General features: G+C 36.5%; 1 non-coding gene across 1 annotated transcript; it reads right to left on the bottom strand.

The window, feature by feature from the left end:
• Window positions 1-17,490: 17,490 nt before the first annotated feature.
• LOC111758299 (small nucleolar RNA SNORA2/SNORA34 family) lies at window positions 17,491-17,626 on the bottom strand. The gene has a single exon (XR_002792496.1). It is a non-coding gene; the product is annotated as a small nucleolar RNA SNORA2/SNORA34 family (small nucleolar RNA).
• Window positions 17,627-72,089: the final 54,463 nt, after the last annotated feature.

Here is a 72,089-nt window from a genome sequence, read left to right on the forward strand (position 1 = left end):
TATTATCTGTGATAGTATAAACAGCTATTTTAAGAAAAGAAGACATTAGAATAGCCAGAGCTGATTTAGTATCATCTTACTCTGAAGTCCTACTATGCTTTTTTTCTGTTGCCTTTGGTTCTATCCTGTTATATCTTATTGGATATTGTTATGTGTGATAGTATAAACAAATTTCCTATGGAAAATGAGGTAATATAGTAGCCATTGTTCGTTTTCTACTATTTGGTTCTGAAAGCCCTGTAATGCTTTCATTCTCTTGAATGATTTTTGTACTGTTTTGTTATGCTTGATACTATCGTATATGAAGCTATGCTCAACTATTTCAAAGAAAGAGACACCATGGTAGTAACTGTTAATTATGGGTTGTCTTCTGGTGAAATGCTGTGTTACTTGCATTGTTTTGATCTGATCTGCTTCATTATATCCTCTTTTGTTTTAATCTCCTTAAAATAAAAAAATTTTAAAAATTAAAAATAAAAAAACAAACAAATAAACAATAAAATAAACTAGTCAAATTTCTCATCTTCCCACCCCCATATTAATTTAGGAATATAAGAGACAAAAGAGATCAAGCTCTACTTTATCTAAAGGTATTAAATAATTTTCTTAGGGAGAAAGAAGTTAGTAAGATTAATTGATATGTTTTAAATGAGTATTACAATTATACACCTAAAACCCAGAATGACATATACACTTTTAATGCCAAGTTATAACTGGAAAACTTTTTCCATACTCTGAATGAGCCCATGGTAATTTCTTCAGCTAACACATTAGTATTTTTCTGACTTTCATACTTTTTTTTAAGTGCCTGATTACAGTTCTCTGTCCAAAATTTTATGGTTAGCACTTGAAGAAAACAGAGTTTCTGCCAAAATAGCTTCCTGCCCAGGTGCTGAAACAATTAACTCTTAAGCAATCAGCCAGTAAAACCATTAATGGTGATTTTTCTGAAGTGCTATATGCAAGGAGACAGCTTTGAAAAATAAAGATGAAAACTTGTTTTTATAACCAGGAGTGTTTAAAATCCTGAGAGACGACTTGAATGCCTTGCTGAAATATATGTGGCATTGCAAATTCCCAAATGATCTAATAGTTAAAGGTCTATGTGGTCCGCATTGATATGCTTTTTCTCTAAATGTAGAGAAAACTATTTATTATGAACTTTAATGTGTCTGTCTATGGACATCCCATTGGGTAAATTCACTTTTGCAAGAAAAGTTATTTAAATGTGAAGTTAGTTATCAAAATGTTAGTTATAAAATTTAACATTGTACTATTTCAGTACTTAAACAAATAATGGTTTCATGTTTATGAAAAACAAATATGATGGTGAAACATGATGCTAGGAAACGTATGATTCCAGAAGCAAAAACTCCACATCTTCAAATGTGAAGCAATGAGATTTGCCAGTCTCATGAAGCATCAGAAAATGATCTTTCTCTTCGTACAACTTCAAGTTGTAAAGACATCTTACAGGACAATGAAGTAGTTTGAAAAACCCAGTTATAAGTTAGGATCTGACTTCTGTTCTTTCTTCCTGGTAGTTTCTAATGATAAATTAAAGGACATTGGAGCCCCATGTAGCATAATAATCCTAGAATTGGAAAGTCTGTTCATTTTGTTGACTTTACTAGTAGCTAGCAACTACTTACCCTGAGCATTGTGACATCTATGGCAAAATATTACATCTACATAATCCTTCCCTGGAGATTGTACAGATACAGTTTTATCATGTACTACCCTTAGTTCTGATTACACAGAAAGTGCAAGAGGAATATAGTTTCAATAAACACTTAAAATCCAAAGGAGATTCTGATGAGTGACTACACAAAATTAAAAAATATCTGGACACATAAGTGCTCTCTCACTCTAATAGTGTCATTTCAGTAGGAATAAAAATAGTAGGTAAAACTCAGCAAGAAAAGCAATAACTGCAAATAGATTTCTGATGAAGTACTTAGAACAGGCAGCCAAACAGAGGAAGGAATCAAATAGAGAAAGCCAAATGAGATAGGTGAGAAAAGTATTTATTTACGTATGGGTGATCACTATTTTACTCTGATCACTAAATACTTATCAAGCACTTCCTCAGTCCTGGCTTTGTGCTAAACTCTAAGATCCTACTGAAAATGAAGTGGAGAGAATAATGCACAGGCAGGTAAGATGTCTTAAAATGTGGTGAGTCATATTACAAAGATGTTAAGACGATTAAGAATGCTTTGGAAGAAAGAGAAAAAACTAATCGATTAACAAGAATTAGCAGAGGTCATAAGACTAGCAAATAGTCAAATGCATGATTTTGTCAGGACAGAAGATTCACACTTCAGCTCATATTCATTATCATATTTCTCATAATATAGAAAGCTACCCTAGTCTTGGGTATGAGCTTCAGTTGCCATGGCTTCAGTTGGTACCACCAATGAGTTCTTTTATGCTGGCTGAAGCTTGTTGGATTAGCAATCAAGTAAATCGTCCTTTTCTTCAATTCTATACCACTTAAAAACTAAAATTCAAGGCAAAATTAAACTAGAAGATATTGAATAAACACACAAGAAAACTTTTAATAGGATCCGGGGTAGGAAAAATGTACGCAGTTTAACACAGATCGAGAGGCTAAATTATGAAAAGATAACCTATGATTTTTGTCCAGAAAATATTAAGTTCTTAATTAACATCTTTATATCTCTCATTTTCCACATAATGCAACAAGAAAAGATGAAGCATTGAAAGTACAAATTTAGAAACAATTTGTATTCTAATGTTTATTACTACTATAAATGGTTTTGATACATTTAACACAACTGTACCTAACATTTATGCCTGTGTGCCTAAGAGAAAAGCTTTCATGCAAATTCTGAAAGTCAATTGAATCATTTGCGTCTAAATTTAGCAGTTAAAATTTTAAAAGCAAATGTCCACAAGAGATTATAATTTGATTTAATAAACTACATTGCAGGCTTACTATGACCTATTCTGACAAGGATATTGGAAGGAGGTTGTAGCACAAATCCAGAACAGATCTGTAATAGCTCCGAACTAGAATCTGTCCTCTAAAGCCCGTCTTGGAGAAGGTAAATATGACCCAAGTCATCTAAACAAGCCTCAAAACCTGCCAGACCATGAGGTTCACTTTTGAAAGTGGGCACAGCTCCCAGGACATTAAATATGAAACTAACCTTTTGCTCACAGAGCAGCAATCTATTTCTTGACATTGAGAGGAGTAAACTTTCACTACCATCCCTAAAATTACTCTGAGCCAGCAAGGGCAGAGCAGTATCAGGAAAATCATTTAGTTCACTTTTCTTCAAAGTTTCTAAGTAAGTAGTAAAGACTGTCAAACACTCTGCGAGTAATTAGGAAAACACACAACTATAGAACTCCGTTTCTTCTGCCTCACCTGGAAACCTGTTTTCCTCCAGATGTTGTGTCCCAAGCTGTCATTGTCTGCCACTCATCTTCTTTCCACCTTTTGTCACCGTAAGATGCAGTTTTCTCTGTTCAAACTGAAGTGAGACAGGAACTAAATCAAGGGATGATAGAGAATAGTGGAAAGGAGGTTTGTTTAACTAGATGTTGCTCCATAGTAACCAGAATGTTTGGAATGTTTATACCACTCCAACACTGTAAATACAGAAAATAAGTATCTCTGGCATATACACCATAGATAGCTTATGTTTAGGGACATGCAGCTTGTAATTATTTTAGTGCAAACAAATAACTTACTTGGCCAGAATTACATATAAATTCTAATCTGAATTTATTGGACTGAGAAATATCATCCTTCCTGGTCACTTTGCCCATGAAGAAGAAAACAATCAACACATGAAGCAAACTACTGTGCAGGAGCAGAACTTCTGATATTGCAGTGTTGCTATCTCCATTAAAGCTATGAAAATATTGGCAAAATTATCAAAACCTACATTTTTAGAGCTCTGGAAATCATCAGATTTAAAACAATCAGGAGGGTCTATTAAAGAAAAATTGTTGAATCTTGGTAAGAAGAGTAGGAATTATGAAGTTTTAACTTTGGTTACTCCTAGGTCTGCCCCTCCCCACATCCAAAGCAATAGCCTTGAAACCCACCAGTATTATAGCCAGCTGAAGGGCACAGGGATTTTGGAGCTTTTCAAGCAGCTCCCTCCCCAGGCTATCATCACTATTTGACCTGACTCGGGAATAGCCCTCTTCGCTAAATGCTGTCTGCTTAATGTGTCTACTAGAACTCAGCTCTACAGGAAAAGCCCTGTCCCAGGAATTGATGAAATTAATTTGTTCAATTGCTTAATCTTGAGTGTAACTAAGACACAGTGCCAGTTCAGACAAATAAGGTTGGCAAAAACAACAACAACAACAACAACAAAAAAAAAAAAAACTGGAGAATAAGACTTCCACAGGGAGCAAGGGTGTTGAAAACTCTGACATCATCTTAAGGATCTAGAAGAAACCCACAAGCTCAAGGCTGTGCTTATGCCCAAGAAAGAACTGAGAGGGAGCCAGTCAGCAACTGTGGTAACGCTGAGGCCCTGCATAAGCAGCTATCCTGCCTCAGAGCTGCCCACAGCACATGCGCAGACACACACACACACACCCTCAAAAGTAAAAATATTTACTGTGTCAAGGCATGTAAAGAAGTCTTTTGACTAATCATTAGCTAACCAGTAAGCTTGACTGGACCAAGGTCAATCTCTGAGAAGCCAGGCTTAAAAATAAAGATAAGAATTTCTAAAAATAAATTATTAAAAAGCAAAGCAGATATCAGAAACAAAGCAGAGACTTTAGTGTACACATTTCAAAGAAAATAGCCCCTTTCTAATTTGCCCAGAAAGTCATTAAACAAAGAACAAAAGCTATCTCCGAGGGACCACAAATGTTGACTAACTAGAGAAGTCTTATTTAAAACTAGGATAAATATAGTTTAGCAATTAAAAGAAATCATGTTCAAGGAATTAGAGAAAAATATGATGACAATATCCCCACATATAAATAATACCAATAAAAATGTATAGATAATAAAAATTCAAACACCAAATAGATGTTCTAGAGTAAAATATAACTAAAATGAAAAAAAAATCACTAGAGGTACTCAACAGCAGAACAGAGCTAACAGGGCAAACAATCAGCACAATCAAATAAACATTAATAAAGATTACCCAGGCTTAAGAACAGAAAAAAATGAATAAATAAAAATGAAAAAGGGCCTCAGAATACGCAGCAACATACACATTATAGGAATTCCAAGAAGAGATGGGAGAGGAGTCAGGAACCAAAATGGTGTTTGAAGAAATATTAATTGAAAAATTTTCAATTTTGGTGAGTGCATTAATGCACACACCCAAATAGCTTAACAAAATTTTAATGAGATGAATTTGGAGACAGACACTTAAACACATTGTAATCAAACTCAGAAATCTTTTTCCAGATTTCCTTTGAGCTCTCCTTTCGGGCCAGAAATAGACAATTCCTATCCAGAGTACTACCATGACTAACTGGCCATATACACAGGGTTGGTTTACCCTGTCTCACTTACTGGTGAACGAGCCTCTCAATAGGAAAATCCCAAAGGAAGAAGCGTGGAAACCTGAGAAGAACTGGGATTCTGTTAAGATGGCCAAGACTGAATAGTTCTGAAGGCGGTGGCTAACAGAGTCTTCTGTAGGGACGCTTCTTGAACTTTATTTTGATGCTTCTGTTGCTTGGTTGTCTTTAACCTCTTTCTCTTTCTCTGCGACCCTCTCCCCACGCTTTGCTCTCTCTCTCTTCGACAGCAACTACCCACAACAAACATGTTTCACAGGTTTTGTTTATTTTTATGGAAAAAATTTAAAACAATTTCATAACAAAATGAAAAGAGAATAAAAATAGTTAATACATTACATGTTGCTATCTTTAGTTGCTCAGAGTGCAAGATATGAGCATAAAAATTTCTTCAATCAATATTAACACAAACTTTCCTTTTTAAGAAACTCAGACACTAACAGTATAACTGATGCACTTTTTCCTTTTTCTCTACTGTTTTTTGCCCTTTCACCCATCCTAGTTCCTTTTTCCTTTTGAGCAATTTCTTCTCATTTCTTAATCTCTATTGTACATTTTAGACCTCATTTACTGTTTCAGTTTCTTATATCAGGGAGAGAATATGATATTTATACATGTGAGTCTGATTTATTTCACTTAAGAGTGTGGTCTCAAGTTGTATCTACTTACCTATAAAAATTTCATCTTTATCCTTCTTTGTGGCTGAGTAGCATTCCATTTTATAAAAATATATCTTTTTTATCCATTCCTGAGTTGATGAGCATTTGGGTGTTTCCAAGATTTAGCTATTAAAAATTGTGCTGCCGTAAACAAGGCTGTACATATATCACTGTGATACTGTGCTTTTAATTCTTTCAGGAAGATACTCAGAAAGGGAATAGCTGGGTAAAATGGGACCTAGGATCCTAGTTTTAGGAATCTCCACACTGATTTCCACAGTGGTGGAACAGTCTATACTCCCATCAACAATGAGAGAGGAGTGATTTTTCTCTATAGCCTCATAAGTTTTCAAAATATTTTCAGTTGCAAATATCAGGTTGATGGTTCTCAGTGCAGAAAACCACTGCTGCTCTGAATTAATTCAGGTCAAAGCATTACAAAACTGTGGAATTCTAAGTTCAATTGGCTGCTTCCTAGTGCTTTCCACAGCCCCATCATCCTTGTCTGCAGTACAAAGACTCAGACTATCTAAGCCAGGCTACACCAACTGAGCACGCTGTGCACACAAAATTTCAGCTGCCATTTCTGAAGTTTCACTCAGGCAAACCATTCTCTCCACAAAATCTTCTACACCACAACTTCAGAAAATCATATATGGAAAAGTGGAAATCGAGGCAACTTTATTTAACAACTGCTCAAAATCAGTCTTCCTTTACTCAAATGCAACAGACCCTGGAGATACAATAGTGAGTACACATTCCTAGCTCCTAGACCTCTGTTGCCCTGCACACAAACAGGAGTGGACAGGAAGAAGCATCAAAGTAAAATGAGATTTAGACCTAAGTGGATGAAACTAGAGGACATGATGCTAAGTGAAATAAACCAGAAACAAAAGGATAAATACTGTGTGTCCGTGAATTGAATGAATGAGACGATACTCACTGGAGGCTGATGTGGGGGGGAGCATAACGATGGTGTTACACAGTAGGAATACAAAAATCTGCTGAACTGCGTGATGACCATAGATAATATTTTGCACATCTTGAAATCACTAAAAATTCTAAACATTCTCACAACAAACAAATGGTATATAGTTGAGGTGACATAAATTAATTAGTTTTCTATGGTTTTTTTTTTCTGTTTTTGTCTCACTGGCCTTGAACTCACTTTGTAGCTCAAGTTGGCTTCAAACTCCCAAGAACTCTCTTGCCTGAATCGCCCAAGGGCTGGGATTATAGGCATGTACCACCATGCCTGGCCTTCTATGTATAGCAATGTATTCATTAAATTGCACTTTATTAATGTACATTATTATTTGCTAATATATATTTATTGTTTGCTAATTAAAAATAATTGTTTTTACATCTAAGAAAATGAAAATAGAATGAGTAAGGGAACAGTGGTACAATAGAAATAGGAAAATGAAGAGAAAGATCTGGTTTAGAATGGAATAATGTAAGCTTGGTTTGTATCTGTTGAGTTTGAACTAACAGAGAAACACATTCAGATGGAACTATCACTCCAATAAGTCAGTGTATGTGTACCCAAATGGATATATTACTCTGGATATTACTATTACTAGTAGTAATATCTTATTATGAGCACCAGTACCAAAATTCCCCCAAAGACTTGTGAGAGTCATTCTCTCTGCCAAGCTTCATATGGATAATGCACTTGTTCACAGGTAACCCACAATATTTGTTACACAAATTTTTGCTAAGAGATGGTAGCATTCCATTATATTATATTAATTGAAATTAGGAGGAGAGAAAAATCACATCTAAACTTTTCTGTGTATTAGTATCTGCAATACAACAATTATAAGCAGGGATTCTGAACAACCTTGGAGATAAGGAATGTGGATCGAAAAAGAGAAGCAAAATGGTGGAAAGGGACTGCATTCAATTGCACAGAAGTCACTATAATATCACTTACATAAAATAGGAGTACTTAAAAAGTTGGAGACTAATTTAATCAGGTGGAGATGAGGATAACGTTGCAAATGGACAAATGCATAAAGCAAAAGACCCAGCTTTTAAACTTAGAAAGATGTGCCAATACTTCTGTTATTTTTGTTTGTTCCAGTTTACTTAGCAGAGATGATGTAAGAAGGGATCAGACCAGAAGTTTGCACTTTGGAGACAACATTGACTAGGGCGGACAAAAATCTAACTTTATGCCATGCAGAAATGAGGAAAGTTTCAGAGGCCTGTGAGATACCATTTTGTAACAGCATGTTCTTCATAAGAATCCTAAGAAGATGACAGACCAACAGCTAACATAATACTAAATGGTCAAAAACTGAAAGCTTTTACTCTACAATCAGGAACAAGACAAGAATGTCTATTATCACCTCTCTATTCAATATAAGTTCTAGAAACATTAGCCAGAACAGTTAGACAAGAGAAAGAAAAGAATAAATAAGGAAAGGAAGAATCCAAATTATCATTATTTGCAGATGACATGATACTCTAAATAGCAGACCCAAAAACTCCACCAAAAGACTTCTAGATTTAATAACCAAATTCAGCAATGTAGCTGTATACAAAGTCAACACTCAATAATCAATAGCATTACTTGATACAAGCAACGAACCCACAGAGAGAGAAATTAGGGAAACTGCACTCTACAACAGCATCCAAAAAATGAAATACCAAGGAATAAGTCTAACAAAGGAAGTAGAAGATCTATATGTTGAAAATTATAGGACTCCTAAAAAGGATATTAAAGAGGATATCAGAAAATGGAAAGATACCACTTGGAAGAACATAGTGAAAATGGCCCTACTCCCAAAATTGTTACACAGATTTAATGCAACCCCAGTCTAAATACCATTAGCATACCTTATTGAACTAGAGAAAACATTGCTGAAATTCATTTGAACCAAAAGAGACCCTGAATACAAAAGCAATCCAGGGCAGCAAGGGCAAGTCAGGCAACATCAAAATCCCTGACCTGAATTTATGCCACAAGCTACTGTGAGAAAATCAGCATGGTATTGGCCAGAAAAAGAAAAAAAACAGACCTGAGGATCAATGGAACAGAATAGAAGATGCAGACGCATCTCCAAACACACTCAATCACCTTATTTTTGGCGAAGGAGACAAACATGGTCACTAGAAAACACATAGCCTAGGATGAAAGACAAACAGAAACATCAGTTTAGCATCTGGGCAGTGAGGGGCTCCTACCTCTAGTAGACAGAGGAGCCTAAGCTTCTGGTTCATCCTAATTTTATTCACTTCACCATGAGTTCAAGAACTTAAGGTAATCGCAAGACTCATCTGCCTTCTATTATCCATTAGCACATGCTAGGTAAACAACATGATATGAGCTGTATTAACTTTCCCCTAGTACCTGCAAAATGCGATCACCCCTGCCTGCAGTTTTTATCCTTTGTGCTCACAGAGGAGGCCAATTAGGACTCATTATCCTCTGGTCTCTCGCAGAATTTAACTCTGTCCACATAAATATCAAGTACTTGTAAGCACCTTCCCTCAAACTCTCTTGACCTTCCCTCAAGGTTTTACTTTAGCAACCTGACATGTTTGGCTTCTTGGGCTTCCCTGAAGGCCCCAACCTATTCACCTGCACTGTGGTTTCCAGGGTACTGCTCAGTGGTTCTCTGAGCTCCCCACCCCCTTGCAAACTTCTGCTTCCCAGGTCCTTCTCCACTTGTGTCACATCTCCTTCCCATCATTCTCAGTGTCTCCACAACCCTGCCTCATTCTGATACAGAAGCTGAATATCCTTCTTTTTGTACCAAATCAGCAAAAACCTACTTTTCCAAAAGCAAAGGAAGGCCTTAGGCTAACTATAGCAGTTTGTGTTTTCATAAAAGGAAAAGAGAAAAGCACATTAATTATTTTCAAATTATTGTCACTCAAAAAAGATTTTATCTAAGCCCAGTAACAATTTTCAGCTGAATCAGACCTAATTTACTAAATAACTACATGACTTTTAAAAAGAGTACAATAGATGATAGAATAAGAAAAAGTAAATCTCGATGACCATTTCATAAATTATAGGTCACAGAGTTTGCCACCAGAAAATGCAGCTTTTAGAGAATATGTCACAGTGTTTTAATATTCAAAGCTCTAAGGAACATATATATCAGAATATAACTTAATAAAAGCTGAAAGTAAAAAAATCACTAGTGATTAAACAAAATGGAATATTGCTAAGCCAATAACCTCTTACAAGCAACATTGAAGACAGAGATGCTAGTAAATGATAGTCTTTTATTCAATGCTTCGAGTTGTCAGCGTTCAGGCGGTATGGCAGTATAAGCTCCCTGGAAAAGCTGTGACCCCAATGCTTGCTTGAAACTACTGGTGGGAACAGCCTTGATCTTCAAGATGACCATTTGAAAGAGATGCTCTTTCCACTTTTGTAGAACAGCAGGCAGAGAGCCCCAAATATGATAGAATCAGAATGATATCTCTGTAGTCAGTGTCATATTTGGAACCTAGTATCCTGCAGGGAAGCAGTTGGCTGGTGCCTGGAAAAGGAAGTTATCAGGGTCCTGGCCAAGATCCCCAATTGCCTGTGTGATGGAACAGCAAAGAGCAAAGAAGCAGAGACAAATTTAGCAATTTACAAAAGGCGGGGCTGGGAGGTCATTGCCTCAGGATGGACGAAGACAAAGGACCTCTTAGGTCTCCCACTTATACTTTTTTTCAGTGAGTGGTGCAGGGTGAGGGGAGGACACTTCTCCTGGAATGAAGAGGTAGAATGTGGAACAAGTTTAGCATCATAAAGCCACAAGTTAAGATCTCCACACCTGGACACTTTCTCTCCCTGTGTTGTCTTCAGCAGACCTTGCCCAGCCTGCAAGCACCATGGCCATTGCGTCACAGGCTGTTAAGGCCTCTAAGCCCTAGCCTTAATTTATAATCTGTACTCTCCAACAGGAGATCACCAAAACAATTAGAAAAACTAACAGGTTCTGAGTTCCTTTGCTCAGAGAATGCCTCTGGATGTAAGAAGGCTGCTTCTAGACCTGGGGATATAGTGTATTCTTGGTTCTCTTGTACGCAATGATCCTTTCTTAGAACTTCTATTCCCCTACTCCTCAATTTGGGATGGGACCTAGCCATGCAGTCAACAGTCCCTTTCCCACTCTTCAGTACCTCAGTTAAACCTGCATCCCTTCAGGATCTGGTGTCAAAGGAGAAACACTGTAATGCAATCAATCAAGTCAATACCAACGGTCTGACAGAAGTAGATCACTTTCTATCCTATCCAGGGCCTCCCTTGCTGCATATAGCATAGCACCTCTATGTTTTCCTGTAAATGTACAAAGGATCCAAATCCATGTTTCCAAAGAAGATATAAAATGGTCAACAAATATATGAAAAGGCAGTCAACATCACTAATTATCAGTGAAAGGCAAATAAAAACCACAATAAAATATTGCCTCACACCTATTAGGATAGTTGTTATAAAAGAGATAAGTGTAACAAGCATTGGTGAGGGTATAGAGGATCTTCAAAAAATTAAAAGCAGAACCATCATATGATCTAGCAATCCAGGTTCTAGGCATATATATCCGAAGGAAATGAAACTGATACATCAAAAATATATCATTTACTTCTTATTGCAACATTATTTAAGATAGCCAAGATATAGAAACAATCTAAATATCAGTCCAAGGATATAAACAAATAAAAAATATGTAATATATTCATGATGGAATACTACTCAACCTATAAAAAGGAGGAAATTGTGTTATTTGTGATAAACACAATTGAACCTAGAGGACAGGCGCTGGGGGTTTAGCTCAGTGGCATAAGCACCTGCCGTGCAAGCAGGCGGTCGTGAGTTCGATCCCCAGTGAAAAAGACAAAAAAAAAAAAAAGAAAAAGAACCTAGAGGACATTATGCTAAGTGAAATAAGCCAGACACAAAAGGACAAATACAACATGACAGCTTTTGTATGTGAATTTTAAAACAATCCAGCTCATAGAAGCTGAAACTAAACTGTTAGTGGTTGCTAGTGGCTGGCAAAGGCAAGGATTAGGGAGAAATTAGTGAAAGAGTACAAAGTTTTAGTTAAGTACCACAAATAAATTCTAGAAATCCAATGACTGGCACATGACTACAGTTAATTTTTTTTTCTTTTTTTGTTGGTGCATTTTAGATATGCATAATGATAATGTTCATCATAGGGAATTTGGAATTCGTACATGAGATATCTTGTGCTTTCATTAATGATTATGCATTTGAAATTTACTAAAAGGGAAAGCCTTAAGTGTTTTCACTACACTACACAAAAATAGTAGCTATGTGAGTGGTGTATATATGTTGACTACCTTGATTGTAATAATCAATTCACTATATATTTATGTATCAAAGTATATTGTCCCTAGCACCATAAAAAATCATGCTGTACATCATAACTACAGGCAATTTATATAAATTCTTAAAAGTATTAGAGTGTCCATTAGACTGTTTTGCCTAAGAAGCCACAAATGTTTTAGGATAATTACTGATAGCTCCCCCTTTTACTCTCACACTTTCCCAGTTCAGACAGTTTTTTACTCAGACATGCTACTAAAGAACTAATAATTCTGCTATTCCTTAAGATTTGTCTTTTCTTTAATTCTTTATATTAATCGCTTTCCTGTTACTCAGACAAAATACCCAACACCTAAATTTAAACAAGTTTATTCTGGCTCATTATTTCAAAGGGTTCAGTTCATGGCTGGCTCCAAGACAAAACTGTGTAATAGAAAGCCATCCAGAAGAAAGCCGCTAAAACCATGGCAGCTAGGATGGTGGGAGAGGAAAAGAAAGTACCCTTTCAAGTCATGCAACCAGTGACCCACCTCTTCTGGCAAAACTCCACCTTCTATGAGACCATTCAGTAATGAACACATCATGAATTAACCTACTAATGAATGTAGTGACCCCATGATCTAATCACCTTCTGAAAGTCCAATTTATGAATATTTGAGACATTTGTGGGATATTCTAAATCTAAACTGTAACATTCTGTCCCTCAAATGCTCATGTCCATCTCATTTTGCAATGTTTTGAGTCTATCTGTCATAGTCACCAAAACTTGCCAACCCCAGCATTGTTGAAAATTTCAAGTCCAAAGTCTCTTCTGAGACTCAAGGAAAATTCACCTGTGGGGCCCTATAAAAATCAAAAAGAAAATCAAATACTTCCAACATGTAATGCCACAGGGCTTTCCCCTTTCAAAAAGAAGGAATAAAAAAATATTGAATCAGACCAAAACCAGCAGAGCAAACATTAGATCATATAGTTCCATGTCCAGCACCCAAAGAAGCTTACGCTGAGGTGTGAAGTTCAAATATTGGCTGAGCTTTCCCAGCCACTCTATCCCTAATAGCCTCAGAGTGCCTGGATGGGTGAACCTGGGATATTCTTTCTTAGGTAGCCCTCAGTAAGAAGGGCATCCTGAGGCTCTCTTCTCAAATTAATGTGTTTTGGCCAGGAATTTGGTTCAGTGGTATAAGACCAATCCCACAAATGCGAGGTAGGTAGTCCAAACCCAGTACCAATAATAACAATAATAATAATAACACTGTTTCAAAGGAGTTTACCTTTTTATACCCTTGATCCTGAAAAGAGTGAAATCTGACCAGTTTTTCAAATGCCCTCAAGATGTATTGTCCTTTAGTGGCATTAATGTTTTCATCAACCACATATGGGCACTTCTGTATCAAATTTACCTCTTCCAACCAAGCCCCAATTTTCAACAGTACATTCAACTATGAATACATCAGTAGGTTAGTTCGCTGGTGAGTACAGTGCCCCTGTGATATGCTCACCTTTCCCGAAGCCTCCTCGGTATACATGAGACTTGGAGAGAGAGAGTTTAATCTAAATCATAACACTTTCTCACTCTTTCTTGAAACCATCCTGAAAATGCTGCATACTGCCACTGCTATTTGTCCCTAATAGTATCCCTTCTCTGTCCCAGCACCCCTAAGGCTGCTACCCCTTCAAGTACCAAGCAGTCTTTCATGGCTGGGATCCAAAGGCCTCTACCAAAGGCCTCTGTATCCCTTGAAAAGACAAAGAAAGACTCTTTTCCTCTCCATGTCTGCATATGTCAATACTTGGGCCCCAGAAGAGCCCACCTATGGCTTTTGGCTCCCAGCCTTCGCTGACACCACAGTCTATAGCGCTGCTCTCCGGGTCTCAGGTTGTTTCCTTGTCATGAACCAGAGGATACAAGAGACCTCACACCAACCCTGCACTTCCTGCTTCCTTTGCTCTCCTTCCCAGACTTCTAATCCTTACTGCTATGCTAATCAGGTAGTATAAGGAGATCCCATTATACCTTGCACCAATAATCAGACCTTGAACACCAGTAATCAGACTTGAATTACATCAAAAATATTTTGAAAATCTAATTCATAGTAGCTTTAAGTGTGACTTCACTTGGAAATAGAGTCTGCTACTGGACTCAAGTTAAAATGAGACCATTAGGACGAACTCTAGACCAATATGACTAAAATCTTTGTAAGAAGAGGGAAAAAATGTAGGAAGAGAGAGATGTGTGGGCAGAAGGCCATGTGATGACAGTGGCACAGATTGGAGTAACATATCTGCAAGCCAGAGAACACCGTAGATTGATGGCCACTACTGCAATCTGGGAACAGGCAAAAAAGGATTCTACAGAGTCTCATAGGGAGCATAGCCCTGCTGACACCACTTCTTGCTGCCAAAAGAATAGATTTTCTGTTGTTTTAAGCCATGCAATTTACAGGTATGTGTTAGAGCACACTAGGAGACTACATGCCTACATTAGCTGAAGCCAGGTCCCTGCACCATACCTGTTCTATGATGGTATAAATCCACTGCATCTCCTTATGCTTCATTTCTTTGACCTTGCATTTGCTAACCACAGAAAGTTAAGAAGCAATGCATAAACCCCTGCTTACCCCTAGAATAAAGAAATAGTCCAGGAGACAGAATTATTTTCTGTTATGTTTTTAAAATCTGCCAGTTTCACAGATGATATTACCATTGGTCCTCAGTAACCTCATTATTCTAGGAGATAAAAGGGAGTGAGTGTGGGTGGAGGCAGGACCAGATATAAATAGGGAATTGCCCATTCTGACACACTCAGAGTAATGTGTTCAAATATTACCTCAACATCAAATCCAGCTAAGCTGGGAGGTCTCATCTTCCTCCTGATACGTGCACAGAGAAACATACATTTTCCATTAAATGCCAAGGTCACCCATGAGTGCTTTGGCAGAGCTGTGTAGAGAAGTTGTACAGCACCTATCTACACATGTTTGGCCCAGTGCCCTCTCCTTGCTTCCTCTCTGATCAGAAGCACATTTATCTTCAGTTTTTTAAAGTCAGAAAAATATAGAATCTACCTCGGACTGTTTCTGTTTTTTAAAACTGATTCCAGACCATACACATTATTTTGGTTGAATTTCAATTTTGACATCCTATTGGATTTATTTTGTTCAGATGAGCATAAAGGGAATTCATTCTAGGTAGCTAATAAATGTTTCTCTAAAGTTGAGCTCTTTTCTTATTTCTGTTCATTTGGTGTCAAGCCATCAGCTTGGTACAAATGCTTTGTTCTCTTCTTTCTGCAAGCCCCATCCCTGTTTTTTGTTTGTTTGTTCAGTTGGTTGGTCGGGTTTGTTTGTGTGTTTGTTTGAATTTTCCTTTCTCTGCTGATAAACTTTTATCTTTATCAATGATCTCATTTGCTTCTCTTCCTGGCTTACTTAATCTTTCCCTTCTCCACTTTCCCCTCTGCCCACAAAGACCATAAAGAAAAGCCCAAGGACAATCATGACATGAGAGAATCTGCTATTCAGCACATTATGATGCATATTTTGTCCCCTTACTTCGGTCTTGGATACCTAATTAAGGTGTGATGAAATCTGATAAATATCTGAATCCTTATCTGCCAATAGTGACACATCTTAGTCACTCTTCTCATTTCTGGGATGAAATAGCCTACATCTAAATTTAAAGAAGGAGAAATTTATTTTGTCCATAATCAAATGATTCTGATATAGGGGCATGAAATTCCCAACATGCTACATGTCCACTGCGAGTTTGTGTTCCCTAAAATTGAAGAATGAATTTTAGGAAGAATGAAGGTTAGAGCAGAAGGAATCATTGAGAGAAAGAAAGCTTTTGTCTGAGAGAGAGACAGGAGAGGTCCCAATTGGGTTGCCAAAGACTCTGTATTTTCTAAGGATTTTAATAGAGTGAAACCGTGAGGTAAGGTGGGTTTAAAGAGGGAACTTGCAAGGCAGACAGACAAGAGGTAGGACAGAGCTATGGTCAACCAATCAGAATAATTGTTCAGGTAGAATTGACCAAATCAGGGACAAATGAGGAAGTGAGTCACATAGCAAGTGCGCATTCTTTACAGATCAGTGACTCTTTCTGTAGGGGGTTGGAATGGTGACTCCTGGTTTCAAAGGGATCCATACCTAATCCCTAAGGATTATATTTAAGGGTATGGTTGCATTTGTTTTGCTCTCTGTTTTGAGATCTGGCCTACAGCAAGAGGTGTGTGTCTCCTCCAAGGTGACAAGACATTTGTTTGGTCCTTTGAGCTGGCTTCCTTGAGGGCCTAACCCTGTCTGATTACCTATAATTTTTCTAACTAGCTCAGCTTCCTGTAACAGTTCCAAGGTAAGACAGCCGAGCAGTGGGGCATAGTGCAAGAGAGTTGCTCATGGCATGACAGACAGTTAGAATGAAGGGAGGAGTTGGGGGAGAAGATAAACACTTCTGCGGAGAGGCCCCAGTAACCCACCTCTTCTGACCAGACTGTGCCTCTATTTTTTTTAAAGGAGGTAAAATTAAACACAACAAAACAGAACAAAATAGGACATAAGAAAGCAATGTAAGAGATATAAATTTCAAAGCTAGATGACCTGAGATCTTCACTACCTATCATATTGTCTCTTGTTTTCTTCCAAATAGTTGTCCATGTCTTCACATACAGAGAATTCATACAAAATGACATAGTATAAAACTGATCCAAACAGAATGAGGAAGGCGTTTTAGGTCTTCAAAACCAGACAATAGGAAAGTCACTAATGGCTGTCATAGAGTCTCTCTTTCTCTTCAAAATAGCTGTCCATACTTTCATGTATATTGAAGTTCAACAAAACAAACCAGGCAGAGCGGGGAGGGGCTGCTTGGTTTCCCAGCGCTCCAGGTCCCAGCATGGCTCAGGTCCCAGTAAACACTGGTAGCTCACGTCCCAGAACACCAGAGCCTGCCACACTCACAGCCACTCACGGGTGGGGGCGGGGGGTTGCTTCAAGGTGTTTCTTTCTAGTAAATTGACCATTTCACTGTCCAAGTTCTGAAATGGCCAACAGACCATAGAAAGACATCTCCTTAGGCTCCTGCTTGAAACCAACAACGTCAGGAAGCTGCCGGCCTTGATACAGGCCAACAGACTTTGCTTCTAAAAAGTCAGCTATAAACTCTCATCACTCAAACTCCTTCTATGAGTTCATGAATCTCATGGGGCACATCAAAATATAAACCATAATTCTGAGTCACCAAATCTTTTTATGCCTTTATTTGTACAAAAGACTTATTCTTTACATTTGTAAAATTAAGAATATAATGCTGAATTCATGTGAGTTACTACAGCAAATGTACAGGAAGTACCCCAAATAAATATTCTGAAACTACTAGTGCCTCTCCTACGTTACACCCTTTCTCATACTCTGATTCTTCTCCACTCTATTCACTGAACTATAGTGGGATTTTAAACCAAGGAGAAAATTCTTTCAGGGCTTAATTTATAACTGCCAAATAGAATTCTTTGATATCTGATCAAGATACTTCAGGCTTGGTGGAAAGAGATGGGAGAGCAGATCAGAAAGCACCTTCTCTCAGGGAAAATGTTGGTTTAGTTTAACACTTAGCTTCACAGAGGATTACAGTCCAGTTATCCCAGTGCAACTAGATATTTTGGCTTTGTTCTCTGTATCTACTTCTAAGGCCTCAGTGGTCAGAGAAGTTCCTCTGTGTTAAATTTACTCAAGTGTGTCCTAATTTAGGTTCCACGAAAGAAGTGATGGAAAACTTACATCCCTCTCCTTGTTGTTTTCAAAATCTACTAAAGGAACAAAGGGCTTCTGGTGCAATTGATTTAATAATCACACCGCAAAAATTCACATTGCTTCACACAGATTGACCTGAGGACCCCAGGTGATATCTCTGGATTTCTGAACCCTTGAAGCCATATATACTCTTGATTTAAGCCCTCAATATCAGTTCAAGCCCTCCTGGGTTTGTAAACTTTCTACCAGTTCTTGCTTCCATCCTGCCTTTTTCAATTCTACCTTCAATATTGACAAAATTGTCTCTTTCATTCCATATAACCCAGTCAGAAACTCAGTTTCTTATTTATTTCATACAAGGAAATCTACTCCTACAAGATAATGTGAGTTTAGCAATTCTCTGAAAATGTGCACAATCAAGGGGTGTGTCCCATCGCTGCTGTCCAACATTCCCACTATCCTAGGGAACTTTGCGGCTCCACAGTTTCAATAATCCACAAATATCCCTTTCTAATTTGAGTAGCTTTAGACCTTGATGTAATCCAGCAAAGGGAAACCAGAACAATGAGGCTGCCTAAGAAAAGGTTGCTGCCAACTGCTAAGAAAGCGAATATTCTCTTAATATGCACACTGCAGCATAGGAAGAACAAAAACCAAAAGCTTTAGCATATAGAGTTGAAAATCATAGGTCAGGTCACCTCAGATGTTGGCCTGGAGAATGATAGAGACTAATGAAGAAAATCTAGCCAATCATTGGGTAGAAAGTCTAGCCAATGGGGAGAGGAAGCAGAGTGAAAAAAAAGGGAGGTAGACAGAATTGTGGTGACGCATAGACTATTAAGGATTCAGAGAACTGAGGCAAGACACACGTCATTTTTCTGCTCCTGTATCCTGTTCTACAAAATGTTACACGCAGAATGTACTCAATCTTCATGCTCACCTCCTTGATAAAATATTCAAGAGTTAAGGATAGAATTAGTTCCTCCAAAACAAAGATGTTTGGTATAATACATTTAGTATTTTTAATTGGGCATTGCCTGTAATCCCAGTACTCAGGATATTGAGACAAGAGGATTTCTGTGAGTTGAAGGCCAGCCTGAGTTACAAAGTAAATCCAAGGCCAACCAGAGTTGCATAGCAAAATCCTGTTTCACGAGACAAAGAAATAAAAAATAAAGAAGTAAAGGAGAGGGTGAAATTTTTTATAGTACCAAGTTACAAATTAGTCAAATTCAACAGCACTAACATAGTAAAAAGTATCCCAGAATGTTAGTGTCATGGTAATTTGGATACTGCATGGCTCATTTGATCGTTCAAATTGGTCAAGGTGACTTCACATACAAGAGAAGATGTTTCCTGATTGTGAGCACAGGAGTAACTACATTTGCTGATAAGAATGTCCCAGCATAGTATTATAGGCTGTTGCATTTATCGTGGAGTGAATATGTTTCCCCAAAACCCATGTGCCCAAGTGGTTAATTCCTATACCCCTCCCTCACCATATGTTTTTTGTAAAAAAAAAAAAAAAAAAAGAAGAAGAAGAAGAAGAAGAAAAGAAAGAAAGAAAGAAAAAAGCCTCTGTTCTTTCTACTGTTGTTACCAAAAGCCAATGAACAAAAGGGTAATGGGCTAAGGTGGGGAGGACTTATGTTTTCCATCCATAATACAATGAGATTACAGCACATATAGTCCAGAGCATCCTTCTCAGGAGAATCCTTCTACAGAGGGAAATAGAGGGAGAAACAGAAAGAAAAAAAACCAGGGGAGACAAAGAAGAAGAAAGGAAATTTGAACAGTGATTTGAGAGTTTCTATAATGAGGCTTTTAAAATAATTAGTGAGGCTTTATTGAGGTATAAAATCTGTACCTATTTAATATATACAACTTGATGAGAATGGAGGTAACTATACAACTAGGAAGTGATCACAATAATCAATGCCATGAACATATTCATTATCTTCAAAAGTTTCTTCCTACCCTCTTTATCATTTTTAATGAATATTTAACATAAAACTATCCTTTTAGTAAAGTATATGATACAGTTTTATTAACTATAGGCACTCTGTTGTACACACTCTCCAGGATTTGTCTTCCATAACTGAAATGTTGTACCCTTTGACAAATACCTCCCCAACAAGACTTTTCACAAGTGAATATTAAAAATGAGTTATGTAGCTGGGCATGGTGGTACACAACTGCAATCTCAGCACTTGGGAGGCTGAGGCAGGAGGATTGTTGTGAGTTCAAAACCAGCCTGAGTTATAAAATGAGCTCAAGGCCAGCCTGAACTGCACAGTGAGATCTTGTCTCAGAAAAGACAGAAAATAAAATAAAAATGTGTATGTGCCAACATCTACTTCGACTAAAGTACTCCTTCAATGAGGAAGAAAATGAGAGAGAATTCCAATGAATGATCAGTTTCAAATGAGCGATCATTATCCTTCATTTTTAAATTATCCTATCACATATTTACAAGTGACTGACAGATAATCTAGAGTTGACTTCAAAAAACAAAGTTGAAACCTAAAACCAGTGGTTGGAATTTTGCTCTAAAAGAAGAGACATCAGGCCAGGGATCTAGCTCAGCAGTCACTTATCAGCACTTTCCTGGTAAGTGTCATAAGTTTAATCCCTGGTACTCAAAAAAATCAAGAAGGAACATCAAGTATATTCTCTTTCTGCATGAAGAAGAAAACGCAACCAACATCTGAGAAGACCACAGAGAAGTCTAGAACAAATCAGCTTCATATGCTCCAACATTAGCACCATCCAGAGTATCTAGGCTGGACAAAAACAGCCCAGGTCCTGCCAACTGAACCACTTTCAAAGCAATGAAATGGGAGGATGCAAAGGAAGAAGGTCAAAGACAAAGACAATATATAGCTCACTACCTGGATCCAGGCAGAGGTTTCCAAGAACAACCACACTCAAATTGCTAGAAAATTCCATCCCTCCAGAGAGTTGGGAGACCTGATGGCAGAATATTCAACTTGCATACTTTTTAGGGGTTGTGTTATCAAAACCAGAACAACCATGAGTGTTGGTAATGTTATTGCTCTCACATCAGTCACAATACCAGATTTGACTGTAAACAAAACTACACTTAGTCCTGATGATGGGAGTATCTCTAGTCTTTTTACAAAAGAGTTTAGCAAACTTTTGTGTAATGTGTGATAAAATATTTTATGCTATGTCAGCCATAACATCTCTGTTACAATTAATCAACTTTGCTGTTGTACTATAAAAACAGCCACATAGGCTGTTTCAATAAACCTTTATTAATAAAAACAGATAGCTTACTATGTGTGACTCACAGGTTGTATTTTTCCAAATTCTGTTTTTAGATAGTCAGCTCCAACTTGCCCCTGGAATTGCTGGCTGATAGATTACAGTGGACATGAGCAGAGATGAAGACTTCTACATTGGTGTCATGTACACATATATACTCCTGTCAACTTTCTACATCACTCCCTCACCGTGGCTGCAAGTTCCCTGACATGCCTCTCATGAAAGAAGTAAGATCTTTCTCCTGGAATGGTGATGTTGTCTGTGACTGTTTGATCAATACCATACACAGCCTACTGGCTTCCAGACCTAGGCTAGCCTTTTCTTTTTTTCCTTTCTTTTCTTTCTTTTCTTTTCTTCTTTTCTTTTTTCTTTTCTTCCTCTTTTGTTGAATACTGGTTCATGGAATCCATCTGTCATATTCGGAGGGAATTTAAGCAATACCTTACCACCATACAAAGGTCCATGTGGAGAGGAATCAAGACTTCTGGTCCACATCCCTGGCTGAGCTCCCTGCCTAGCCTCTAAAACAAATCCCACAGAACCCACCTGTACTCTTCTGTCTTCTGTTCAAATGCAGAGGATCCAGTGAAATACACCAAGGTCATGGCGAATGACAGAGTCACCAATGGAAAGAGGCTTTGCAGGGTTTTCATGGGAACTGAGGAACTGAATGATGCACAGACACCTCTCTTTGCTCTCACTATTGTGCACCTCACCAACGTCCAATGACATCAATCTGCTCTGGACCTGAGTGAAAATAAGAAGTGTGTGACGGTGAAGTATCTCCAAGAACTGGGAAGAACGAACACATACCTGCAAGAAGACTGCGTGCTTGCTTCAGAAGCAATCAATGAAAAAAAAAAATGGAAGAAAGATCATGGAAAACAGAATTTAAGTGTTCCTTGAATTGGACCCAACAGCTTCAAACTGTAAGTATATCCAATTGTTTTAATGTTTTATTAAAGTAAACAACCTGCTAAGAAAAGTCAAGTATAGAGAATTTTTACAAAAGAAATCCAAAGGGCAAAAATGTCTTTTTAACACAGGACAACATTCTACAAAACCATAAAATTCAGCTCAGCATTCATACAGGGTCAGATGACTGTGTTCCCAGACCTACTGTCTTTGTGAAGAAAGACCAGTCATGTCCTGAGTTCAAACTAATCTCCTTTCTTACTTGCTTTTTATGGGGCCCCAGGCTTTCACCTCAGACCCCTATGGAGTGGAAACAGCAGAAAACCCACCGAAATTTCAAAGGATGATTCAGTCATGCAAGCCCTGAAACCACCTTCCCTAAGACCTCCTTGAATTCAGCTTTGGTAGGGCCCAGGAAGACCAGTAGGGAATTAGAGAAAACAGAAGTCTTTTTCATGCTCTTCTCCAACTTGACATCAGCACAGAATTACAGCCTGAACAGCTGGCATAAACTGGCACTTAGAATCAGATAGATTAACTTTTAGGAGATTTGTTCTCAGTAATCTTTATTTTCAAATGATTGAAAAAAGCTTCAAAGTAACACCTATGATTCATAGAATTTTTCCTGAAAAAATAATACTACAGACTTGGCATCTATGCAGCTTTCAACTGCAAACAAAGGAAAGAAATCTTTAAATAAAGTCTGCTCCATTCCATCCCACCTCTGTATGTGTCCCCATGTTCCCTCCTAGAACGCTCCAACCACACCCTACTTCAATTCCCTCCTTCCTTTAAAATTCCGCTGACTCACAACTGCTTCTCTAAATCACTCAGTGACCAGCTTCTTCTATGGTGTCTTATGAAGACAAAAAAAAAAAGCATTTTTTGTTAAAAAGAAACATGATCCTTTGTAGACCAACAAGGAGTTTAATAAGAAAAATAAGAAGTGTTGCCTTAAATGCCATGGACACTTAAGATGATGTAAATGCTGGTCTTGAGCATTGTAAGATGATCATCTGACATATAAAAATACATAAGCTTTTAGGACTAAAGAGAATCTGGAGCATTACATAGCTCAATCAGGTCATTGTTCAGATGGAGTAAGCAGTAAAATCATCCCAAGGTTTGTTTCCTCATCTTAGTCACATTTTGGATACTCCCTAGGTATTCTGTCTGCTGTTCTCACCCTCTTGAGGTCAGCTATCTTCATAAAGATACAAACCAGCCAAACATTTTACCCATCAATCAAGATAAGTATACAAGTGAATCTGCTTTTATTTTATGTAAAAATGCCTGAAGGGTTCTAATGGGATGTCATATGGGTGACATTACTTTTTGAATAGAATACATAAGTTACCGTATTCTTCTGAGTAAGTGTGATACATCCTCAATGCCCAAATAAGTTGGATCCCCTAAAGAAAACCTATCACAACATCTTTCACAAAGCAAATAACAAGATCTCAATGTATTAAACTTATTACTTACCATTTCTGTTTACCTACTGGCTTTTCTTAAGATTTCTATAACTTCAGGTTCAGTACAGAAGTGACTTTATAAGGAACTAAGTGTCATCTCAGACTATAGACTAATAAAAAATACAGAATTGCACCCCTGAGCTAATTTGTCATCACACAGGACCATTTCTACTTTCATTCCCAAAATAAATTTTTCATAAATTATATTATGTAAGGGGACATGTATCTTCATTTTAAAAGAAATGAGTGTGTTACTTGAGAAAAAATTATATAGAAATGTGGTTTGGATATTTTCACTGTAGAATCACTAACCTCTCAGATTTTACTATTGTACAGTGTGTAAAATGCATACCATATTTTATGTTGCATATCACTTACTGACAATAAACCAACTGAAACATAGAATAACTCAAAGTATAGAGAAAAGTTAACTGGGCTCTAATAAGAGGCCACTGTATCTTATTCCAGCAAACTGTCTCTTGTGTGACTGTCCCCAGGGGCCTTGGTAACTAGACCTGCCTCTATCTCTGGTTTACAATGTTAGCTATGCAATAATCATCTGAAGGAAAGTCCTAAGATAAAATGGACAGGTCCCAATCCAGATGAATTACCTAGTATCTGAGAGTGATTCTGCACATACTTATTTCTTTAAATCTCTTTGGGGTAGTCTCACATGTAGCCAGCATAGAAACCATTGCATTTCCTCTAGAACCTTCCAATGTCCAAAATCTCAACTAGGAGAAAAAACATAAAAATTGTTTACAGGGTAAATGGAGGCAACAGCCTCAGCAGTTATAAAACTGATTCTAGATTCTTCTTTACTGAAACAATAAGTCTTTCCAGGAAAGATATACTGAATTACCATCCACTACCATTTGCCATTTGTACATCAGTTTCTTCCAAGCTCCAGTCCCTGTAAGTTCAACTAAAAAGACCATTGCCATACATGAGAAAAGAAAGTGCAAAATACAGAATTCAGAGCTGTTAAAGTTCAGCATGATTATTAAAACATACCCCTCTATTTACACAGTACCCAGGCTGAAGGATTTGCCAAATGGTCATTAAGTTCTTGGATTTTGTCCAGGCTCTATGAATGTTGACCAATATTTTTTCTTACAATAATTCTGAAAGTTCTCATAAGTAATTCTGGAAGCTATATTCTGAATGTTTTCTTTTCTACAACTGAATTCATGAAAAAGAGAATTCAAAGTTATATTGCTTAAATATACAATATTTTCAGTCTCTCAGACATGTTGAAGACCTGTTAACCACCAACAGATGTGTTATATCATGGTTTTCTTTGGACAAAATCAAAGCTATGCAGCCCCCCAAATCCTTCTAGCTGCTTCAAGGTGTCTTAAACACAAAGCATAGTTAATATAGTACTTACCCACTGAGGTTAATTAAAATATGCATTCAGTAATTCAGCATATTTTCCCATGCAACTTGCCGCCCTGAGCTGGTCCATTTCTTTCTTTTCTCCTTTCAGTTCTCTGATTCATCTAGCAGTTATGTTATTTGAGGAACCATATGTAGAGAATCATCATCAGCCAACTTCACTTAAAGTAAGAATCCTTAATTTATTCTTCTGAAGAAAGTAATGCCCAAGCATCCTTTCACTCATTCTAAGGAGAGGTAGGTTTTCAGCCCAAATTGTATTAATGTTATCTTCCTAGCTGGACTTCCAGCCTGCTTTTAGATTCAGGTGCCATAGGATACATGCTTGGCAATAAACCTAAATTTAAATTGAGTCAGAAGCTTCTGAACACTGCTAACTAAATAACCTTGCAACAAGTTCATCTAATGAAAGTCAGATCTCATTCGAAACAGGAAAATTTGCTTTCCTGGATGAAACTAAATTGGTCCCATAAGATCTATTACCCCAAGAACTAAAGGTCTTGTCTACACAGTACTAAATGAAGTCGTCAGTGAATTTAGCCAAAATCCCTAATAAAAAACAAAATATTCTTTGATAATTTAACTCCTTTTAGAGAACATATTGGGTAGAGTGGATCATATTTATTAATGAGTTGCAGGCACCCTTGTTTCTTGACCAAGTAAACACACTGTTATGAATAGATATCTTTGAATATTTACTGTGTGCTCAGTCAGAACTGTGTCAAGTCAGAAAGGAGATCTGGAAGATGTATAAGACTGTTGCAGATGAAAAAATGGTTTCACATGATTTCTGCTTTCAATTACAGGTTATGATGCAATGCAACACATACATGTTTTGAAATTTTGGATTTTTCTTCTTTTGCTGCCAAAAAAAGAAAAATCAAAGTCATCCCTTTTTAGTAACTAGATATAGCATAATGAATAGCAAACAGAAAGTGCTTAAAGAATATGTGTTGTATGAATAAATGAATACATAATTTCTGAGCATAGAGTTCATTAAGTCAAGAGGTCACAGTAACAAAAACACGAATAAATGCTATTATACCTGATAGAGTCAGCTCATCTTTCACCAAATCTATGATTTTGTCTCTCTGAGCACCCAGCAGATTTCCATTTTACAGCCTCCCATGTGATAGATGTGGCCCTATGATGTGATCTAGCCAATGCCAAATATACAGAAGTGGTGTAAGCCACCTCTGCGTCTTCCTCATGAAAGTATGTTTATAGGCTCTTCTAGCTACCTGAACTGAGACAATCTCTGGAGCATGAAGACACACGTATGCCGGAGCCTTGTCACTCTGCACGCTAAAGAACAGTGAAGCCTCTCACCATTCCATATGATAGGTTTATTATTATTATCCCAATTTTACAAGAGAGAAAATAAAGTCACAGAGAAGTTAATTCTTGCTAGTAAGAGGAAGTCAGGGCTCTGATGCTACACCTACTTTAGGCATAATGTTCTTCCTCAAAATCAGTCAAAAGCTTTAAAGAACCTTCCAAATCATGGGGCTCTAACCTCTTTTGGATGGTCATTACCACAACCTGGCATAAATATTCTACCTGCTGGGTACTTTCCTGTGTTCATTCCATGCCCCTTCTGGATCCTTCAGCCCTGCAAGTGCATGTCATGGCAACACACGCAGCACATCTCCCTCAGCTCTGCCATAACTTTCTGTCTTGTTCCAGCTATTACGTCCATTCCTCAAGCAACACAGACCTACCTGCTAATAAACTTTTGACAGATAAAATAGATTTCAACTATCCTACGAGATTTTCTTCATTGGAAACAAACAATAAAACAACCCCACAACTAAATGATGTTACAGAAGGCTGACAAAACCCACAGGTTTTGCTAAACAATATTTACATTAACATATCCATAATTAAGGCTATAACTATAAAATTCATTTGAAGGTTATATATAATAATGTTCAATTATTTCTTTAATACACAGTAGTACTTAAGATATCAGGCATGATTTATAAATCCGAATGTTCTCTTTAACTGATGGTCCAGTTGGCTGAGAGATAATTCACTTTTCCAATAAAGCTACCCAAGATAGGAAAACCTGTAAACCTGGGACATGTAACTGAGTCTTGCAAGAGCCCACTCAAGTTCTCAGAACTTTACAATAACCTCGTATGAAAGGGAGTTGTTTCCACTGGTTTTAATCAAAGACAGTCTACGTAGAAAAGAAACAATTATCTTATCCCTGAAACTTCTTTCATGAAGAGCATAGAAATGTACATAGAGAAGACCCTGGAGAGAATTGTACATTCACACTTCAAGTGGAATTTAAAATACGAGATTGCAGCTGACTCAGGAAAGCAAGTGGGAAAGAAAATTTGCCACATATCTTGACTCCTGCTTCTGTACCTTGCTGACCAAAATTAACATGTAAAACATATTTTTTCTTTCTTTCTTTTTTTTTTTTTTTTTTTTTTTTTTGATGCCAGGGATTGAACTCACAGCCCCATGCTTGTAAGGCAGACACTTATGCTGCTGAGCTAAATCCTCAGCCCTGACAAACACATTTTCTTCAAGGCCATCAGAGGTCACTATTCATGCCAATTTCAGCTCCTGGTTTCCATGTTCCCCAAGACACTTGCCACCTGAGGGCCCCAACACCAATGACATGGGAACATTTTGGAGTCAAGAGGCATTGCTGAATAAAAATGTGGCCTCAGTGGTTACAAATAGCTGTTGCATCCAAATCTTCTGACTGAAATTAGGTGTTCTTATATCTTATAAGTTGTATTTTTGAGCAAAATATCAACTACTATAAATATTAATATCGATCATATCATTATTCAAACACTTTAGGTAAAACAAAAAAGGACCCGGTAAGTACAAGTGTGGTGCTTTGGCACAAATGACCAAAAGTCGACTAGATATAGCACTAGAATTCATTCTGTCTTTGCCTGTAAATTTTGTGTAACAATATAGACAGAGAAAAAGCCACGGGACTGGCTTTTCATTTCAAAGTTATTTTATTTACTGCTGAGGTAGATTTTTTTCATATTATTTTACTTAATTTTATATTAGGAGGTTCTTTTTTTTTTTTTTTTTCGGTCTTTTTCATTTTTATCGGTACCAGGGATCGAACTCACCTTGCAAGGCAGGTGCTTATGCCGCTGAGCTAAATCCCCAGCCCCCATTATGGAGGTTCTTAATTAAGGAAATGATACTAAAAGGATGGAGCTGATCAATTCACCCTGGGAAAATGCTATTTGCATGCCAATTTTTATTTATGCCCCAAAAAGTTAGAAATAATAAGGCAAATGCAATGAGCTTTCATAAAATTAAATTCATTCAGTTTAAACAACTTTATAATTCTAAGATTATGTCATCTCAATTTTTTGATATTACAAAATGACATACACAATATATGAAATACAGCGGTAACTTGGTTCATAAACTCCCAACTCTGCTCACAACTCTGGTCACAAACCAATCTGGAAGAGAACTAAAACACATTTCCCTGCACTTTCATCAGTGAATCTAACCATTGAATTTGGTTCAGTTCTTACCCAAGCTGGTTTACAACCAAAGTCTTAGAAAAAAATGTGTTCATAGTGGAGGTACCACTTTAGTTGCTATCATTTTATCCATAAATATTTGAAAAAATAAAAAAAATTAGCAATTTGATTCTCTACACAAATTTATGTTTTTGAGATTCTACTGGTCCATGGACTCTTACATCTCAGAGACATTAAGCTAGCTCTACAGCTTTCCCATAGATGGTAGCTCAAAATCAGTAATAGAACATGAATGCAGGGTTTCTTTGATTGCAACATGAATGATTTACACATAAATTCTGATGCTAAAGGCTAGATGTGTCTCCCTAGAATTTTCTGTGTAATATTCAATAGGGATCGAAGTATATCTGGTGAAGAATGAAAAAACTAGTCCCTTCAGACAAAGTTTACAGCCTACTCGAAAACAATAAGCACCTACACAAATTAGAATGAAAGCCCTCATACACACACCCAGGTATTGATTGCTAAGGGTGAGATTACATGCACAGATTAAAGCAAGCGAAATTCAAAAGTTCATGCAAGGTTGAATGAGAGGGAAATTTTTTTGGAGCTGATTGTTAAAGAAAGAGAGTTCTTTGTGTTGGTTAAAAAGCTACAAAGTGTTTTCTGAATAGATTGAAAAGTCATGGAGAGTTGTAGTGTAGATGAGGAGGAAATAAAGTGACAGGCTCAGCTCTGTGGACAGGTACTCAGACACAGGAGAAACAAAGCACCCAGAAACTCTTAGATGGGCTCTGAATTTAGATGTAACTTCCTAGCAGATCAATGTCTATCACATTTAACCCAAGTGTCATTTAACCCCACAATGAATGAAGGAGCAAAAAAATGGCTAGGGTGTTAAAGTTTATTGGCCCAAATGAAAAGTAATCTCCCATCAAAAGTTCTTTGCCCTGAAGTTCAACTTAAAAGTTTTAAAGGGATTAAGTGAAGTTTTGTGTTGACCAGAGTCATTCATGTAAGAGATTATTTCAACATAATTCAGGTTATACAATCTCAGAAGGAGCATATCATCCTCAAGAGGGTGGTCATTGCTCTCCATGAGCCAGAAGCAGCCATGCAGGCTGGAAAGAGAACCAAGGAGTCAGTCTGCCTTCCCTTGAGCCAGCCAGCATGTAGACTGGGAGACAAGAAGAGCCTCTGTCCTCGGGGTAGGCAACCAGCTGATTCAGAGGAACACAGGCTGTGATGATAGTAACTGAGGTACAAAAACAACTTAATGCTTGTATTGATTGATTGACTTTGCAGGCCGAGACCTGTACACTGAGCATCTGTTTAGAGGATAACAATATGTCATATAGCAACTATGGGGATTTCCTTCAGTCTTACTTTCGAAATCCAATATTGTTCTCACTGTTTTGTTTTGTTCCATTTTATTGTTTTGCTTTAAAAGAAGTTGGTCATCAAGACTCTACAATACACATTCTGGTTTGATGACTGCCTGCTTTTGAAGTTTTATACTATATACAAAGTTGTATTTTTATTAATACTGCTATGTACTGATATATTCAATTATACTATGTCTGATGATATAGCCAATTCTATTGAAGATAACAAGAGACAACACAGGAACTATGGTAGAACTCCTTGTACAATGATCTTATATGTCTTTTTCATTTCATGTGTTTATAGGAATATGTTTTGTTTTGTCTTGCTTTGTTTTGTTTCTCCAATATGGAAAGAATAGAAATACATATTAAGACTCATGCATGTGTATAATCTATAAACAGTTTATGAGAACTGATCTTTTGACACATGATGAAATGAACAGATACTTTGAAGAAAAAGAGACACTAAAATACCTACCCAATGCTGATCCTGGAGGGTCATAATGTGAAACCCAGCAATAGTATTATTCTTTGTTCAGAGTAATATTAGCCTGCTTGGGTTTGTTCAAACTCAACATAATTGAAGATATGAATAACTGCATGTATGTTTAAGTGTATAGTGTATATAGTGTTTAAGTGTATATAACCATACTTCTAAGTTTTTGTTGGGTAGTTGAACAGAACTGGTTGCAGTCTCACTGTTTGAATCCCCACTTTATATGCTCCACTTTACCGGAGGACAATCTGTAATAATCAATTAGTGACTTCTTACTGTTTATTTCTTTGTTTGAAAGTATGTATTATTTCTACCCGTTTTCTGTTTTGTTTAGTCTTTCTTTAAATAAAATTTTTAAAAAAAGAAGTTGGTCATCTTGGAGAGGGGCATCTATGAAAAGTCATTACTTGGTTTGTGAAGCCTAACATTCCAGCCTACAGGACAAAACATTAATTTTCAGTATTTAATTTTTCTTCTTAGGGAAAAATTAATTTTAAGTTAACTAATTCATTATTTTAAATTTGATTTGATTTTTATCCTTAGAAAAGCAACAATTAAAAGGAGTTTGAAAAACATCAATCCGGATCCATAATCTGGATATAGCTTTGCTAATACCTCAATTACATGTTTAATAATGAATATCGTCTATACTATCTCTGGCTCCCAGTTTCACCATTCTTTTTCCTCCCTGCAGTAATCTTCAATCTCAAATTCTGGTACAGAACTTTTTGTACTCAGGAAAACATTTATCATCTGAATTATCTATACATGAGGAAAATTTTAAGAAAAGTATTTACAGGCATATTGACATTGAAAGACTTTAATCACAAGTGAAAGGGATAACAGTCTCTGTTGTTAAACTTTATAATTATCTCATCCATGAATAGACACCTTTTGGATTGAAAATAGTCTCTGAAAGATGAGCAGGCATTCTGCCAGTCACACAAAGCAGTCACTGCCCTTTCTACAAAAAGAGACTCCTTGACTTTCAATTCCTATCAACTTATCAAAAGTTGAAAATGTATTTAATAAGTTCAGCCTACTAAATACCATCATACTTTAGCAACACAGTACACTATACAATATTATAAATTTCCCCTTGTAATGCATGGTTTTCTAAGAATTGTACTCATTGCTCTAACATTGTCAGAGAATATCAGAGGGTATCAGTGTGATTGTGTCACACTGTGTGTCAACTGATTGTGTCAACTTGAGTAAGAAACAGTCAACCAAGTCATATCAGCATTGTTCTGGGTGACAACCTTAGAGAGGATTTCCACCAAAATAGTACAAAAGGGAAATGAAGAAGAAAGGCTTGCCTCTGTTTCTTTGGAAGAGATCTAGTTTTTGTCTTCACCATGGACACTGTCTACTTGCTTCCAGTGAAGACTCTTTAGCCTTCTATCATGGACTCTTAGGCCTCCTGATTCTGCAGTGAGCTCCAGGACTTTACAGGATCCTTCAGATCCTCAGTGTGCAGAGAGACTTTCAGCACTCTTCCACATCTGACTCTACGTGCAGCCATTGTATAACCATCTTGTAAATTCTTATATATTTTGTATTAATTATGTTTCTCTAATAAGCATTGACTGATTCAATCATTTATGCCCCAAAAAGATCAAAATTCAAAGAAAATGTTTTACTAAATGCATACTGCCTTTTCACCATCGTAAAGTCAGAAAACTATAAGTCAAACCATCAGAAGTCAGGGACTATTTGTACTTAGATTTCATTGTCTGAATGTGCCAAGACCCAGGCTCCAGAGTATATTATGACTATCAAGAAGTAGACATATAATAAGCACTTACTCTATGCCAGGTACTGTTCACATTGCTGGGTGTGGAAAACTATGAATCCCTAAAGCAACTCTATGAAACAAATATTATTATTATCACCTTTACTTCAGATGTAAAGAAATTGAAGCAAGAAAATTTAAGCTATATGCCTGGCTACATGTCAAGCATATGCCTAAGCTAAGTTGAAATCCTCCTGGCTTAATTCCAGACCTCTCTCCCCAGCCAGGGGTTTAGCTCAGTGACATAAGCACCTGCCTGGCAAGCACAAGGTCCTGAGTTTGATCCCCAATACCAAAACAAAAAAAAAAAAAAAAAAAAAAAAAAAAAAAAAACCACTCACCAGACCTCTCTCCCTGAAGCACTCCACAACACTCCTTTAGAAACTGGCTCAAATTAAGGACTCGTGGCCTGGCAGATTTGTATGCAAATCCTGTGTCTACCACTTCCATCCTCTGTAAACTTAAATTAATTATTCAGCTGCTCAGAGCTTGTTTCTGCACTTTGCTCATTTTACAGGATTATTATAGGCATAGGTGACGTGTTCTATCCCAAGTGAACCAGAATTTTCTTTCTTCTGTTTCCATTGGTTTTATCATGTTGTACCTTATTGGATTTTATTATGTGTGATAGTATAAACAAATTTTCTATGGAAAATGAGATAATATAGTAGCCATTGTTCATTTTCTGTTATTTGGTTCTGAATGCCCTGTAATACTTTCATTATCTTGAATAGTTTTATACTATTTTGTTATGTTTGATACTATTGTAAATGAAGTTATGCTCAACTATTTCAAAGAAAGAGACACTATGATAGTTACTGTTAATTACGGGTTGTCTTGTGGTGAAATACTGTGTTGCGTACATTGTTCTGTTCTGATCTGCTTTGTTATGTCCTCTTTTGTCTTAATCTCTTTAAAATAAAAAATAATAAAAGTAAATCAAAATCAATATTGTCAAGATGACAGTTTTTACCAAATTGATCTATAGATTCAATGCCATCTAATCAAAATCTCAAGTCATTTGTAGTTAGTAATAAACTTATTCTAAAATTTATATGGAAAGACAGAAGATTGAGAGTCATCAACACAGTTTTAAAAAAGAGCCACAACACACCACAAGACTGACATTGTCCAACTTCAGGACTTATCATTAAAGCTACAGTAGTCAAGATAGCTTCATAATGACAGAAGGATAAACACAGGGATCCATGGAACAGAATAGAGAGTTTAGAAATAGACCTGCATAAATATAGTTAACTGACATTGACAAAGTAGCAAAGGTAATACAAAGAAGAAAAAATAATGCTATTTCTTCTGTTTAATCTTGCTGTGAATCTAAAATGGCTCTAAAATAATAGCTTAAAATAATAGTTTACTTTCAAAGAAGGGCAAATCAGGATGTGCTGGGAGATGAGAGTAGGAAGATGAGGGAAAAAATTCTTTGTATACAGTTTTCTGTGCCCAGGGCTCCAGGGCAGCTCTTAGGGAACTGACAATGGCGAGATAAAAAAGAATCTTCAGACCTCTTGGATAACCAGAGAATTCAGTCTGGGCCTTCTGTCACCCAGTCCATGAGAGGCTGCCTAAGAACTGAACACGTTCAGGTTAACAGATGCACTAGTCAGGCTGAAACAAATAGCTCAGCTTCTTCCTGGTTGTGGGTCCCTTTCAGAAACAAGCTCTTCTCCAGAAACAGTTTCCATCTCTCCCCCTTGACTGTGGCTTCCTGAATATATAAGATAAAGATGTAAATGCTGTCCTAGTTAAACTCTTATTGAGTTCCTGTAACAATTTCCGAAACAATATACATCATTTTGACACAGGCAAATGGCTACAAACCACGGAAGTTCTAAAAGAACCAGGAACCAGGAAGTCCTGCTTCCTGGAATCAAATACAGCCTCAAAAGCAGTCACCTGGTAGGCTCAATCATATGACATGACTTGGAGATGCTCCCAAAAACCAAGATCAAAAAGAATTAAACAGGGCTGATGGCAAAGAGACCAGTATTTACCCACAGGACCATAACAAAAGCACTTATTAGCCTGTGCAACTCAGAAATAAAAGGTTGTCATCCAAATGCAAACAAATTTCTTTCCCTGCTGTGACTGCATTTCATAACTCTTCTTGCACTTCCTAATGTGGAGCTGCTCCATCTATGAAGTCATTTGTTTTCCTGTGAACACAGACTCTGGCCAGAAAAGCCATGTGAGGAAAGAACGGCATTAAGCCTCTTATTGGTCTCTTAGGTCAGCCAGAGCATTTGAATCCTATGCGATTGTCTTTGAAAAAAATTCTGCATACAAAGATAACAAGTTCCAAATGTTGTCTTTTTTTTTCAAGGTATGTTTCAAATCATATGCTTTTAATCTATAACAAAATAGCCTGAGTTATAATTGTTTCAATTCCACACATTATCCAAAATCCAAGAGATAACATGCAGAAGTGATGAATGTGTTACTGATGATATATAGAGTCAATCTGTTGATTCAAGGCGTAAACAGAACTTCACAGAAAGAGAAGAAATAGTGAGCAACAGATTAAATTTACACTATACATGCTTATAAAACAGTCTATTTTCAAGTCCCAAGTGAGAAGCAAAGGATTCCTGCTTTGTGCGAAGATTCTGGTGTTAGTCCTTTACACTTTAATGTAAATTTAAAATATTGAAACTCTACATTTTATTTCCTTTTGAAAACTTATCTATAATTGGGAAATAAAAGTTTTTTTCTAGCTGTTAAGGGAATTTGAAACCTCAAGAACAAATGAAGTAAATGTGGAAGACACTGGAAAATCCACAATGTGTTTTAAAAAAAGATTTACCAAGAGTGATTTTCATTGTACAGTGTTGATAACAGCAGCTTTAGTGACTCCTTAGCTTTATAACCACAGGACCTATGGAAGGATTTCTTTTTTCTATCATGTCTTATCAGCATCAGACTCCAAAAAGTGTGTTTAGTTTTACTCTTGGCAAGTACAGTATTACACATTTTCAATGCATATTTTAAATAGAGAAAGTAAAACAATGATTGCAAAAAATTGTTGATTTGATTTCATACCAAGGTTCTATCCTCTTACTAATTATTAGACATGCAGTTATGAACATACATATACTATCAGACTTAGGGAACTTCTATGAGTGATGTAGATGATTTAATGAATTCAGAATAGCCCACAGAAATTCATACTTTAGAGAAGATCCCATAGAAGAAATATTGTGTGACTGGGACTTTGGCATCTTGCAGTTCTCTTTTCCAAGTACTTTACTGGTGCCTGTGTTCAGCACAAACCTCTGTCTCCAATCAAACAAGACCATGGCGGCCAGCTGAAATCACTTCAGAGCTATTTGGGGAAAGTATCTCTTTCTCCAAAGAAAGGAAACAGAAATTATCAAATGGGAAAACAAACTTTTTCAGGATCAATGAAAAATATACTCTGAATGAAAGTGAAAAGATTATGTATGATACTTTACTCTTTTAATTTAACTCAAGCAGGCCTGAAATCTATTGTGTAGAATGAGTAACTGGGCATCTTCTTGTGTATAAGTCAACTTCAACGGGCACTCTGGCACAAGGAACCCAAGCTTCTCTCTTTTTTTAATTCTATAAAGTCAACATCACAGTTAGGGAAAACGAAATCAAGTGCTAATCAAAAATCATCTTAAGGGCCAATCTCACTTCAATATTTCTACAAATGTTAGTGTGTTTCAGATTGATCTCACAGTTATATAAGAGAAATGAGATTGATAAGTGAATTCTCCTTGATATGAAACCAAATTCTCCATGAGAAGAGAAATATGACTTGTGTTTCTCTGGATAAAATAACTTCAGCCTGATAAAAATCAATCTCTGAGATATTTTATCCATACTTAATGAATTTATTCCCCTCCAGAGGAAGGGGAAAAAATCTGTCACTTCATACTCCAGGACAAAAGAACTCCATTTATTAAGGTGAGATATCTCTGTGTTGTAGCAGGCTGCGGCCACCCCAGGAGGAAAAACCACCAGCATCTCCTGACACCCACACCATGCTGTAACTTAGAGCACTGGCAAACCAAGCAACCAGCTCGCCTCCCTGGTAAGTGGTAGCAAGCCTACAGGCACAAGAGCTGAGAATCAAACTTCCCATCTCTGCCCCCTCCCACCATTAGCAAATGGGAACCAGAGGTCTGAGCATCTGTTGGGAGGTTGACCATATGCAATACAGCAAATAAGGGAGATTTTCTTCTACCATCTCTTTGAAGGCAAATATTTTTACCACTGTTTTTGCTTTATTCTGATTAATGGTATTGCTCTATTCAATATTCTGTTCTGATAAGTTCTATAATGTTCTGTATTTCATTTTATTTTGCTATACCTGATTGAAAGAACAACTATTGTGAAGATAACAAGATATACTGTGGTACCTATTACTGTTATCCCAGTAACCTGCTGTGAAGTTCTGTACCAATTTCACTACACTGTCTAAATTGGCTTTGGTCCATCTTGTTCTGTTGTGTTTTACTATGTTCAAAATAATAAAAAAAATTTTTTAAATAAAGTGAGCTATCTTGTCACCTGATATAACCTGACTGAAATAAACACTAGAATCTTTCAACTACTGTTCAGTAAACCAATTTCAGAAATTATTAGGAAAATATTATTACTGAATGCACCCTAGAAATATGTACTGAATATCTACAACATGTAAAATATAATCCAAGAGAACACTACATTTAAAAAGGAGTATAAGAAGCTGGCACTCAGGAAGCTGTGGTAGGAGAATCACCAGCTTGGTCTACATAGTGAGTTAAAAGCCAGCCTGAACTACATAGTAAGAACCTGTCTCAACCCCTACTCCCCAAAAAATATAGTATGAGTTTCCTCCTATCACCAGTATAACCACACAAAATAATTAAATAATATGTTATGTAAACCCCACAGAAATGCTGATCTATTGGCCTATTGGAAAGAAACATTTTCTGAATTCACAGTAACTGTGTGCTATGGAATATATATATTAAATATATACATATATATATTTGAAGTTTAAATTCCATATGGCTACATTGGATGAAATGTTATTTAGCAGACATTTTGTCCTCTCAGACTGATTTAATATCCGTAAAGTTCCCAAAGTGTCTATCCATTGGCTTTAATTTACCCAATTATATGCACATGGAAAGAATTCCCAGTGAAAAATATAATTCTCTTAAGAAGGTAAATATTTTGTTTTAGTAATTTTTATAAATTTTATTTTGCTCAGAATAACTTCTAATAGCTTAGAAGTAAAAATGAGCTCACATATATTTATCATCAATTTTAAACTACTGAAGCCCTGATCAATAAATTGCAGTTTGCATAAAAATAATATATAAGAGTATCTACCAAAAAAGGAATAAAATAGCAGATTAATTTTTATTTTCAGTGCTCATTTTGTGCCAGTCTTTATGGTATGTGCTGATCTCATTCAATTATCAAAATACCTCTAAGGAGGTATTTTATTCCTACCCCTTCTAATACCAGCAGCAACAGTCTAGCTATTTAAACATCATGTGGTATTACCTAGCATCTAGTCAATAGATGCAACTGGTATGATTTTGACTTGTCGTGTTAGAGAACAAGCTCATCACATTTAAATAAAAAGTGAGTGTCTAAGGAAAGCATCATTTTTGCTAGTGTGTACAAGTAAAATCTTTTTCCTTAAATAATATATAGAATTACATTCTTTCCTATGTCACAGTTCCCATGCCATGTCCCTGAAGCAGCCTGACCAGGAATCACTTTGTTCCTGACAATGTATCATCAGCTGGCTGGTCTCCCATCTTCAGAGAGCTCTCCTGCCTTGTCTCCTCACCATCCTTTCCTTCCCTCCTATTCTGTGCCATTCTCTGATTTTTGCAGTCACAGCCTTAAGGATGGATCATCTAAGAAGTTCCCACATTTCTACCTTTCATTTTCTAATGATCATTGATCTTCTCAAACCAAACTAGCCAAATCTTTTAAAAGTAATCAGTGTTGGGTTTTCCCTCTCACTTCCTCTGCTTCCTGCCCTTGTCCTTATTCTTTCTTAGATTCCTTGTGTTTACTCTTCCTCCTCCAACATTTAGATAGAGGGCCCACTCTTGCTCCCAGACTCTCCATGATATCTCATCTGTACCTCCCAGTAACTCCACAAACCTCTACCTCAGTTCAGAATCTGTTGAGTCAAAGTGTAAATTGAGAAGTGCAGAAAGTTAGTGCTCAGGCCAGGGTTATAGCTCAGTGGCACACGTACCTGCCTGGAAAGTGTGAGGTCCTGAGTTTGATCCTCAGTTCCAGGAAAGAAAGAAAGAAAGAAAGAAAGAAAGAAAGAAAGAAAGAAAGAAAAGAAGGAAGGAAGGAAGGAAGGAAGGAAGGAAGGAAGGAAGGAAGAAAGAAAGAAAGAAAGAAAGAAAGAAAGAAAGAAAGAAAGAAAGAAAGAAAAGAAAAGAAAAGAAAAGTTCATGCTCAGGTTGGTTTTGTTGAATGTGTCCTATATACAATTATATATATTGGCGCCAGACCCTACATCCATGCTGCTGCCATCATGATCATCCCTCGGGTAGCCATTGTGGGCCAAGAGAACCAGCCAGCCATGCCTTGGAGAAGCCTTTAGTGTCTGTAAAATCCTGCTCCACACCCCAACACTTCCCAGGGAACCTGGGTTAGGTGAAACTGACACATCCACCTGCACTGTGCATGGGTAGCCAATGTAGGAAGCATCTGGAACCTCACAACCTGATCATCAGGAGGAACCAAGGGAAATGTCAAGACACAGGAGCAAAAGGCAATTTCTGGTCTCCAGCCCAAACAGAACAAGTCCAGGAGACAGAGACATTGAAGAAAGTAGAAGTTGAACACCTAAAATTTCTGGAATGATGGCACCTGAAGCAAAGAAACTACTTAATATCTCAGGTAAAAGAAGAAATAACAAGTATAATAAAAGAGTTACTTAGTGTATTTAATGAAGATACAGATTTTTTAAAAGAAGAGTATGGGAAAATGAGGGAAACCTTGAATGAACAATATAGAGAAGAATTAGAATGCATGAAACAGACTCAAAGAGATTTCCAGGAAATTAAAAACTCCATTGAAAACTGGCAAAAGTGCTTGAAAGAAACTGAAAATAGAATGTCAGACCTTGAAGCCAGGATGGCAGCTCATGATCACAACAGGAAAGATCTCTTAAAAATAACAAAGAACCAGAACCTAACAACTCAACAGCTACAAAGAAAATTAACATATGAATCATAGATGTCAGCAAAAAATCAAGGGTCAACAAAAATGACATAGACTATTTACAGAAGTAGTAGCAGAAATGTTCCCAAGTATGGGAAAAGGACCTCACATACAAATAAGTGAGGCACATAGAACTCCAACTAGACATAACCAAAATAAAAGCACACTGAAATATAATAATCAAGATCCCAGAAATTCAGCACAAAAACAGAATATTAATGGCTGATAGGGAAAAGAAACAGATCACCTATAAAGAAAAACCCATCAGAAACATTATAAAATTCTCAAAAGTCGAGAAAAGGAATGAAATGTTTTAAATCATGGAAAAAAAACAGCTTCCAACCTAGATTGATGTACTCTGAAAAACTATCTTTCAAAATTAATGGATAAATAAGATACTTCCATGACAAAGAACAACTGAAGGAATTAATGACCACCAAACCAACCTTTCAAAGAATACTGAAAGATATTTTAGAGAGAGATTAAAAGAACCACAGTCCAAGGAACAGCAGCAGAGTGAAATCCCTGAGCAGGGCAGACAGTCAAATGGAGAGGAAAGGTAGGGAACCAATGGCAGGAAAAAGGCCTGGCAGAGATGAGCCAGTGACTGTGGGCCATAGCCCTTAATGTAGATGGCCTCAGTTCACCAATAAAAAGAAACACAGGCAGAGTGGATCAAGAAACAAGATCCATCAACATTCGGTACACAAAAAACATATTAAAAGGAAATTAATAGGCTAAAAATCAAAGGATAGAAAACAATGCTCCATGTGACACAGAACCTGAAAGAAGCAGAGGTAGCTCACTTATCAACCATAGAATGGATAAGGAAGATATAGCATTTTTAGACACTTGGAAAGATATTCAGCTATAAAGAAGGATAATCAAAAGGCTCTTATAGGTAAACGGATGCAACTTGTGATCACACTCTTGAGTGAAATGGTTCAGATTCACATAGGTGAACATCATGTTGTCTCCCTAGTATGAAAAACTGAAGGAGTTAGTGAGATCTAAAATGTTCAATAGATATTGTAAGTGAAAGAAAAGGAAACATCTAAAAAGGGAAAGTGATAGCCATTGTTAATTTCCTATTATTTTGGTTTAAAATCCTGTATAATTTTCATTGTTTTGTTTTGATTGCTTTTATTCTGATTTTTTTGGTTTGATTTCATTATATCTGATGGCATAGGCAGCTATTTCAAAGATACAAGCTATATTATAGTAGCTATTGTTGATTTCCTATTATCTTGTTTTGAAGTCTCGTATCATTTGTTTTGTTTTGATTTGCCTCATTCTGTTTTATTTTGTTTGGTTTTAGTCTCTTAAAAATAAAATAAAAAGGACTTCCGGGAGAACATGGCGGACAGATAACAGCAACTACCGGAGGCTCTCTGAAAAACTAGGCTCAGAAGCCAGGTATGGTGCGGACTAAAGAGACATAAGCAGGTGGAGTTATGCTCTGCTGACTCAGGAACGAACTCGGCTGAGAGAAACCAATTTGGAATGCAGTCCTGGTGCTAAAACAGGAACAGAAAAGTCTCGCTGCTGAGGCTGGACCCTGCACCATTGGAAGCCGCGATTTGGGTTTCCCGCAGCGCGGTGGCTGGCTGCCTCTACATCGGCTCGGCAAGGAGAGAGACGCGCGGAAGCTCTGAGAACGCGCGAACGGAGTCAAAAACAGGAAGGGCAGGGAGGCATGTTCTGACTTGTGGCGAGGTGAGTGAGAGAAACTGACACTCCACCACAGTTTGACTCCAGCGGACTTTCTGGGCCCGGGCAGTCCTGTGGGAGCAGGGCACAGTGGTGACTCCAGCCACACATCCCCCTCTCGGGCGGGATTGGTGAAAAGTGCCTGGCCTGCGTGACGCTGCTGGCGGACCCCGTAGGCTGGCCCAACCCAGATCCCAGAGCCTGACAGAGGCCGGGAGGGGCAGGCCCCTGCGTAGGCTGCCTGGTGCGCAGTGGTGAGTGGGAACACCTAACCGGCGCAATTCGATTAGGCTGTGGCTGACAGGGAGAGAAGCTGGGCCTCTCATATAAGCTTGCATATATAAGGAACAGAGAATATGGGAAGAGGCAGCAACAAGAAAGGCTCCTCGGCCCCCAATTCTGAGAAACAGGCAATAGCAGACACCGCACCAATACACATAAAGCACCATATAGAGAGCCTCATAGACCAATTCAGGAATGAAGTTATCAACGACCTGAAGCTAGAAGTATGCAAAATAGTTAGAGAAATGCTAAGCCCCACCCAAGAAAAAACAGATGGTGGAATGGAAGAACAGAAAAAGAGGGGAGAATTGCTTGATGGAGAAAACAGGGAAAGCATAGAATACGTGAAGCAGGTTCAAAGGGACTACCAAGAAACTAAGAAGTCTATCGAAGACTGGCATAACAGCTTGAAAGAAACTAAGGACAGACTATCTGAACTGGAGGGCAGAATTGTAATATGGGAGAATGAAATGAAAAACTTCTTAAAAATAACAAAGAAACAAACAGCAATAATACAAAGACAAGAAGATGATAAGAGGATCCATAACTTAAGGATTAAGAACATAAAAGAAGAAGTAGGGACACAAACAAATGAACTACAAAAGCTACTCACAGAAATAATCCAGGAGAATTTTCCTAATTTAGCAAAAGGTAAAGATACTCAGATGTATGAGGCATACAGGACCCCAGCTACCTACAATCCAAACAGAGCAACACCCAGGCATATAATAATAAAAATTCCAGAAATTCAATACAAGAACAGAATATTAAAAGCTGTCAGAGACAAGAAACAGACCACTTACAAGGGAACACCCATCAGAATTACAGCAGATTTCTCTGCACAAACCATCAAATCACGAAGAGCGTGGGGGGAAATAATTCAAGCTTTGAAAGATAATAATCTCCAGCCAAGATTGAGATATCCTGCACAACTGTCCCTGAAAATTGATGGAAAAACAAGGTGCTTCTAGGATAAAGAGGAACTGGGGGAATTTGCAACCACCAATTCAACTCTACAGAGAGTATTGCAGGATATTCTAAAAAAAGAAAAATACAAAGAATCCAGAAATAGTGGAGGCCACAACTAATGGAGCAGAGAACAAAGTGAAGAAGACAAACTGACAGCTACTGACAGAATAAGAGCTGAACAGAAATGAGACAGAGAAGATTGGATGATAGGAACAGCTATTTTGGAGAAAATGACATCTTAATAGGTAATACTGATTTAGTATCATCTTGTTTTAAAGTCTCATCTAGCTTTTGTCCTTCTGTCTCCAATGGTCTAAATAGGTTGTATCTTACTGGATTTTATTATGTACGATAGTATAAGCAAAAACCTTTTAAAGACAAGGAGATTATACAGAAACCATTATTCATTTTCTGTTAGTCGATTCTAAATACTCTGTAATGCTGTCATTCTCTTAAATGGTTTTACATTGTTTTGATATACTTAATGCTACAGTATACGAAGTTGTACTCAAGGATTTCAAGGAAAGAGACAATATGGTAACTACTTTTAGGTCAGGATTATCTGGTGGTGAAACACTATTCTGCTTAAATGGTTGTTTTGATCTGTGCTGTTTCGTTGTTATGCCCTCTTTTATCTCAATCTCCACTCCATTATTTACTTTTTTAATACTTTTTTTAAATTTTTATCCTTTTAATTAAAGGAAAAAAATAGCAGGATATATTATAGTAACCCACTTTGACTTTCCATTACCTCGATTTAAAGCCCTGTATTACTCTCACCATCTGGTTTTTAACTGATGTTCCCCTATTCTGTTTTGCTGGATAGTATCAGGTTCGAAAATTTAGGCATCAGCTGTGAAGATAATGAGATTCATTATAACGCCCATTCTCGTTGACTTTTATCTACTTTTGAAGACCTACAATGTCTGCAATGGTTTGGCTTTGTCGGTTTTGTTCTTTACTGTTTTGTTCAATTGTATTATAACTAATGGTATAGGCAATTCTATTAGAGATAGTGGGAGGCATTATGGTAACCATTGTTGATCACCTTGTATTATGTTTTCACATTATCTATTATGTCCACCCTTTTGACTTGACCGATTCTGTTCTGTTATGTCACATTTGGTTTTACTCTCTTCCAAAAAAGTAATAAGAACCGTGAGAGCAATGAAACCCAAAATGTGTAATAGTTATTGTACAAAAGAGAGGAAAAGAAAGTGCCCTAAACTATATAACTGCATGTATATTTACGTGTATAAGATAGAATATGATATCACAGAGTTTTATTGGATCATTGAACAGAACTGTTTGCAATATCATTGATGGAATGTCCACTTTACAAGCTTTAATTTTGTGACTTGAACAATTATTTCTAAGATGACAGTATGTAATCCATTAACTAGTGATTTCCTACTGTTCATTTTTTTTCTGCAAATCTGTATAACTTGTACCCTTTCTCTGCTTTTTTTTTATTTTCTCCTTAAATAAAATTAAAAAAAAAATATGCACAGTAACCTTCTGATGCTACTACTGCTCCCAATAATGTGATTTTCATTTCACAGATCAGGAAACCAAAGTTTTTTAAAGCTAAATAAAATTCCCAAGGTGACACAGTAAAAAATAAATAAATAAATAAATAAATAAATAAATAAAATAAAAAATAATATACATTGGATCAACACTCAATGGTCCAAGTTCAGTTTTCGAGTTTTAAGATATATTGAATCTATGAAATAGACAATGGCTTTGAAATGCAAAACTCTGAATCTTTTGTACTGTTTAAATTGTAGTGTAGACAACAAGCACAGAAGCAGGTAATATTTGTGATTTTTTCACAGGTCCAAGCCTAATCAAGACTCCAGGAAGCAACAAAATTTAAGAAGAATTAGAGGGTGCCAACTGTAAGATGTTGGGGACAACTCCTTAGTAACCTGGAAGTGATAGGCGTAACATTCTTAATTCTAATGAGTAGAGTTATGTAATGCTTCCCAGTATGATTAGAGACCTAAATTTTCCTATATAGAAGCCTAGATGATGATATTGTGGTCTGGGACAAAGAAACAGAAGGAAAAAATCTTAAATGCACTGGGTTTTGACTTAAAACAACTGTATTTGCTTGACATAACTTAAAATTTAATTATATAAACTGAGATTGATGGCAAATAGAGATAAAATTGAGTAGCAAAATACAGATTTTTCTAAAAAAACTTGGATACGAGTAAGATATTTACACTAATACATTAGTAAGTTTTGTATTGAATTCTACCATTGAGACATATATAAATCACCAGGTTTCTTCATTACTTTTTCTCATTGCTGAAACAAAATGCTCGACAGCCAAAGTTAAAAAAGGAAACAGTTATTTGACTCACAGTCTATAAAAGTTGTAGTCTATAATCATCTGATTCTAAGGCAGGGTGGCACGGCAGATAGGCATCCCAAAGGAGAAACTGTTTATGGCAGGCGAAGGGTAGCAAAGCAAACAAGCCACAGTAACAGCTTCTTTCTGTCCCTTTTATGTTCTGTCTAAGTTACTCACTTTCTGCCCTTTGGGTGAGTAGCACTCATACTCAGAACTATGCCAAATCAATCAGTGGACTGATTTGGTAATTACACACCCTTAATCATAGTATCATGCATGCTAGATCTAACCACCTCTGAAAAAGTCCCACCTGTGACTACATACGGCTTCGTGAGGACGTCTAGACACATAACACCAATGAATATTGCATTGAGTAGCACATGTAATGAATGGATCAGTGAAAGGGATCAAGTCAATTTAAGTATCTCTGTCTTGTGAATGTAAAACGTGTGTCTGGAATAGGAGCTAATAGCTGATTTGTTCTCCAACTCTTGAGCACTGCAGACATGGAAATTTACAATATCTACTCACTATCTTTCATCAAAAAAGTTAAGATAAAAAAAAAGTTAAGATAATCCTTGATGTGTCTTTCAATCCTGGGACTCCATATATGCTATTCTCTAGGGGAAAAATGAGCATTTGGATGGATTCTCTAAGGCCACTTAGCGATGTTTACTCAACAGTTATCACAGGAAAGAAGTTAAGTTTTTCTCAGTTTCATAAATCCCGGAATTTCTGTCACTTCTTCTCAACCAACATCCTTCTTTCTACTTTTAAGATCATTTTATATTCTCACCTTCTTACAAGACCATGAACAACAAACTAAGGTAAAGCACAGAGTGACTCATTTCTAGCCAACCCTAGTCTATGATAAAACAATGCTCACAGTGTAAAGTTTCACATGCTAAGCTATCAAGTAAGTCTTACTTTGCATTCTCTCTCTCTCTCTCTCTCTTTCTCTCTCTCTCTCTCTCTCTCTCTCTCTCTCTATATATATATATATATACACACACACACACACACACACACACACACACATACATATCAAAGATTATCTTAACTTTTTTGGTGAAAGATAAAGAATAAATATTGTAACTTTCCATAACTGCAGTACTCAAGAATTGGAGAACAAATCAACTATTAGCTCCTTTTTCAGACAAACATTTTACATTAACACAAGACACTTGCTCCCTTTCATTGATCTATTACACATACTACTTTATATATATCCTAGATATATACATTTTTATATCATATATAAATTCTAAAGCCTCATTCATATACTGAACAGTTTCTCTTTAAGAAAAGGATTTATATGCAATCATGAACATACTTCATATACTGTTCTTACCTATCTATTACCAGAGCTCAGACCTTCATATTTTCACTTTGTAACCCAGATGTGTCAAAGTAAGAGTCTGAGGGATTTAGGAGTCAGAAAAGTTGAGTTAAAATCCCAGGCAGCAAGTGACTTCTGGTGTTACATGATAGAGAGAAGTTTAGAGTGTCTGATAAGGATGTTTAAAAGGGTGAAGTGAAATGTTTGTGGATCTCCTACAATGTATTGCTATAGAAGTTGTATGATTATTCAGCCATTATAGCCCTTTGCTTTGAGCAAAGTACTTTCATTCTCATTGTTTTTCTCGGTGTTTCTCAGCAAACTCCTAATGGCAGAGGAAAGTAAAAATCATTCTGTATGAAATAGAAGAAAGCTTCCAGAAGAGAATTTTCTCACTTTATAGTTGATTTTAGATGTTCATATGAGTGACTGTCCATTTTTATATGTGTGTTTTAATATGCAAGTGGTTTTGAAGTAATCTATTAATACTAACATTCCAGAAAGCTTTGTCATTTTATCTTCTACCTCCCAAGTACCTAACCTCCAGGTAGAAAGACAGAGGTTTAAGTTATCTTAGTAATCCTGAAAACATTCTTACAAATGAGGTGGTATTGTGTTCCTTTTACAAGGGACTAAAATAAAGCTCTAAGAGATTAGGGAAGAAGCCCAAGATTTTGTGGGTAGAGAGACCATTCATACTTAGTCTTTTTAAGCATCATCAGATGCCAAACAATGGTTACAATAGCAGGTTTTCACAATGCTGGTGTAATGCCTTGCATTAAGCACCTCCTGTTATCTCATTTTTGCTTTATATGACTTCATCAGAGAGGTACTTCTGTTATTTCTGTTCTACTGCTGAAAAACGTGAAGACCTAGAGGTTCATTAACCTGAAGTTCATTAACCTAAAGTTGCATAGTACATGATGGTCTGACTTTTGAGATATTTTCACATATCCCCTCACATTTTTTCTTTTTAAAAATTGACTATTTTATTGAAATAGTTTATTTTAATAGTATTGCATATCATACTAATAAGTGAAAACAAGTATCACTCACCACAGATAGACTGTAACCAAAAATAAAACACCCTCAAACAAACATATCATGAAATTTTGGCTTAATACTGTTGTTTTAAAAACTCTGAGCCTTGGAGTTGACTACTCTTCATTAAAATACAATATGAACAAGTGATATGGACATAGTAGTAGCAACTAATATCTTCTTATTATTATCTGGAGAATTGTGGAAGAATTACAAAGGGGAATAACTTTCTTATTTGCTGTTGAATGTAAAGAAGTGCTAGATCTATGGAACACCTATAATCAACTCCTAAATTAACTATGTTTGAGAAGAACTCTTCTTCCCTATCCAGTACTGGATGACAGGCTGTAAGCATACAGATAAGAAAAACCTACTCATTGCCATAGAGAAGTTTACACTTTGGGGAAAATGACAGATATATGGCACAAAATTTCAATACAGTGTTTTGAGTACTTTGACAGGCATAAAAACATGATGTTATGAGAGCAGAAGCAGAAGTGAGGGAGGGAGGATGTCAAGAAATGACCCTTGCAAAAAGAATCCTCAAGCCAAGTCTTAAAAGAGAAACAGGAGCCTGCCAGGCAAAGAAAAGTTCTCATTAACTGCTGAACAAGGAAGATCAGTTACACTATCCACATGACTATACAAAGAAAGCACACATCATCAATCGCAGAAGAACGGTCATGAGAATCAATCCCGAAGAAGCATGTCTCTTGTACTTTTGATGAAAAGTGTAGTAGGGATTTCAAGGGAAAAGATGAAAGATCAGAGAGACCTTTGGTATAAGAACCTTGTCTTTCCACACCATCCATCCACTCAAACTATTTTTATTGGACACAACTGAAAGAAACATTGTTGGCAAATAAAATATCCACCAGAACATTCTGGACTGCTTTATGCTGCATACGTGCTCACACTTTGACCTGTGCAGCACAAATCCATATTCAAGTGGTTAAAGGGCCATATAAGATGAGTGCTTGTTATGAATGAAACTTTGGTGATTACATCAGCTGCACTAACCCAGAACAGCTGACAACCACTGCCAATATCATGCATTCAGCAATCAGGAACATCTTTGGTACAGATGTCAGGGAAGCCATTGTGCCAATTATGCTGTAACAATGAGAGTAGAGTCTGGCTAGGGAATTCTTATTTCATGTCTTCTTTGAAAAGCGTCCTCTTTTAAAAGAGGGCAACATACAATATATACTGTGCATCCTGTTACTCTTTTTGGCTTGAGTTGTGCTTCTTTTGACTCTGTGGATCATTGAACCTTTTGTGGATGGTATAAGCTAAAAGGTTTTGGCACACACAAAACCCACTACATTCCTGAATGCTCAACACAGCTTTACAGTCTCTTAAACTACATCTGAACAAACCTGTTTCTTACTAATAATGTCAGTGTATTTCAGTATTTTCTCTACAAAGAACAAAAGAAAAATATAACGTTGTTAAACATTACCTAACTTAATGATTCTTGAATTGCAATTATATAAGAGTAAATTTAAAAGTAGAAGATAATTTTATAAGACATAGACAAATACATGCCCTCAGATCAATGAAAATTTCTTTCCTGGCATCTTCTTGAATGTCAATTCTATACAATTCATTCTTTTTTCAGAAAATATTTATTGAACATTTATTCCATGCTAAGAACTATTTCCAGTGAAAATCAATGTAAACCTCAAGAACAGTAACATTCTCAAGCATTAAGGTGAAATTATGCTGCTACATATTGAATTTACTAAGGTTAGGAAAATGTTCCAAAGATTTTAATCAATAAAGTAATAGGAAATAAAAATAGATTTATTATCAAATTTTAATCAGATAATTCCATTATAAGCTCTTCTTTCTTTTTCCAACTATATCATCCTCTAACCCTTTTGGTAACTAAAAGATTTTTTTGTTTCAATAACAGTGTGAATCAAGCAACATTAGATTAAGAAAAAAGTTTTAGTCTGTAGCCAAAATACATGAATTAAAGGCTACAGAAAATAAAGAAGGAAAAAAATTGCTGTAAACAGATCTTCAGATCATGAGAGTAATAGCACCTTCACTGCACTATGTAAATTTAAACCTCAAGCTTGCGATTGCCTCCAGAAACTGCTTCCAGTAGAAATTTTATAGGCATTTGAAAGTCTCAGGGGTGAGTACCTGAAAAATTTCACAATTGGTCAAAAACATATGTGTTTCAACTTTTTCTAACTTGCTTTGGTGTTAGCTTATAAAAACTTATAGGTGTATATTGGACTCATTAAATTGGGGTACTCGTAAGCACTGGCTCAATCAAGGCAGGGTGCTGACAGGCATTATACATTATGCAAGCTTCCCTACATCATTCTGCCAATGTGCTTCTATTTTAATCTAAAACATCCCCAGCTTGTCAAATCCTAGGCCTCCCTGGAACACAAAACCAATCATGCCCCTCATGTAGAGGGTCTCTGATGTGGACAAATTTCTACTAGAGACTGTAAGGAACCTTCAACCACATTTCATATGTTACTTGAAATCAGTCCAAAATCCTCACTTCAAAGGTACTTTAACAGTTACCCCAGGAAAAGGAGGTAGAAGAAGAGACCAAAGCACGCTGTCTTGACAGTTGTCACACACCAGATTTACTCATCACTGAATAACACCAGTGAATATTAATGACTCTGCTAAAGGTATTTTTTCTAAGAACCCATTATGAGGGTTAAGATATTGCTTCTTTATTATTAGAATCTTCCAGGACTCTCAAGACAATATTGAAGCTGAATGCAAGAATATGTTTTCAAATCTCTAAATCATATAAAGGAGCCACAAAGAGGACTTTCATAAAGTATTTTACAATTTCATGTTGACAAACTGACATGTCAAGAAAATTAGCATCTCTGCAGCAAGATGGTGGACAGATGCAAAGAACAGCTCTGATTGTTCTACAAAGTCAGTAAGGCTGAGCCTCTTTAACAGAGCTAATACGTCAAAGAAGAAAGAGATAAGAATTGGAAATCTGATGGAAAACAGCCAGGCAGGAAACACCAAAGGGAAACATATTAAACTGTGGGTGAAAATAAGATGAATAATCTTTGCTTCCAGACATGTGTGTAGCTGGAGGCAAGACACCCAGGAAGACTGATTATGAACCATAAATAAAGGACTTGGGACAATTTAAAGCATTAGTGGGGTAATGAATTCCTCAAGATAGAATGTGAATCCTTTCTACACCTGATGAGAGAAAGCTATAGAAGATAATGAAGAGCTGTGCGTTCAGCAGAGGACCCTGAAGAATGAGAAGTGGAAAGAATAATGAAGTGTTTCACTAAATGAAAACAAAAGCCACCAACAGTGAAATTAATTTGAGTAACATCTAAAAGAGGTTCAAAAGATGTTTAACATTCACTACAACTGAAAATATAGACATTTGTGCCACTGTTTATTTGTGCTATTAGATCAGTGTCCACATTAGGGAACCTAAACAATAGATAAGCACACAGAAGTATATATAAAATCATTAAGGAACCAACAGGGAGAACTACCAGCTCAGTTTAGTCTTCTTCAATGGATATGTCAATAACTCCAGAGAATGTAATTCCCTCAAATCCGATATTCTTATTAATAAATGAGGAATACAGGGTCAGGACCTTCTTTCTTATGTGGGAGAATGTGGTTGACTAGAAGGCTAAATCTCAAACTTGGCCATGTGCAGCATTAATCAAAGGGTTATCACTGAATAACATGGTTAACTTTTGTCAGTGGGCTTTATCACAAATTTAGTCAACAAGATGCAGCACAGTGTTACTAAATGCTCAGCAACAAACTGGACTGAAATGGAACATTATACAAGAGGAACAAAATTTGTCGATTTCAGTATAATCCAAGTAACAACCCAAAATTATGTTCTTTAGATATAGATATGTATCTAAATTAAACACTTAATTGTGCTACACAAAGATTTTTATACATATAGCATGAAATGCATGGTTTAAGAAATTAAATATAAAATAAATCAGAATTCATCAAAATATTTTTTTTAAAAAAGAAAAATCTGCTCTTCAAAACACACTGTTAAGAGAATGAAAAAAGCTATGATTGGGAAAAAATATTAATGAATCATATAGCTGATTAAAGACTTGCAATTAGGATCTAAAAAAAGAATTATCAAAAGAACTCAGCAAAGAAATAATAATCCAAATTTGAATGGGCAAAATATATGAACAAATATTTCACTGAAGATGGCAAATTAGCACTTGAAAAAATATTCAATGAATTAGCTACGTAGATACAAATTAAGACCACCATGGGATGCCACTACATATTGGTTAGAATGTCTAAAATTAAAAAGACTGATCACCGTAGCTGTTGTCAAGGATATGGGTAAAATGAAATTCTCAGACACTGCTAGTAGGAATACAAGATGCTATGCTCTCATTGAAAGTTTGACATTTTCTTTAAATAAATACATTTACCACATTATCTAGTCATTCCACTTTCCAGGTACTTACCAAGAAATAAAAGTATGTATCTATGAAAAGATTTGCACACAAATATTTATAAAAACTATTTGTAATAACCAAAAACTATCCAACCATCCACAAACAGATGAACTGATAAAGCAACTATAATATATGCACACAATGGTATACTACTTAGCAATATAAAGGAGCGAGCCACTGATACAGACTACGACACATATGAATTACAGAATAATTGTGTTAAGTGGAGGAAGACAGACAAGAATTTGTTTTGAACAGTTTTATTTTTATAAAATTCTAGAAAATTCAGACTAATCCAAAAATGACTGAGCATGAATCAGAAGTTGCCTAAGGATTTAGGGGTTGGGGAGTAGGGACATATAGGGGGTAGGAATGGACAGTGGGCGCTAAAAGATTACAAAAGAACACAAGAAAACTTTTAAAGTGGTAGATGTGTTTATTACCTTGATCATGTTGAAGGTTTTATGCATTTGTTGAAATTTTTAAAATATGCATATTAAAAATAAGACATTCATTATATGTTGCTTTTTTTACGATGAAACTGCAAAAACACAAAATTCAGTAGAAAAGTACAAATGAAGAAAAGTATTGAAACAATAGCAGATAACAATATACCTACACACTATAATGCTATTGTGAGAACAGCAACACAATATTATCATGTAAAAGCTGGTAAAAATTTTTCCATCGTAACTGTCCCAGTCATCCTTATTCAAGTACAGAAGTTAGTCGGGAGTCCATATTTGAAAAATGATACAATGAAATTGAACATAGAATCTATTTTTTGCATGTATAATTTACTTGACTAAAAAGTATATTAAACCATTTTAATTTTCTAAATAATAGCTAGTAATTTTATCCTCTCAAAATTTCCTTTTTTGTTTTATTAAGCCAGCCCCTTACTAAAAATGTCTGGTTGGCTCAAGGTTTTTATAGGTAAATGGATGCAACTTGAGACTATATTCCTAAGTGAAATAAATCAGACTCACATGTGTAAACATCATATTATCTCCCTAGTATAAAAGACTGAAAGTAAATATGACCCAAAATGTACAATAGATTTTCTCAAAGTGAAAGATAGATAATTATACTACTAATCTCTATTAGTTCATCAAAAGAATGATTTGTGCATTCATTGTTTGATCATTTTTCATGTTTATATCTTGTATATTTATATGTTTTCATGTTTATATCTTGTAATCTGAGCAATTATTTTGAAGATAATGCACAATACAGTAAACATTGGTAATCTCCTATTATGTCGATTTGAAATCCTGTACCATTATTTTTAGTCCCTTTTTGTTTTGTTTCACAAAAAAAAAAGAAATGGAGAGAATATGAAATACACATATTACTCCCCCCAAACAAATCTCAGTTTGAGTCCAAATTTCTTCAGATATGTTAGGAATTTTAAATTTTTCTATGTCCTTGTAAATCTTCATTTTTCTTTTGTTTGTAACTAAATTATTGATCCAGTCTTCCAGGGCTGGGAAGTGAGGAGTGATCTGTCTTCCCACATTTCTCTCCTGTCCTTTGTTCTCCCTGTTTCATCCCTGAAATATGCTTCAACAACATGCATTGGGTGAAGTTTTGTATCCTCTTGCATAAGTGGTTACAAGTCACAGGTAGTAAATCCACTGTGTCTTTTCCTGTTCTTGGTTGCTGCTTCCCTTCCCATTATAAGTATTTAAATATTGCCTCTGTCTCATGGAGGCACATTTGTTGTTGTACAGAGGACATTCAGGAACCTCTCCCTGCGTTATGCCACAAAGCAAAAACTCAACACAGGTGAAGAACTTTATCTCTTTCCCCTACCTCAGTCCACCAAAAATCAAGTGGCCCAATTCATACTCTTCTTGGTTTTGATCCCCTCACCTAAACAGCCATTGTGCTAGGACACTCCTAGCAAGATTAGCCTGGCTCCCACAGAGAGTCTTCACTGGACAACAGGGAACCTCCATATCTCCTTAAGTCAAACAATAAGAATGCATACTCCCCGCACCTCATGCCAACCCAGAGCTCCTTCTCACTTCTGCCCTCTTCATCTTGTTCCTTGCCCTTGCAGGCAGTGGCACACATTCTGATGGATTCAGTAAAATTTCAGAGAATAGACTATCATCTGTTCCTAATCTCCACAGAAAGACTAGTTCAAGCACCCCAATCTCATAGAATTGTAAGAAACACATCAAGTGCTCACTCTTAAAAGAGGAGTACAACGGGGCTGAGGATTTAGCTCAGTGGCTCACGTGCTTACCTAGTAAGTGTGAGGTCGTGAGTTTGATCCCTGGTAGCAAAAAAAAAAAAAAAAAAGCAGAGTAAAACACCATTGTCACCCTATAAACTGTATCTCCCAACCCAAATCAATTGCTTCTTCCAGTAATCTGCTTGTATTTTTCTTGATAAATATCTCAAAATTTCCACCCTAGGGGTAGGATGGGGGAGATTCACCTTCAGGAGCAAGGCCTCTATGGACTTGACCCTAGAGAATTCAGTTGTTTTTCCCATCCAGACAGACACTTTTCATAACCCCTAAACTACTGCTGAATGACGTCAGGTGGATTCCTGCTGGTCCCTACATATATTTCACATTAAGCTTATTTTCTCAAATGCTCTGCCAGGTTCTCCAAAGAAATTCTGAGTAAAAATACACAAAACCTGGCTCATATAATTTGAGAAGAGACATTAGACAAATAGTTGAATAACCATAATGAAAAAAATAGAATAGTTAAAAGTTAAAAATAGATTGCACTATACCCAGGACTGCTCAGTAATCATTTTCTTACACTTAAAATGGAGGAAAATGTTTCTCCCATTTCCTTTCATGATCAGGGATTATGAAGACACTGGCGTTTGTTCTGATCCCTGAAGAGAAGGACAAATTTGAACTTGTACATTTAGGTGGGGAAGCAATTAGAGGTGAGGACATTTTTTAGAGACAGTAAATCACAATTAAATAGCATTTAACTATCCTTAAGTATAATGTTCCTCATCTTTTCTGATTACAGGAATCACGAGGGGTACTTGTTAAAAATACAGATTCCTAGCTCCACCCTAGACTTCTGGATCAGATCCAGAGAGGAAAACAAGGAATCTGAAATTATAACATGAACCTCCTCCGTAATTCTTCCAGTGAAGCAAGCTGAGAAACACTAAGGAAGGAGTTAAGTCTGCACTAAGACATAAAATTATAACCTGTCACATAACTGCATGTATATTTAAGTGTATAAGATAGATAACCATATTACTGAGTTTTTGTTAGATCATTGAACAGAACTGTTTGCAGTCTCACTGTTTAAATGTCCACTTTATATGCTTTAATTTTGTAACTTGAACAACCATTTCTAAGATGACAATATGTAATCTATTAACTAGTGATTTCTTACTGTTTATTTTTTCTGAAATTCTGTATAACTTGTACCCTTTTTCTGTTTTTTTTTTCTTCTTCTCCTTAAATAAAATTTAAAAAAAAAAATTGTAACCTGTCTCACTGAACAACAACAACAACCTGAGGAAATGGACTCTCCTTTTTGTAAAATTTGGTGTGTAATAAGACGCTAATTAAAGGTTTCTAAATGCTGAAATAAGTTTTTATGAGAGTTGGACTTGCCACCCCTTAAAAGCTTTTAAATGGAGATCACCATTTGCCCCAGAAGAGCTGGCCTGGGCAGCAGGAAAGTACTGAATCATTTGGGGCTTGCAGAAAACTAAAAGCCACTTGAGCCAGCATGAATGAACAGTTTATTGTAAGACATGAGAGAATCTCAAAGAAGCTAAATAAAAGAGCCAGCTGGACTCTAGGAAAACTAAAAACTAGAAAGTTTCCAGGTACTTTGCCTCTACCTTTCTCTCTTTCTTTGGGACCAAGCATTCTGCTACTGTCTCTTTGTCTGTTTCTTTCTCTCTTTGTCTCTCCGTCTCTGTTTATCTGTCTCTCAAGAGAAAAACAGAAAGGCAGGTAAACAGAGATAGAGATACAGAGAGAGAAAGAGACAGAGACTTACTTTACAACTTAATAATAATCTTAACAATAGCATTCTTAGCTTCCAAATAACATGACTATACAGATGCTTACAGTAAACTGAATGTTTCCTTGCTCCAATTTCATATTCCTCCAGTGATAAAATCTAATTGGTCCACCTTGGGTCATTCTGAATTACCTGAATCTTAGCCAAAAATTACTGTATCTACAAACTCAACCCAGAAAGCTCAATCTCCTCAAACTTTTATTATAGCTAATCTCCATCATCTTAAAACTCTTATATCTCATGATAAGTTAAGCATGTGTATTTCTAATTGATTTTTACTTAGCTCCTCTGAATATTAAACAAGCTATCTAAAGTCCAGAGAGTTTTTATAAAGCCATCAGTATTTTCTGCTTAGATAAAAGGACTAATTTCTCCCTTCAGTACGTGAAACTTGAACCCAATTGTCCCTCATCTTGAGCTTAGTTGATCAAAATAGTTCCCAAGAAATTTAACTCTAAAATTTAATTCTGGGGTCAGTTATTCTTGCTGTAAGTTGGATAAGCTGCTTTCCTTATCCTGTGCAGATAAGAGATAGGCAAGGCCACCAAACTGAGAAATAATTCTATCCAGAGGTTCTTGTAGCATCACAAGTGGAGAGTGGGAGGAGCCTCCCACTACATGCTAGTTTGTTCCTTGTTCCTTTTCCTTTGCTTCTGATGGGCCCCCTTTGACTTGTCACCCAGATTACTCCCTCCATCTTTCTCTGCTACCTCTTCCTTCCCAGTCACTTTCTCCTCTCAAGGCAAAATATGGATGACCTTTACCCAATAATGCTAAGATTTATAACATACTATTACAAAAGAACTCATTTTAGAATCTCAGTATGTTGAGGCTCCAGCAGAAGAATAAGCAGCAAGAAAACTCCTTCCTTTATTAAAACGCTCCAGAGAGGAAACCAGCCAAGAAAATTGCATAAAAGACCAGAAGCAAAGAAAGTGTTTGGTTTATTTTACCTTTTTAAGCTGTACTTGCTGCACTCTGGTCTCCTTGGCCAAAAACTAGCATCTGACTCATCTCCAGCTGCCGGACTCAACAATTACAACAGTTTTCTAGAGTTTTAGTCCTGAAGTTTAGTCCTGAAGATGGATTTACAAACTCTTAAAAGAGTATGTTTGTCACAAAGACCAAAGAGGTGAGACATAGAAAACTATAAACACATAAAATTTTAGGAAAGAATATGAAGAAAATAACTAAATTGTAACTGTGCTAGTTCAAGGCCTCGACATGGATCATTTAGATATAATTAAACAATGAAGCTCTCTGGGCTGGAATGGAAGGAGAGGCACACACCTGATCAAAACCATGACAAACCCAAAAGGAAAGGAGAGCCAGCTGGGATGGCACACACCTGCAGTTCCAGCACTCCGGGAGACTGAAGCAAGAGAACTGCAAGGTCAAGCCCAACCTGGGCGACTCAGCAGTTTAGCAAAGTCCTGTCTCCAAATAAAAATAAAAGCGACTGGAGATGTAGCTTAGTGTGAATGATTTGGTTTTAGTCCTCAATACTGCAAAAAGAAAAAGAATAAACATTACTTTTTAAGTTGTTTTTATTTGTGGTGACATTTGTAAACATACAATCAACTCTTTTAGAGTATATATTTTAGTACGCTCACAATGTTATGCAAATGCCATCTCATCTACTTTTAAAGCTTTATTGTGGTCCCAAAAGAATATCCTATACCCACTGGATAACCATTCCTCATTCTCCTCTCCCACGCGCCACCACCCCAGCACCCACTAATCTATTTTCTGGATCTATAGATTTGCCATAAAAGGAGTCGCACAATATGTTGCCTTTGTGTTTTGTTTCTTTTACATAATGCTGTCATAATGCTCCAGCATCATCTTTTCAAGGTTCATCCAAATTGTATATGGTATCAGTTCTTTATTTCTTTTTAAATAGATAAATAATTACTACATTTTATATGCATACTATATGTTGCTTATCCACTTACCTATTAACTGAAACTTGACTTGTTTCTACCTTTGGCTATTATGTACAATACTACTGTGAACATATGTAGACAGGTTTCTGAGAATTAGAAAATCATTTATGGGTACCTGCAAAAGAAAAGGAATAACATTATTAAAGCAGGAACTCAGCATCCATGCTTCCACCTGTTGCAAAATGTCCAGTAGCATAAACTTGGAAGATGGACCAAGTGCAGTAAAGGACAAACCCTGAATTGGGACCCCTGAATATTTTCTCCGCCACACATCAAATTGGGACCCCGGGGGCTGATGTTGGCTCTTGAATACACTTAGTGGGAAGCCACTGACCCAGATAAAACCAATGGAAGTAAAATTAACTGACCACACTTCTTCCAAACAATAAAGAAATGTTATGGGAAATTTCAGAGATGATTGAACAAGGGTATTTGCAATGATTGATGAGTTAGCATCATTAAAAAGTGAGTTCTTCTGATCATGTGCCCAGAGCAGCCATGGAGTGGGGGTGGAAAGAGGAATTCAGAATCATTGTCTATTTTTTCCCATAAAATTTGTTTTTTTTTTTTTTTAAGGACTGCACAGCTGCAGCAATTGTGTGAGCATTTTGGGACTGTCAACCCCTCATTTAACTTTGCGAAGAATTCTTCTGAGGTAAAATTTATTGATTTCAGCTGGAGAATGCATCCCACCCCACTAGCACAAAGCCATATGCCCACCAAGGACTGCCTCTCTTCTTCTGCCCTGAAGTGATCAGAAAGCAAGAGTTCACCCAGGGAAAACACGTGGAATCAATTTGTGCCTAAAGTTAGTCCACAGCTTTCCACAGTCTACAAGAGATAAGATGGGGGTAACAACATCGCAAAAGGAATAGCAGCCCAGTGAAGTTTGCCTTTGTCAGGGGTGTTTGTCCCTTCGTAGAATCTCTACTTTTCTTCTGGGAAACTTTTTTCTGAAATTTTGGCCTTGATTTTCTAAATGTTTACTAGAAGAAAAAAATAGCTCAGATTTTTCTTTCTAAAAGTTTCTGAACCTTCAGCGGTACTAATGTATTCTGTATCAATGTACGCAATGTAGAAATATTACTGGCACCAAATAAATACAGAATGTTGAAGGAAAGGAGGGTACAGGTTGCAAGGAATGACGCTGAGATCTGCTCCTGCTCACAGCACTCAATCCAGCCCACCTCGAAGGACCTCCCATTCCCACTGGATCTTGATGCTCTGATGTAAATACAGAATGTTGAAGGAAAGGAGGGTACGGGTTGCAAGGAATGACGCTGAGATCTGCTCCTGCTCACAGCATTCAATCCAGCCCACCTCGAAGGACCTCCCATTCCCACTGGATCTTGATGCTCTGATGTTCACAAAGCAGCTCAGCTCTCCTCCGTATCACCATGTCAACACCAGCACCCGAGCAAATATTGAAGAACAATGTGGAAGTCTTCCTTCAACCACACGTTGTGCACAAAGGCTGCCATCACATCCGTTCTCTTGCTCAGAAACCAAACATGAGCCCCTGCCAACTCCCTACCTTTGAGCACAACATCTAAAGAAGACTATTTTGGATAATATTTCTCATGTTGGAGAAAAACAATTCCTCCAGGCCATCATGAAAGAAAGTTCTTGAAGGTAAATGAATCCAACCAAGCAATCTTCACTTTAGGAGCACTTTAGCGCCTCACCATGAAAATGCACTCAAAAGAAACAGTTCAATAGAGATTCTCCTTAAAAATAAATAAAACTGACTGTTTTGGGGGGAGGATTGATTAGTCAGTTGGGTCCAGTAGTTCAAGTTCAAGTGGGCCTCAAGATAAAAATAACTTAGAATTTTAGTACACTCTTTTTATAGAGAGAATTTCCACTGAGATACCAAAAAAAAGTGAAATAACACTAGAGTCCTTGACTTTTTATGTTTGTGATTGAAAACATAATAAAATGTATCATCTTAATCATTTTGAACATATAATAACAGTAGTAACTTTATGCATGTTACTATACAATGGGTCACCAGAACTTTTTAATCCTGAAAACTGAAACTCTATACCATTTGAACAACAACTCCCCTTTCTCTCCTCAAGACTCTGGGAACTACCATCCTATTTTCTAAAAGTTAAGAGTCCCTAACTTTTGAAAATTAAAAAAAAAAAACCTCAAAATCCATCAAAAGCAAATTTCCCCTTTTCAGCTGGATAAACTGAGCTGTGGAATATTTAAGGGACCTGTCCTAGCTAACTGACAGGCAGTGAAATTAGCACTCAGGTTTCTCTGCCCAAAACCAGCTCTGTCTTCAGGGAAGTATCATATCAGTAAAATTACTATGGATTTAGTTGTCTTCCATCATCCAAATGCTTATTTCCATACCAAAAAAGCAGTCTTATAATAATTAATTTTACAAACATCAAAAGCCAATTCCAGAAATATTTTATGAATTGAGTGAGACAAAGAAAAATGATACCCTTCTCATAATCCTTCCTAGTTTGCTTAGATTTGAGATAACAGTATTACGTTCCCATGAGGAATACAGAATCAGCTCTGTGTTTGAAGAGGGAAAGCATTTAGCCTACATAATTGAAAATTCTGAAGAGAGTTCAAGTTAATTAAGAAGGGAAATGAGGGGTTTTTACTTATAATAAGGCTTAGGAAAAAAAGAATGTGCTGATCATAGGGTGATAAAACACAGCAACAAATGATCCAATCGTGCTGTGATATCACTTTTCCTGAATGTCGTTAGAATTTGTTTCTAGATTTTCATCAGTGTGACATTACTGAAGGAGCGTTAGCATTTCCTTTCTATCCTTCCATGACTGAACCACCAGGACTGCAGAGGCCATCCCAGGTATCCAGGGGTGGGCTGAAAAATGTAACAGGGACCGTCTGCAGCCCACTGAGAGCTTTATCTCCTGGGCAGCAGAACAGAGATTCTGATACTATCCTGTATTAGGCTTCAACTTTTCTCAAAACTCTCATTCTACAGAGGTGACATCCCAAAGAAACAACAGAATTGACACAAAGTTATGACGATAGGAAAGCTGGACTTGGGGTTTTCATAAAGTTGCAAACCTGAGTGAGCTCCAGAATCCGGAAGTCTCCCAGTCCCGTGCATACAGGAAATGAACAAAAGGCTAAGAAGACACAGAGCCATCCCCAAGGCTAAAAATAGCAGCATCAAGACTCAGAATTAGAGGAAGGATGCCTAGGTTTGAGTCCTGTCTTAGGCTTTATATCTTTGGATGTCATCACACCTATGTCTGCTTCAGCTTTCTTACATGTGAAAGTGAAAAAGTCACCACCTCGCAGGCTAGAGTGGACATAAAGTAAGTTAATATCACTCAGCACAGGGTTGGGCCAATGATGATTACTCAAAACTGCTAGCAATTATTCTTAGCAACCTATGACACCAAGACAATGGTTTTCCTACTCACTCTTTCTACCATCCCCTTCCTCTTTTTTTCTTTCCCTCACCCCTTTGCCTTCTGTCCCTGCAGATACCCATATTCTCTCTGATTCCCATGGGCAAGACTTGCATCATATTCCGTGCTCTTCTGCCATGATGTAGATGTTCCTCTAAAATATTATAATTAGACATTCAGTCCTCTAAATAATCATCCTTTTTCATGTAAAAGCCTTGGATTTTGATACTATTTCTTAATAACTAAAATGTTATCCAACTCCAAGTCATTCTGGGACATCACCCAGATTGTATTATATCTGCCTGAAATTGTCTTGTCTGCTTATTACTGTCTTCCTCTAAAAGCCCTGTAAAAGCACTGTTAACCACTATATCCTCAACCTCAGCAACAGATTCTGGCATGTAATTAGTGCTCAATAAGTATTTGTCAAATGAATAACTGAACTAGTCATTGTGATCCATCCTTTAGTATTCAGAGGAATGCACTGCTTTCCTCTGAACAGAATACAAAATTCAGTGCAGATGTTCCATCACTGTCTAGTGTGTATCTTCCCAGCCCATTCTCATCAATTCTGCAGAGCTCCAAAAGGCATTTTGTCTACAATGAAGCCCTTGATCCATCTAGTTGAGTCAGTGTTCTTCCTATCAGCTTCCTGGCTCAGGATTCCAGAAAATTCCATATACTAAGAAAGACCTCCATATTACAAAGTCTAGAATTTCCATTATAAAGTTAGTAATAGAGTAGATAATGACAAAGCTGAGCTCTGACAGGACTGTCGGGTGCAGGAGTCAGGGGATGGTGTCTTCTGTATTCAGTCACTGGGTCCATGATCCTTCTCTGGACAGTGATAGGTCCTACAGAATTTTAAATGGCTCCATGCCAGGTCTTGAGGAAAACATGAGAAGAGTAACACTGTATAATGTCTGATCTATGGGCATGGTGGTGCGTGCTTGTGGTCCCAGCACTCAGCAGGCTGAGACACGTGGATCATTGTAAGTTCCAGGCCAGCCTGGACTACAAATTGAGCTCAAGTACAGCCTGAGCAGCATAGCGAGACCACATCTCAAACAGACAAAAATAAAAGTAAGATCCATGAACATCAAAGCAGAAGTTCTTTGCTTTTTTGACATCAGGGACTGGTTTTCCGTAAGCTAATTTTTTTACAGTCAGAAGAGATCAAGCATAGATGGATTGTTTGGGGATTACATTCTCATAAGGAGCACCCAATCTAGAATTCTTAAATATGCTACTTACAGTAGAGTTTGTGCTCACATGAGCTCTAATACCATCACTGTTCAGACACGAGGTGGACCTCATTGGTAATGGGGGCAATGGGTAACAACTGGATCACCTCACCACTCACCTCCTGTTGTGCAGCCCAGTTCCTAACAAGTCATGGTCTGATACCATCCATGGCCCAAGGTTGAGGACACCTGCATCAAAGATGCTGTTTTATCACTGTCAGTATTGTTATGGTAAGAACTCTTGAAGGTAGAAACTGTCTCCTCATTGTTTCTTCATATGTGGCCCAATATTGAAAATACTAACATCCCCACTATGCACATGAACCTAAACAAACGCTTCAAACTTCTATCACTTTAATTATTCGTGGTTATCAAATTCCATTGTGTTTTTTAATTTTTAAATCATATTTTGAAGTGTTCTGATGATAAGGTTGCTCCATCTCAAGGGAGCAATGTGTCAGTGAAGATACCTTTTTACTTATTCCTTTATCAATTCAAAATGATGCAATCTAAGACAAAATCCTCAAATAACACAGGCTCAGAATAGAATTCCTCATGCTTCACTGGGCTCAGCTCTCACAAGCCAGAAGCAGGTGTTCAGAAGGGACCACCCACACACACAAGTAAGGCCATTGTCCTGCATTCCACAGGAACAGTGCTTTCTGGATTCACTTGCTGAGGGTTACAAAGCTCTGACCACATAACAGAGTAAGGACAAGCACAGGCCAACATCAATATATTCAACCAGGACAAGTATAGAAAGAAACTGGATACTGGTTCTGAACTAGCTCCCTGCCCCCTCAATAGCAATAAGCCTAGCAATAATCCAATAGCTTTGAGCCTATTTCTCAAGTCAGGCCCAGGGGACATTTTGAGAACCCCTTTCTGTGGGAATATGCCCTCAGCTGCCCCTGGGAATAGGCAATAAGCTAATGTAAGATCAACATACACAGTTTTATTTCTAGACCGTATAGTCTAACATTGACAGATTTTCTCAACTACACTATTGCAGTGATATATATATATAGTAATCTTAATATTGCCTCCAAATGTGTAAAAGAAGGGACTGTACCAACGCAAGTTATTTAATTTTGATGCCAAAATAAGTTATATTTGTTTTGTCAGTTTCAGACAGTTAGAGACCTCAACCTGACATATATCTGTGTAATATATTCTCTTTAAAATACCCTTTACTCGAAAAGAAAATTCACTGGAATCATTTGGGGACAAATTTAGACATGTTGGGCAACAAAATATGCAGACAGTTGCTTGGTATGCAATTAAAATACAGTTTTTGGAAACAATTGGTTCTGGCATTGTAGAAGGAAATATACTTTTCCCTCTTGGGAGCCAACTCTAGTTGACAGCTTCACTCAGAAAAGTGAGATGCAGGTCTTAGTATGACTCATGGAAAAGGGTTCACCTGACATTCAGAACCTGACCAACCACACACAGGCCATACAAAGGAGAGTCAGGATTACTGTGGAAATGGGAAAATGGATCTAGGGAGGGGATCAAAAATAATAAAGATGAACCAAACCACACCTTCCCATGAACCAGATGCAGCCATGCTGAATGGAAAGAGAATGAAGAAACCAAACCATGAGCCAGCCAGTGCACAGGCTGGCAGACAAGAAGATCCCCCACCCACCGCCATGAGCAACTGGCTGGTTTGGAGGGACTCGGGGTGAGATGATAGCAACTGAGGGGAAGGCTTGCTGCTTGCATTGTTTGATTGACTTTGCAGGCCTGGGGCTGATGGTCTGGGCATCTGTTTGGAAGATGGCAGTGTGTCTTGTGGCAACCACGAGGGATTTTTTTCTGTCTTGTTTTTGAAATCCAATGTTTTGTTCCACTTTACTCTTTTGTTTTTTTATTTCTATACCTGATAACCTGAGCAACTATTTTGAAAATAACAATATGCAATATAACAACCATTGTTAAATTCCTATTATCTTGTTTTGAAAGCATATATAGCTACTGTTTTTGTTGTTGTTGTTGTCATTTTGCTTCTGTTGGTTTTGGGGTTTGTTCAATCTTGATTTTTTTTCCTTCTTTCTCTTCAAAATAAAAAAGTGACAAAGATTATATACATATAAATATGTAAATAGAACAATTATCCAAAACAAAAAAATAGTATGAGTAACAAATATATACTAATAAATTAAAATAATAATTTTAAAAAGAAGTACTCGAATGGAAGTTGAGAGTTCTATACACACTCTATATTCTGAGTTTGCAGACAAGGCCTAGTGAAGTTCCTCAGCTCTGAGGACGCCACAGGTGCAGCCCTCAGGAACCAGTTGCAAGAGATGACCTTGGACCTGAAATTCTAAGTGCCTTCCAAGTGTTCTAGAGAAGACACATCTTAGAAAAAAATTAGGCGTAAGTCACCAACTGGGTATCTGGCATAGTTTCTAAGAATATACTTGCCCTCTTCACTGTACTCTGAAATTCCAAAATACCAGTTAAATTTCCTATTTAACAAAAAAAATTGTGTTCCATAAGGCAGATTTCTGATCTCTCTCTCTCTCTCTCTCTCTCTCTCTCTCTCTCTCTCTCTCTCTCTCTCTCCCTCTGTGTGTGTGTGTGTGTGTGTGTGTGTGTGTGTGTGTGTATGCACATGTGTACCCTTGGGAATGGAACCTAGGATCTCAGGCATGCAACAAGTGCTGTGTCACTGGGCTAAGCCCCCAACCTATCAATCTGTGTTTTTACAATATAAAGCCTCACCAAGTGCAGTGATAACATGCCAGGTACTCAGGAGACAGAAGCACAAGGCCAGCATGAACAACTTAGTTAAACTCTGTCTCAAAATGCAGATGACACTCAGCACCCTAGGTTTGAGTGCCATTATTACAGAAATAAAATATAAAGCCTATTTAAAAATATGCCTATCATGCTAAAATAATTCTATATTACCAAATATCCTATCATTCATCAAACTGTCTCTCATCAAACATTTTTGTTGCTTGTTCAAACCAAGCTTCATATATTGCAATTAATATGGCTCGTATCTCAATCTCTACTGTGTCCTCATTGTTTTCCACATACATAGCAATTTGTCATTAAGGAAACTAGGCTTTTTTTCTAACTCATCTTTCATATTCTGAATTTTTCTGATTCCCATGATATCACTTAACATGTCCTTCTCCCCATGGTTTTCCTATAAACTCTTAGATATAGATGCTTGATTGCATTCAGGTTTGATGTTTGACAAGAATACCTCATGAGTGGTTAAATATCAGCCATCACTTTATATCTGATTGTCTCTCTGTTTTCTGGTGTTCACAAACAGATTATTCTGAACTTTCATTAATGGTTGCAAAATGATGATGTTCTTATTCTTTATTATTCTTTGTTTATTATGAATTATTCTTTAAAGAGAAGTGTTCTTTCATCAACTATTTGGTAACACTAAGGCATAAGAAGATAAAATAATTAACTCTTTCCTTTATCATTTTTCAAAATAATGAATATGATCCCTAGCATCTTGAAAAAGACTTTTTAAAAGATCATTATGACGATAAGTTTTAATTCATTTTGTAGTTCAATTTATTTTGGTTATTGGTTTATTATTTATTGATGCTCAGTTTGTCTCATTTGTAACCAGTAAGAGTCCTCTCAACTTGACTCAGGTCTTTAGTCACAGTCCTGTAATACTTAATAATTTCCTCACTTTACATTATAATAAGATGTTTCAGGCTAATTGTATACATTGTCTACTATTGACCTGGAGTCAGTTCGTTGTATAAGGAGTCCTGGTTCTTTTCACCAGTAAGTGGTATTTAGAATCTATGGTATGGTTGTTAGGAGAGTTTAGTGCTACTATATTGGTCATTTTTCCCTCCAGGGCTTTTCAATAAACAAAACCAAACTATTTGTTTAAAAGAAAACACACATGAATTTGTACTAGTGTCTTCAACTCAGATGTAGAATTCAATTTTTACTCCACTTCTTTGATTTTATATTTATACCTCTTTTCTCTTATCCTAAAATTCTGTTGAACCATAAATATTATCTGCTTGCTCCAATGCACCTGCATACTACTTCCAAAATAACAGCATCACTATTTTGCTAATAAAAGGATAACTTTGTTTAGGTTTTGTCCAATCATTTGTCCTTAGAATATATGCACTACAGATATTTTTTTAAAGTACTGAGTTTTACATTCTCTTGGAACAGATTTTCATGTGGTTAACTAACTAGTATTATCTATATGTAGATGTGCTCCAAAAGCCTCATGTGCTCATAGGTGAGCTTTTGAAAGGTGGCGCGATCATGGCTGCAGTAAAGCCCACTTGCTATTAGGAGGTGGGTTCTGATCAAAAGAGGTGGATCACTGGGAACGTGACCCGACAGGACGAAGCCGCCTGCCTGCCCCAACCTTTTCTCTCTGCCTCCTTGCTAGCATGAGGTAAGCAGGTTCCTCCTCCAGACCCCTCCACCTTGGTGTGTCTTCCGTAGAGCATGTGGACCATGGACTGAAACCTCAAAAAAAAAAAAAATCTGAAATAAACCTCTCCTCCTTTAAATTGCGAGTGCTGAGTATTATGTCTCAGCAATAAGAAAAGTGGATAGTAAGAGTTAATAGCTTGATACTCAATTGGGTTCATTTGTTTCATTTTTATTTACAATTTCACAGATTTATTTTTAAATTTTATTTCATTTTATACATATATAAATATGAGTATGGTTCCAGGGTCAAACTGAGACACAATTTAGGTGATTTTAGTTTTTGAGTGTCCTTCTTATTCAATAATAGACTTCATATTTCATATATATCCCTATACATATAGCATATATAATATATATTTTTTAGGTTTTGTGTATCTTATTCCTTGTTTGAATTCATATCCTATGTATCTATATCAGTATCATTACCATTATAGATATATTCCCTTTGATCATTTTTCTCATTTTACTTTTTTTACTAAACAATATGCCCTGTGATTATTTCATGAAAATGTACAGACACGGTCTTTAATTATTTTAGTTATGTAATACTCTTTATGTAGTTATGATAACTACATTGTAGTACTTTACTTGGTGACTGTACCACAATTCAGCTAACTAGCTCTTTGTTGATTGACAGTTTGTTTCCAAGTTTTGTGTTACAAATATTACTTTAACAAATTGTACATAAGTTGGAGCATACTTTTGCCTTTGGGATAGATTTTTGTCTCCAAGATTGATTCCTAGAAGTAAGATTGCTTCTCTATAAGATCAATGCATATGTAAATTCGCTATATGTTATCAAAATCTTGCAACAGTTTGAATCCCCACTACAAATGTCTAAGTATTTATTTCTCCACAAGGTAATGGATGTATTGACATAAAGTTTTTGAACTTTTTCCAGGGTAATAGCTGAGAAAGTGTTTAGTGTTATTTTAATTTATATTTCTCTTACTATAAATAAATCTGGCATCTTTTCATATTTCTAAAGGCTATTTGAATTTCTATTCTTGTGAGTTATGAAAATCTTACTCCTTTCCTATGTAATATCAGTATTTTCATAATTAAAAGCCCTTTAAGTAATACAGTATCATACTGTACTCAGCACTCTGGGAAGCTGAGGCAGGATTGAAAGTTGAGCTTAGTCGGGGCAGTTTAACAACTTAGAGAGATCATCTCAAAATAAAAAATAAACTGAGGGCTGAGGATGTAGCTCAGTGCAAAGGGCCTGAATTCAACACTCAGTACTTTAAAGAAAAATAGGACATCAATCCTTTATTGTGACAGAAATTAGAAACATTTTTCAGGCTCAATATTTTGCTTTATTTGGGGGAACATAAATGACTTGTTCTTATATGTTTACCAACTCATATGTATTTTGAAGCATAGGAAAATTTTTTCTCACTCTCATCTATGTTTTCACCTGGCCATTATGTAGTTTAACTTTATATTTAATCTCTAATAGATTTAGATTTCATTCTGATGTATAGTATCATTTTCCACATGGTTATCCTATTATCCTAACACCACTTATTTTAAAGTCTGTTTCATAGTTCAGTCAAAAAAAAGTAAAATCTGAATCTAATCATAAGGATATATAACAGAAACCAAAATTGAAAGTCATTCTCCAAATTAATGGCCCGTATTCAATTTTTAATAGTCTTTACTTTTAAAAGCAATTTTAAACTCACGGCAAAATTGAGAAGGAACAGATATTTTCCATATACACTATTCTCCATTGCCCCACTACAGTGATACACTTTTTATCACTTTTAATAAACCTATATTATTAAGTGCTCCTAGATATTCTAACTGCATCACAAACTGGAACATGTGTTATTACCATGGCAGAAAGTTGTGTATATATATTCCTGAAAAATTCCTGCAAATTTATCTTCCGCATTACCAGAACCAGATTCACAAATTAGTGTAATGTCACAACTGCCCTAAGTTTCAGTGTGTTGCTGATTTCCTGATTCTCTGGGATAACTGGTTTTAAAAAAAGTTATTTTTAAGCTATGAAACTATGTATTAGAATTCTTTTATGCTGCTGATCTACTGTTGTTGTGAGTTAATGTCTCTTATAACTTTGCCCTCTTTTTCAGATTACTAAAAAAAAAAAAATGATGCTTCTTCAAACAACAAAACCAGATATTCCTATGTTTCCTTTAATCAATCAGGATGAGATTTTCAATCCCTGGCAGGCAGGGTCAGTGGCCCTCCTTAACCGGAAACAACTACAGGAAGATGAACATTTGGCCATTCTGTATCCTTTAAGAAAAAGGGACTAAAATCTGAAATGGAATGAATAAAATAGAAGAAACGAATATACATAAAAAGGAGACAAAGAAAATCACAACTCGGAAGTTGTACTTTTAAGAAGACTGCAACTCAAGATATAAAGCTACCCAAAGTTATCTTTATTGGTATTGCCTATGTTTACGTTTCTTTTCTTCTAGGCTCATTATACTCAAAACCACTTAATGATAACATAAAGCCATAAATTAGCACAGTTAATAAGTTAAAGGACAGAACTTGATCTTGAGATTAAAAACAAAAAAAAAAACAGATTGAGAGAGTTCAAACAATGTTTTTAAGCAAAACATACTAAGTCATTCATCTTTAAAAAAGAATAGCCTGGGTCCATGCCTTTCAACTGAAAAATAGGTCATTATCTTTCTATGTGTAGGCCATCCTTGTTTCCTATAATCCAAGAGAGAATTTCCTATAAATTTACAAATACCCTAGATTTCCTCAAGAAAAACATAACTATTTCTAGCTCTAGAAAATAATGTGTTTCGTTCTCTGAATGCCTTAACTCCCTTCTGTTTATGTTGGGTTTTTTTATTCTAAATATTTTTTTTATGCCTCTAAATAAACTTCCACTGACCCATCACTATAACTCAAAGCCAATAGTTTTAAGTTAGCATGAACTCTATTTTTGCCTTTCATGGGTTTGGGCAAATGTGTGAAGACAAGTATCTACCACAGCTGGAATTTTCACTGCCCCTAAAATCCCCTGGGCTCTACCCATTCATTCTTCTCCCTTTGCCAATTCCCTGTAACTACTTTTCTTTCTTGGTATCTTCCTGTTTTTACCTTTTCCAGAATGTTGTATGGTTGGAATCACACAGTATGTAAGTTTTTCAGATTGGCTTCTTTCATTTAGCAATGTATATTTAAGGCTTCTCGACATCTTTGGTGAATCTTTGTTGCACAGTTTCTTCGTAGTGCTAAATAATATTCCATATTCTAGATGACCACTAGTCAGTAATCTTCAAAATACATCAGTATAAACAAAAACAAAATACATCAGTATAATAATGACACAAAACTCAAAGAAAGGAAACTAAAGTAACAGAAAAACTAAAAGCAATATGTGATTCCAGCTTTCATGTTGTACTGGGGCAAAATTTATTAAGGGTACTGGCAGATCTGGAATATATATTATATATTAAAGTGTTATTTTAACATTAAATATCCAAAAGTTGATAACTATATTGTAAATGCATATCAGAATATTCTTGTTCCCAAAAAATATACACTGAAACCGGCACCATGGGCTGCTGCGTGAGTGGGGAGAGCCAGACCCAAGCCTCCTTCCATAAGTCAAGGCCAGTCTTAGACCACAGAAGGAGAGAACAAGGCCCCACCAGGAAGCGATCCCCACCTGGAAACCATATCATTTTCATTGTTTTCTTGGACTGGGTTTTATTCCCTTTTGTTTTGTTTATGTTAAATCTGATGGCATGAGCAGCTATTTAAAAGATAGCAAGACATATTATGGTAGCCATTTTGGATTTAGTACTGGCTTGTTTTGAAGTTCTTTTTGCATTCATTGCTTTGTTTTATTGTTTCTATATTGTGTTTTGTTCTGTTTGATTTTTACTATGTCCAAAGGTGTCTGCAGCTATTTTGAAGGCAACAAAAGACATATGGTAAATATTGTTGACTTTGTAAGGTTTTGAAGCTCCATATCACTTACACTGGCTTGTTTTGATTGGTTTTATTCTGCTTTATTTTCCTTGATTTTATCCTCTTTAAAATAAAAAGATAAAATAAAATAATAAAAAATTATACTTGTTAATATTTCAGTGTATATGTATATATATGTACTACATATAAGTAAAATGGTATAATGTATATAACTATTCTCAAATGGCCCATAAAATAATATACAATAAGTCTCTGACTTATAAATGAATCGTAGTCTGGTAGCACCGGATTTGTTGGCTTTGTTGACAAGTCTGGCAAAGTGAGTCTTATGTATCTGTGACACAAACAGACAATGTGTATTGCTTTGTCCTTCCTAACGGTCTCCCCCACATCTCCACTGCTTTTCCACTTGTTTCTGGACAGCGCAGGCTGACTGAGCACTATTCTACTGTACACTATTGCACTGTACAGTAAGCACAAAGCAGCACACCTTTGACAGTGTGCGGCAGACATACGAGCTACTTCTGCGATTTGTTCACATCTACCAGTGTTTGTAATTCAAGGCCCACTTGTATCTGTGAAAGCTCATAATTTGAATTTTCATAAATTGGGATTTACTGTATAAATATGTTGTGCAAAGAAGGGGGACATGGTAAAGTAACTGTGACAAAATGTTAAATATTGGCCAATCATTGAAAAGGTTATGTAGGGGAAATTCTTTGTACTATTCTTGCAAGTTTTTTTTTGTAAATTTGAAATTACTTCAGATTAACAAAAATTTTAAAGTTCTCTTTTCCTCCACTAAACTTAGATGCTGCCTGTATCATATTCTCCATAACCATTTGCTCTTCTTTTTCAAGATTTTACTGCATAGTCTTGCTTTTTTCTTCTATGATATTATTAAAATCAAGTTATGCTTATAAATTAAGATTGATTTAAATCTCGGTGTGCATTTCTATTGGATTAAATCCACATTTGAGTTATTCTGAATGTTTTATAGTTTCTGAATATGCTTTGATACTTCTTTTTGTTTATTTTATTACTACAAATACAGTATTCTCGTCCATTATACCTTTTAACAGACTTCAAAATCTTATTACAATTTCCCAAATGGAAGGCTTTGCAATCATTTTATAATTATTCTAAGGTAGACAGTTTCTACTTCCAATTGTGTTGTAAACTT

The sequence above is a fragment of the Cavia porcellus genome, unplaced genomic scaffold (genome assembly GCF_034190915.1).
Source record: "Cavia porcellus strain 051 isolate PalLab524CR breed Dunkin Hartley unplaced genomic scaffold, mCavPor4.1 scaffold_22, whole genome shotgun sequence".
Taxonomy (NCBI): Eukaryota; Metazoa; Chordata; class Mammalia; order Rodentia; family Caviidae; genus Cavia; species Cavia porcellus.